Below are 57,285 nucleotides of genomic sequence, written 5' to 3'. Positions count from 1 at the left end.
GACCAGACGGGGCACATTTGCTATATAATGCAACAGTTTGAGACAAAACCATTGGTAGAGTTGAAAACGCATGGAAACCCATTTAAAATGGATCGGACACTTTTTTTCAATTTTCGCCTAAAATGCCATACCAAAATCTAACTGCCTGTAGCTCAAGACCTGAAGCAAGGATATGCATATTCTTGATACCATTTGAAAGGAAACACTTTGAAGTTTGTGGAAATGTGAAATTAATGTAGGAGAATATAACACATTTGATCTGGTAAAAGATAATATAACGAAAAAAACATGCGTTTTCTATTTTTTTTTTTTTTCATCATCTTTGAAATGCAAGAGAAAGGCCATTATTACACTTAGGACTCTAGGCGCAATTTAGATTTTGGCCACTAGGTGGCAGCAGTGTGTGTACAACGTTTTAGATTGATCCAATGAACCATTGCATTACTATTCAAAATGTTGTATAATGTGTCGAATTGGTCAATTGATACTTTTTCAAGTACATAACTATAGAGAACATACAAAAATGATATGATAATACAACATTTAAGTTTACACACTCCCAGGAATGTCATAAATGATGGATAATTAGCTTCCCTACAGAAAAGACACCAACCTTCACACATCTAGATGGGGTGAGGGGGGCCAGACACAGCAGGGATTCAAACTGTAGAACCCAGTTCCTACATTTGAATATAAAAATAGATTTTATCAAACAAAACTATGCTACATTTTATCTCTGGGACCATCAGGATGACAAATCAGAGCAAGATTACAAAAATGTAAGTATATTATTTACCTTCAGAGGTGAATATATCAAACCAGTTGCTGTGATAAAAGTTCTTTGTTGTTGTGCACTCTCCTCAAACAATAGCATGGTCTTTTTTTACTGTAATAGCTACTGTAAATTGGACAGTGCAGTTAGATTAACAATAATTGAAGCTTTCTGCCCATATAAGACATGTCTATGTCCTGGGAAATGTTCTTGTTATTTACGTCATGCTAATCACATAAGCGCACGTTTGCTCAACCATCCCGTGGGGGGGGGGACCGATCCCGTAGAGGTTAAAGGAAAACTCCACACAAAAACTCTTGTAATATTCATTTCATTTTTCCATTGTTGATATAGTCTCAAAATGTTTTGCATCTCAGCAATGAAGTTTTCAAGATATGTAACTTTCAAAATACAGAAATACAGCCTCTATGGCTGTATTCTGTATTTTGAAAGTTAGCAGATAAGTTTTGGGGTGGAATTTTCCTTTAACTTATATATTTTTATTTGGTATATGGGAATTTAACAGCAAAAAGTAATTTTTGTGCACTACGTCATCATGCACAGCCATTTATTCACAACAAGTCAACTTGATGGAAACATCTCTTGTGGGAAAATGCATATATTGTTGTTATGCGGATTTTAGAATATTTGCATGAAAATCTGTTCCCAATTGGATGGAAACCTACTGTAGCTACTGACAGCAACAATAAAGGAAAGCAGAGCAGAAATCATCCGTGCGCTCTGTGCCAGCCCCTGTCAGTCTTGCTGGTGGTAAAGCAGTTCGTTTCTCAGAGTAGCCTACAGTGCACACGGTGGATAGCAGCTGACTATTGAGGAGTTGCCTGTGTTACTGACTGACTGTGTACATGTGCCATAAAACTTATGGGGATATTTTAGGGCATTTCCATAGATCAGTGTCTACTGGGATTTTGGGGGGAAATCCATGGCACTCTACATTAATGGTGACATATTTATAATAAAGACATTTTTATATATTTTATTAGAGTTATATGATTAGTCTAAAGTGATCAGTCACAGAATTCAAGGCAAGTAATTATTTACTAAATATAATTCTAAACATTGTAATAACATTATCGTTACAAATTCAGGGGTAGCCCCAATCAGGACTCGAACACGGGTCCAGTAACTGTGAAGCCAACACCTTAACTGTGACGCCATGAGGTCGTATACTCTTGACTAGCTCGCTAGGTGTTAGGTTAAGGTCGCTACAACATCTTATATTCATGACATCCATGACAACCAAACTCCATCCACTCGAGCCAGTAGGCTACAGACCTCAGCAGGCATCGCATGCAGCGTTTTCTTGTCCTGAGCCAATACTGCATTCTTGAAAAGCATTTGCATAGTTTACAATGCAGAGTCTGACCCTTAATTCAGTATTTAACAACATGCTATCCTCCCAAACTTGTGTACCCGCTGTTGAAAGAGCAAAAAGCCCCAGGGATGCTGACTCACACATGACTGGGGTTGACCGGTTGACACTGGGTAGTAAAAATAAAATTGGGTCTGAATGTGCCATTAGTTGTGGGCATTATTCAAAGCTCTAAAAAAGTGTGTGTGGGGGGTGGGGGTGGACCCACACTGAGTACTGGACTCAGTATGTGGAAACATTAAAACTCTATGAGTTACAAAAGCAAAGGGAGTTTTATAAGTCCTGCTGGGACTGTAGAATTAACATCACCAAGCAACAGTAGGACTCAGAGGAACTGGGATAACTTGTGTTTCTGTTTCTTCATCAGCACTAGACCTGGGGCTAGATGTTCTAGCCTGGTGTGACAGCCTTTTAGCCTCTCTTATAACACAGCAACTCTTAAAGAAACTGCAGTAAATACATACCAGGAGTTAGACACGCATCAGTAGATGATACAATATTACAGCATATAAAGGATATATATAGAACAGATGAAACATATATTACTTGAATTACTTTGCAAGTGGCCTTATTTTGACTTGCCAGGTCACAATGAAACTTGATTGGATAAAAACAATATTCAAAGTACTGTACAGATGCCAATGAAAACCTCACAGTGTGTTATAACATAAACAAATTCAGAACATATAACAGAAAAACAAAGAACAGGGTTCAGACGTCCTAAGGAATCATATTACCACGTACAATCAACATCAATAGGTTTCTGCCCCCTGCTGGGGGAGTGGGGACACTGGGGCTTTATTTGAAATGGTGTTCTCTCCTCTGAGATTCTGAAAAATAAAGAGAATAACTTAGAACATGTTTTATTGGTTAGACAAATAATATAGCATAAACGTGCAATACAGAGTATTCAATTAAAAAAATGCTTCACTAAATTAGTCCTACTCCGTGTATTTTTATGTGGACTTCCAGAGATCTTCAATGAGATCATTGTCTACAGATATGTACAATAGAAATCTGTGTTTTTCCATTTTTTAGGGCACAGTCCAATTTTGCCATCTGGTATATAAAAGTATGCAATTGTGGATCCTTGGGACGTCCCTACCCTAAACCCTACCTGCATAACCCCCCTGACCCAGTGACTGACTTGGTGGCTCATTACAGCAGTGAACTCTCCTCCCACCTGGATGTTCTTTTCCCCCTTAAAAGGAGGGTGGTCTCCTTCAACATCCCAGCGCCATGGTACAATCCTGAGCTGCGTGCCATGAAAGCCACAGGATGACAACTAGAACGGCTCTACAAACGGAACAGGGCTCATTGTCCATAAGGAGGCCTACAAAGACCACATTCACAACTGCAAGGACTCACTTGCCACAACCAAATCTGCCTATTTCTCCAACATCATAAGGAATGAACAAGGAAACCCAAGAGAGCTCTTCTCAAACATCAACAAACTTCTTCGCCCATTGGACAACCCCTCTCTCATAACCACCATCGACCTCTGTGACAGTTTTCTGGCCTCTTTTCAAAACAAAGTCGAGGCTATCTATCCAACAGCTGCAACAGTCTCACCCTTTCTTACTGGTACGGGACACCCAAGTGCACACACGCATTTCTTTTAATAGTACAACAATTACAGGGTAGCTTACTCTGTTGACAGTGACAAACAGATCAATAAAAACGATGTTGTCTGTTCCATATAATCGGCCTACGAAAAGGGGCGACACGAATACATTATGACGTCCATCTAACCTGAAGGAGGAAATTATTGTCCAAAAACAAACAAAAGTGGCACTGACCCAATGATAAAGACAGTGAATATGCACACTCACCGGGGATATGGCCGATGTTTTCCGCTGGTGCCAATAAGATAGGCTACTGTTTGCTCAATTAAGTTAATCATTTTGATAACTAAAATACAAATAGGAGTCTTTTCATTGTCATCTTTTTACAGTAATAGCCATTTGCTTTTAAAACAGTTTTTCCATGATTGTATTTTTAAATATTGTGATATGCCTGGCTGGGTCTCTGCTTTTCACTGACAGTCATAACTCAACAATCATCTATTTGGTATTTGCAGCATGAGCTGCGCAAATTGCGGGCCCTTCCGACTGTAGGCTATGTGATTTAAAACAATCCACATCTTTTTTTTATGAAGCTAATGATCCCCTGTGGCCAAATCATCATATTTTCTGGTGTTGTAGCCTATTTTTTAAGGATTTTATTTATTTCTGTTTTCAGTGCATTCGGAAAGTATTCAGACCTCATTACTTTTTCCACATATTGTTACGCTCCAATCTTATTGGAGATAGGTAGCCTAGTGGTTAGAGCATTGGGCCAGTTACCGAAAGGTTGCTAGATCAAATCCCTGAGCTGACAAGGTAAAAATCTGTCATTTTGTAAAAAAATCTGTCATTGTAAATAAGAATGTGTTCTTAACTGACTTGCCTAGTTAAATAAAGGTAAACATTTTTTTTTTATTATAAAATTGATAAAATTGTTTTCCCCCCTCATCAATCTACACACAATACCCCATAATGACAAAGCAAAAACAGGGTTTTAGAAATTGTGGCAAATGTATATATAAAAAAAGTATTCAGACCCTTTAATAAGTACTTTGGTGAACCACCTTTGGCAGTGATTACAGCCTCGAGTCTTCTTGGGTTTGATGCTACATGCTTGGCACACCTGTATTTGGGGAGTTTCTCCCATTCTTCTCTGCAGATCCTCTCAAGCTCTGTAGGTTGGATGTGGATTTTTCAGAATGCTGTTCATTGACTACAGCTCAGCATTCAACACCATAGTACCCTCCAAGCTCATCATTAAGCTCGGGGCCCTGGGTCTGAATCCTGGACTTCCTGACAGGCCACCCCCAGGTGGAGAAGGTAGGAAACAACAACTCCACTTCGCTGATCCTCAACACAGGGGCCCCACAAGGGTGCTTGCTCAGCCCCCTCTTGTACTCCCTGTTCACCCATGACTGCATGGCCATGTACGCCTCCAACTCAATCATCAAGTTTGCAGACGACACAACAGTAGTAGGCCTGACTATCAATAATGACAAGACAGCCTACAGAGAGGAGGTGAGGGCCCTGGGAGTGTGGTGCCAGGAAAATAACCTCTCACTCAATGTCGACAAAACAAAAGGAGCGGATTGTGGACTTCAGGAAACAACAGAGGGAGCACGCCCCCAACGACATGGATGGGACCACAGTGGAGCAGGTGGAAAGCTTCAAGTTCCTCTGTGTACACATCACTGACAATCTGAAATGGTCCACCCACACAGACAGTGTGGTGAAGAAGATGCAACAGCACCTCTTCAAACTCAGGAGGCCAATGTTTTGGGGGCTTGGCACTTAAAACCCTCACAAACTTTTACAGATGCACAATTGAGAGCATCCTGTCGGGCTGTATCACCGCCTGGTACGGCAATTGCCCAACGCTTCATCGGGGGCAAACTACCTGCCCTCCAGGACACCTACAGCACCCGATGTCACAGGAAGGCCAACAACCACCCGACTTTCTGCCTGTTCACCCCACTATCATCCAGAAGGCGAGGTCAGTACAGGTGCATCAAAGCTGGGACCGAGAAACTGAAAAACAGCTTCTATCTCAAGGCCATCAGACTTAAATAGCCATCACTAGGCGGCTTCCATCCGGTTACGTAACCCTGCACCTTAGAGGCTGCTGCCCTATATACATAGACTTGAAATCACTGGCCACTTTAATAATGTTTACATATATACTACACTGCTCAAAAAAATAAAGGGAACACTTAAACAACACAATGTAACTCCAAGTCAATCACACTTCTGTGAAATCAAACTGTCCACTTAGGAAGCAACACTGATTGACAATAAATTTCACATGCTGTTGTGCAAATGGAATAGACAAAAGGTGGAAATTATAGGCAATTAGCAAGACACCCCCAATAAAGGAGTGGTTCTGCAGGTGGTGACCACAGACCACTTCTCAGTTCCTATGCTTCCTGGCTGATGTTTTGGTCACTTTTGAATGCTGGCGGTGCTTTCACTCTAGTGGTAGCATGAGATGGAGTCTACAACCCACACACGTGGCTCAGGTAGTGCAGCTCATCCAGGATGGCACATCAATGCGAGCTGTGGCAAGAAGGTTTGCTGTGTCTGTCAGCGTAGTGTCCAGAGCATGGAGGCGCTACCAGGAGACAGGCCAGTACATCAGGAGACGTGGAGGAGGCCGTAGGAGGGCAACAACCCAGCAGCAGGACCGCTACCTCCACCTTTGTGCAAGGAGGAGCACTGCCAGAGCCCTGCAAAATGACCTCCAGCAGGCCACAAATGTGCAAACAGACAACATAGAACTGCCCACCCCAACTCACGCCCTGACCATACTAACTAAAGACAAAACAAAGGAAAATAAAGGTCAGAATGTGACAGTACCCCCCCCCCCCCCCCCCAAGGTGCGTACTCCGGCCGCAAAACCTGAACCTATAGGGGAGGGTCTGGGTGGGCATCTGTCCGCAGTGGCGGCTCTGGCGCTGGACGTGGCCCCCACTCCACCATAGTTTTAGTCCGCTTCTGTGGCCTCCTAGGAACGGCGACCCTCCTAAATGGCCACACTGGACTGAGGGGCGCCTCTGGACTGAGGGGCAGCTCCGGACTGAGGGGCAGTTCCGGACTGAGGGGCAGCTCCGGACTGAGGGGCAGCTCCGGACTGACTGACGGCTCTGGCAGGTCATGGCTGACTGACGACTCTGGCCGGTCCTGGCTGACTGACGACTCTGGCTACTCCTGTCTGGCGGGCGGCTCTGGCAGCTCCTGTCTGGCGGGCGGCTCTGGCAGCTCCTGTCTGGCGGGTGGCTCTGGCAGCTCCTGTCTGGCGGGCGGCTCTGGCAGCTCCTGTCTGGCGGGCGGCTCTGGCAGCTCCTGTCTGGCGGGCGGCTCTGGCAGCTCCTGACTGGCGGGCGGCTCTGGCAGCTCCTGACTGGCGGGCGGCTCTGGCAGCTCCTGACTGGCGGGCGGCTCTAGCGGCTCCTGACTGACGGACGGCTCTAGCGGCTCCTGACTGACGGACGGCTCAGACGACGCTGGGCAGACGGGCAGCGCAGGCGGCGCTGGGCAGACGGGCAACGCAGGCGGCGCTGGGCAGACGGGCAACGCAGGCGGCGCTGGGCAGACGGGCAATGCAGGGCAGACGGGCAGCACAGGCGGCGCTGGGCAGACTCTGGCCTGCTGAGGCGCACAGTATGCCTGGTGCGTGGTGCCGGAACTGGTGGTACCGGGCTAGGGACACGCACCTCAAGGCTAATGCGGGGAGCAGCAACAGGGCGTACAGGGCTCTGGAGACGCACAGGAGGCTTGGTGCGTGGTGCCGGAACTGGTGATACCGGGCTGGAGACACGCACCACAGGGCGAGTGCGTGGATGAGGAACAGGGCTCTGGAGACGCACAGGAAGCCTGGTGCGTGGTGTTGGCACTGGTGGTACTGGACTGGGGCGAGGAGGTGGCACCGGATATACCGGACCGTGAAGGCGTACTGGAGCTCTTGAGCACCGAGCCTGCCCAACCTTAACTGGTTGAATGCTCCCCGTAGCCAGGCCAGTGCAGCGAGGTGGAATAGCCCGCACTGGGCTGTGCTGGCGAACCAGGGACACCATGCGTAAGGCTGGTGCCATGTACGCCGGCCCGAGGAGACGCACTGGAGACCAGATGCGTTGAGCCGGCTTCATGGCACCTGGCTCAATGTCCACTCTAGCCCGGCCGATACGTGGAGCTGGGATGTACCGCACCGGGCTATGCACACGTACAGGAGACACCGTGCGCTCTTCCGCATAACACGGTGTCTGCCCGTACTCTCGCTCTCCACGGTAAGCCCGGGAAGTTGGCGCAGGTCTCCTACCTGACTTCGCCACACTCCCCTTTATCCCCCCCCCCCAAGACATTTTTGGGGCTGACTCTCAGGCTTCCAGCCTCGCTTCCGTGCTGCCTCCTCATACCACTGCCTCTCGGCTTTAGCTGCCTCCAGCTCTTCACGAGGGCGGCAATACTCTCCAGCTTGAACCCAGGGTCCCTTACCGTCCAGAATTTCCTCCCATGTCCAGAAGTCCTGCGTACGCTGCTGCTGCTGTCGCTGCTGCCCGTCACCACGCTGCTTGGTCCTGGTTTGGTGGGTTATTCTGTCACGGCTGATGTCCTCCTCTTCGTCTGAAGAGGAGGTGTAGCAGGCATCGGACCAAAACGCAGAGTGGTAAGTGTCCATGTTTTATTAAAGTAAACTGAACGCTACACAAAACAAAATAACAAAGAGAAATCTAACCGAAAAACAGTCCCGTGTGGCACAAACACTAACACGGAAGACAAACACCCACAAACCAACAGTGAAAACAGGCAACCTAAATATGGTTCCCAATCAGAGACAACACAAAACACCTGCCTCTGATTGAGAACCATGTCAGGCCAAACTAGAAAACCCCACATAGAAACAGACAACATAGAACTGCCCACCCCAACTCACGCCCTGACCATACTAACTAAAGACAAAACAAAGGAAAATAAAGGTCAGAACGTGACACTATGCCACTGCTCATCGTAATATTTATATATTCCTTAATTAGATTATTTGACTTTTAGGTTGTGTGTATTGTTGTGAATTGGTAGATATTACTGCACTGTTGGAGCTAGAAACAAAAGTATTTCGTTACACCCGCAATAACATCTGCTAAAGATGTGTATGTGACAATTAAAAGTTGATTTAAGATCACCCCCAACGTGCAGGTTAATCACAAGATTGAACCCAACATGGGGGGACTGTCATGATGTTGGCCTGTGGGTGAGGTTTATGATCCCCCCCCATAAATACCTTTCTCCCTTTCCTCTCTCTTGACTCTTCAGAAGGACTCTTGAAAAGCCTTTGTTAAACATATAGAGTCTGGGAACATCAAAAGGTGGGGTGAAAGGAACCATATTTCGGTAATCCAACCAGTTGAAAATATGCATTTGTACTTAATGAATATGATGCCAGATCAGTTGGCATCTGAGACATTCTTACTAATGATAGGATGACATAAACTGTATCTTGGAAAGTCTACACATTATAGTTATCAGATTCACATGGAATTGTTGTGCAATTTAAATGTTTAAATATGAAACTATTTGTGAAAAGATTAAATGTAATTTTAGCTTCCAAATGAGAGAATTGGGTTTTCATAAGGTTAAAGCTCTGCTCACTCAGTGGCCCCGCCCATGTGAAGAGACATTGGTTATAAACTATGAAACACGACCTTCTCTTCCCTCCTATATAAAGCCCTTGACGAAAATGTAACTTTCTGTTCCGAGGACGAGAGGACGACGGTCTCCACATTGAAAGGGCTCAGATAATAACCTAACGAAATTAGCATCGAATTTCAACGTGGAGATGACGATCAACACGCTGAAAGGATCAATTTCAACTATACCAGCCAGAATATAGCATGAGCTTAAAAGTATGGCAACTTGGTATGAACTTTGAACTCTTATTCACTCCAGAAGTGATACCTCCTAGCCGTTGAGTTAGCAGCAGTCGCTAAACGTGGGCTAGGAGAGGACGGACAGAGTATCCATCCTACCATGCTCCAGTTCACCACTAGACATTCTTCAGAGGACCAGAGATCCATAAAGGACAAACCGGCCTTCCATCGACGACCAATCTACCGAAGCGCAGCTCAGAGTAAATATTTATTGCATTCTCCTTTTTCAAATGAGCGGTTATTTAGAATGCATAAGATTCTGTATTTACGATAGCATAGCTTCTCCCTTTGTTACTCAGTCTTCCCGCTCTTTCACTCAAACCCAACCTCCTCTCTTTGTGTAACCAGCCGTCGTATCTGTTCCGTCCACCAGGGACGTTTTCTTTATGACATAATTTGTAATCAATGTATGATCCATTCTGTGTGATTATTTAGGTATTTAGTAAATAAATAATTAAACCAAATTTTGTTTTGCTGATTCAACTTGTTAGCCAGGGTTCGTGAAGATAACCAAGAATTTACCACTTTCAGATGAGACTAAACAAGGTGACGATTAATAATTGACTGCTATTGATGTAAAAGATTACCAGGTCTTTATTCGGTTTATTCGGAAGATAACAGCTCTATTAACATTCTTTCGTGGTGCCCTGACTTTCTAGTTAATTATCTACCTGATTAGCTTAATCAGGTAATATTAATTACAGAGAAATTATTTTATAGAATAGCATGTCATATCACTTAATCCGGCATAGCCAAAGACACGACACCTGTCATCATGTTGAGTGTTCTCCATGGTTAGTCTGTCATCATGTTTAGTGTTCTCCATGGTTAGCCTGTCATCATGTTTAGTGTTCTCCATGGTTAGCCTGTCATCATGTTTAGTGTTCTCCATGGTTAGCCTGTTATCATGTTTAGTGTTCTCCGTGGTTAGCCTGTCATCATGTTTAGTGTTCTCCATGGTTAGCCTGTCATCATGTTTAGTGTTCTCCATGGTTAGTCTGTCATCATGTTTAGTGTTCTCCATGGTTAGTCTGTCATCATGTTTAGTGTTCTCCATGGTTAGCCTGTCATCATGTTTAGTGTTCACCATTATTTAGCCTGTCATCATGTTTAGTGTTATCCATGGTTAGCCTGTCATCATGTTTAGTGTTCTCCATGGTTAGTCTGTCATCATGTTTGGTGTTCTCCATGGTTAGTCTGTCATCATGTTGAGTGTTCTCCATGGTTAGCCTGTCATCATGTTTAGTGTTCTCCATGGTTAGCCTGTCATCATGTTTAGTGTTCTCCATGGTTAGCCTGTCATCATGTTTAGTGTTCTCCATGGTTAGCCTGTCATCATGTTGAGTGTTATCCATGGTTAGCCTGTCATCATGTTTAGTGTTATCCATGGTTAGCCTGTCATCATGTTTAGTGTTCTCCATGGTTAGCCTGTCATCATGTTGAGTGTTCTCTGTGGTTAGCCTGTCATCATGTTGAGTGTTCTCCATGGTTAGCCTGTCATCATGTTTAGTGTTATCCATGGTTAGCCTGTCATCATGTTTAGTGTTCTCCATGGTTAGCCTGTCATCATGCATGTTTAGTGTTCTCCATGGTTAGCCTGTCATCATGTTTAGTGTTCTCCGTGGTTAGCCTGTCATCATGTTTAGTATTCTCCATGGTTAGCCTGTCATCATGTTTAGTATTCTCCATGGTTAGTCTGTCATCATGTTTAGTGTTCTCCATGGTTAGTCTGTCATCATGTTGAGTGTTCTCCATGGTTAGTCTGTCATCATGTTGAGTGTTCTCCATGGTTAGTCTGTCATCATGTTTAGTGTTCTCCATGGTTAGCTTGTCATCATGTTTAGTGTTCTCCATGGTTAGCCTGTCATCATGTTTAGTGTTCTCCATGGTTAGCCTGTCATCATGTTGAGTGTTCTCCATGGTTAGCCTGTCATCATGTTTAGTGTTCTCCATGGTTAGTCTGTCATCATGTTGAGTGTTCTCCATGGTTAGTCTGTCATCATGTTGAGTGTTCTCCATGGTTAGTCTGTCATCATGTTGAGTGTTCTCCATGGTTAGTCTGTCATCATGTTGAGTGTTCTCCATGGTTAGCCTGTCATCATGTTTAGTGTTCTCCATGGTTAGCCTGTCATCATGTTTAGTGTTCTCCATGGTTAGTCTGTCATCATGTTGAGTGTTACCCATGGTTAGCCTGTCATCATGTTTAGTGTTATCCATGGTTAGCCTGTCATCATGTTTAGTGTTCTCCATGGTTAGCCTGTCATCATGTTGAGTGTTCTCCGTGGTTAGCCTGTCATCATGTTGAGTGTTCTCCATGGTTAGCCTGTCATCATGTTTAGTGTTATCCATGGTTAGCCTGTCATCATGTTTAGTGTTCTCCATGGTTAGCCTGTCATCATGCATGTTTAGTGTTCTCCATGGTTAGCCTGTCATCATGTTTAGTGTTCTCCATGGTTAGCCTGTCATCATGTTTAGTGTTCTCCGTGGTTAGCCTGTCATCATGTTTAGTATTCTCCATGGTTAGCCTGTCATCATGTTTAGTATTCTCCATGGTTAGCCTGTCATCATGTTTAGTGTTCTCCATGGTTAGTCTGTCATCATGTTGAGTGTTCTCCATGGTTAGTCTGTTATCATGTTGAGTGTTCTCCATGGTTAGTCTGTCATCATGTTTAGTGTTCTCCATGGTTAGCCTGTCATCATGTTTAGTGTTCTCCATGGTTAGCCTGTCATCATGTTTAGTGTTCTCCATGGTTAGCCTGTCATCATGTTGAGTGTTCTCCATGGTTAGCCTGTCATCATGTTTAGTGTTCTCCATGGTTAGTCTGTCATCATGTTGAGTGTTCTCCATGGTTAGTCTGTCATCATGTTGAGTGTTCTCTATGGTTAGTCTGTCATCATGTTGAGTGTTCTCCATGGTTAGTCTGTCATCATGTTGAGTGTTCTCCATGGTTAGTCTGTCATCATGTTGAGTGTTCTCCATGGTTAGTCTGTCATCATGTTTAGTGTTCTCCATGGTTAGTCTGTCATCATGTTGAGTGTTCTCCATGGTTAGTCTGTCATCATGTTTAGTGTTCTCCATGGTTAGCCTGTCATCATGTTTAGTGTTCTCCGTGGTTAGCCTGTCATCATGTTTAGTATTCTCCATGGTTAGCCTGTCATCATGTTTAGTATTCTCCATGGTTAGCCTGTCATCATGTTGAGTGTTCTCCATGGTTAGTCTGTCATCATGTTGAGTGTTCTCCATGGTTAGTCTGTCATCATGTTGAGTGTTCTCCATGGTTAGTCTGTCATCATGTTTAGTGTTCTCCATGGTTAGCCTGTCATCATGTTTAGTGTTCTCCATGGTTAGCCTGTCATCATGTTTAGTGTTCTCCATGGTTAGCCTGTCATCATGTTGAGTGTTCTCCATGGTTAGCCTGTCATCATGTTGAGTGTTCTCCATGGTTAGTCTGTCATCATGTTGAGTGTTCTCCATGGTTAGTCTGTCATCATGTTGAGTGTTCTCCATGGTTAGTCTGTCATCATGTTGAGTGTTCTCCATGGTTAGTCTGTCATCATGTTGAGTGTTCTCCATGGTTAGTCTGTCATCATGTTGAGTGTTCTCCATGGTTAGTCTGTCATCATGTTTAGTGTTCTCCATGGTTAGTCTGTCATCATGTTGAGTGTTCTCCATGGTTAGTCTGTCATCATGTTGAGTGTTCTCCATGGTTAGTCTGTCATCATGTTGAGTGTTCTCCATGGTTAGTCTGTCATCATGTTTAGTGTTCTCCATGGTTAGTCTGTCATCATGTTGAGTGTTCTCCATGGTTAGTCTGTCATCATGTTGAGTGTTCTCCATGGTTAGTCTGTCATCATGTTTAGTGTTCTCCATGGTTAGCCTGTCATCATGTTTAGTGTTCTCCATGGTTAGTCTGTCATCATGTTTGGTGTTCTCCATGGTTAGCCTGTCATCATGTTGAGTGTTATCCATGGTTAGCCTGTCATCATGTTTAGTGTTATCCATGGTTAGCCTGTCATCATGTTTAGTGTTCTCCATGGTTAGCCTGTCATCATGTTGAGTGTTCACCGTGGTTAGCCTGTCATCATGTTGAGTGTTCTCCATGGTTAGCCTGTCATCATGTTTAGTGTTATCCATGGTTAGCCTGTCATCATGTTTAGTGTTCTCCATGGTTAGCCTGTCATCATGCATGTTTAGTGTTCTCCATGGTTAGCCTGTCATCATGTTTAGTGTTCTCCGTGGTTAGCCTGTCATCATGTTTAGTGTTCTCCGTGGTTAGCCTGTCATCATGTTTAGTATTCTCCATGGTTAGCCTGTCATCATGTTTAGTATTCTCCATGGTTAGCCTGTCATCATGTTTAGTGTTCTCCATGGTTAGCCTGTCATCATGTTTAGTGTTCTCCATGGTTAGCCTGTCATCATGTTGAGTGTTCTCCATGGTTAGCCTGTCATCATGTTTAGTGTTCTCCATGGTTAGTCTGTCATCATGTTGAGTGTTCTCCATGGTTAGTCTGTCATCATGTTGAGTGTTCTCCATGGTTAGTCTGTCATCATGTTGAGTGTTCTCCATGGTTAGTCTGTCATCATGTTGAGTGTTCTCCATGGTTAGTCTGTCATCATGTTGAGTGTTCTCCATGGTTAGTCTGTCATCATGTTGAGTGTTCTCCATGGTTAGTCTGTCATCATGTTTAGTGTTCTCCATGGTTAGTCTGTCATCATGTTGAGTGTTCTCCATGGTTAGTCTGTCATCATGTTTAGTGTTCTCCATGGTTAGTCTGTCATCATGTTGAGTGTTCTCCATGGTTAGTCTGTCATCATGTTTAGTGTTCTCCATGGTTAGTCTGTCATCATGTTGAGTGTTCTCCATGGTTAGTCTGTCATCATGTTGAGTGTTCTCCATGGTTAGCCTGTCATCATGTTTAGTGTTCTCCATGGTTAGCCTGTCATCATGTTTAGTGTTCTCCATGGTTAGTCTGTCATCATGTTTGGTGTTCTCCATGGTTAGTCTGTCATCATGTTGAGTGTTCTCCATGGTTAGCCTGTCATCATGTTGAGTGTTATCCATGGTTAGCCTGTCATCATGTTTAGTGTTATCCATGGTTAGCCTGTCATCATGTTTAGTGTTCTCCATGGTTAGCCTGTCATCATGTTGAGTGTTCTCCGTGGTTAGCCTGTCATCATGTTGAGTGTTCTCCGTGGTTAGCCTGTCATCATGTTTAGTGTTATCCATGGTTAGCCTGTCATCCTGTTTAGTGTTCTCCATGGTTAGCCTGTCATCATGCATGTTTATTGTTCTCCATGGTTAGCCTGTCATCATGTTTAGTGTTCTCCATGGTTAGCCTGTCATCATGTTTAGTGTTCTCCATGGTTAGCCTGTCATTATGTTTAGTGTTCTCCGTGGTTAGCCTGTCATCATGTTTAGTATTCTCCATGGTTAGCCTGTCATCATGTTTAGTATTCTCCATGGTTAGCCTGTCATCATGTTTAGTGTTCTCCATGGTTAGTCTGTCATCATGTTGAGTGTTCTCCATGGTTAGTCTGTCATCATGTTGAGTGTTCTCCATGGTTAGTCTGTCATCATGTTTAGTGTTCTCCATGGTTAGCCTGTCATCATGTTTAGTGTTCTCCATGGTTAGCCTGTCATCATGTTTAGTGTTCTCCATGGTTAGCCTGTCATCATGTTGAGTGTTCTCCATGGTTAGCCTGTCATCATGTTTAGTGTTCTCCATGGTTAGTCTGTCATCATGTTGAGTGTTCTCCATGGTTAGTCTGTCATCATGTTGAGTGTTCTCCATGGTTAGTCTGTCATCATGTTGAGTGTTCTCCATGGTTAGTCTGTCATCATGTTGAGTGTTCTCCATGGTTAGTCTGTCATCATGTTGAGTGTTCTCCATGGTTAGTCTGTCATCATGTTTAGTGTTCTCCATGGTTAGTCTGTCATCATGTTGAGTGTTCTCCATGGTTAGTCTGTCATCATGTTTAGTGTTCTCCATGGTTAGTCTGTCATCATGTTGAGTGTTCTCCATGGTTAGTCTGTCATCATGTTTAGTGTTCTCCATGGTTAGCCTGTCATCATGTTTAGTGTTATCCATGGTTAGCCTGTCATCATGTTTAGTGTTCTCCATGGTTAGCCTGTCATCATGTTGAGTGTTCTCCGTGGTTAGCCTGTCATCATGTTGAGTGTTCTCCGTGGTTAGCCTGTCATCATGTTTAGTGTTATCCATGGTTAGCCTGTCATCATGTTTAGTGTTCTCCATGGTTAGCCTGTCATCATGCATGTTTAGTGTTCTCCATGGTTAGCCTGTCATCATGTTTAGTGTTCTCCATGGTTAGCCTGTCATCATGTTTAGTGTTCTCCATGGTTAGCCTGTCATTATGTTTAGTGTTCTCCGTGGTTAGCCTGTCATCATGTTTAGTATTCTCCATGGTTAGCCTGTCATCATGTTTAGTATTCTCCATGGTTAGCCTGTCATCATGTTTAGTGTTCTCCATGGTTAGTCTGTCATCATGTTGAGTGTTCTCCATGGTTAGTCTGTCATCATGTTGAGTGTTCTCCATGGTTAGTCTGTCATCATGTTTAGTGTTCTCCATGGTTAGCCTGTCATCATGTTGAGTGTTCTCCATGGTTAGCCTGTCATCATGTTTAGTGTTCTCCATGGTTAGCCTGTCATCATGTTGAGTGTTCTCCATGGTTAGCCTGTCATCATGTTTAGTGTTCTCCATGGTTAGTCTGTCATCATGTTGAGTGTTCTCCATGGTTAGTCTGTCATCATGTTGAGTGTTCTCCATGGTTAGTCTGTCATCATGTTGAGTGTTCTCCATGGTTAGTCTGTCATCATGTTGAGTGTTCTCCATGGTTAGTCTGTCATCATGTTGAGTGTTCTCCATGGTTAGTCTGTCATCATGTTTAGTGTTCTCCATGGTTAGTCTGTCATCATGTTGAGTGTTCTCCATGGTTAGTCTGTCATCATGTTTAGTGTTCTCCATGGTTAGTCTGTCATCATGTTGAGTGTTCTCCATGGTTAGTCTGTCATCATGTTTAGTGTTCTCCATGGTTAGTCTGTCATCATGTTTAGTGTTCTCCATGGTTAGTCTGTCATCATGTTGAGTGTTCTCCATGGTTAGTCTGTCATCATGTTTAGTGTTCTCCATGGTTAGTCTGTCATCATGTTTAGTGTTCTCCATGGTTAGTCTGTCATCATGTTTGGTGTACTTTTATACACTTACTTATTTTAATGTGTGATTTTATTGCTTTTAATCCTTCTGATTTTCTTGTGTATGTAAAGTGACTTTGGGTGTCGTGAAAAGCACTTAAAATAAAATGTATTATTATTATTACCCTAAACTTAACCATTTTAAATGTAAACTTTAATGGGGTAGGGACGTCCCAAAGATTCCGGATGGGAAGGATCATAAAAGTACTCACCCCCCCAGTGAAAACAACTGTGGTGTATTTGGTCTCTGTGTTCCAGGTGGACAGGCTACTATGTGCAGGGTCAGGGACTGTAGGCCAGAGATTCTGCTTTATCCTGCAGAGAACAGACACTGTTATCAGACTCACAGACTAAGTGGAGGCATCTGCAGTCTGCTGCTAATCAGCCAGGGAAACATATGGGTCTGGAAAAGTGCAGCAGGCTGGCAAGACATGGGGAGAGTTCCACTTCAAGACCTCTACTAGTAGGCTGCTCTCTCTGTGGCTCTCTCACCTCTGTCGCCACTGTAGGCAGTTCAGCAGTATCAGGACGGTGAGCACAGTAGGAATGGAACACCACAGGATGGTGTCCACCAAAACAACGCCCCCTAGATTGGAACACACACACACATGCACACACACACAAATTAATGAACAACTGTCCACTCCAATGGAGGTAAGTCAATAGAACAGTTAAAACATCTCAGCCTGTCTTAGTCCTCACCTACAACCACATCAAGCATTGGACCAGGAGGACTCCCTCCTGCATCAGTGTGAGCCACCATGTGGATCCTGTACAGTCCAGACAAACCACTCAACTGGTACCTCAGGCTGTCTCCTGGCACCACTACAACCTCTGGAGTTTCTTCTTCACTCTGGATGTAGAGGGTGTAGTAGCGGATGAAGCCATGCCTCTGCTCCAGAGGAACAGGCTCCCACTGCAGGACAACAGCACTGCTGCTCAGCTCCTGCACCACTGGCTTGGGGCCAGCAGAGGGGGCTGAAGAGTTCATGTAAAAGGGTGAGTAAAAAGGTGTACAACACATCCACATAAAATGTTATTCATTATGGTGGCAGCTATTGACAAATCAATGAATGAGCTAAAGCCTAGGATATAAAGTAAGTTGTTGTGGTGTGTGTGTGTGTGTTTGACCTTCTTGCCTGGTGTAGGCTTCTACTGACAGCTCCTCCCCAGTCTCTGCATCATACTCAGGCCTCACAGTCACTTTGTAGCACAGTTTCGGCCACACGCCCTCTGACAACAATGGGTATTTGGTCGCACATTACTCACACCCATCGTCAGAATGTAATCCCATGCAACAACACATACTTGTCTGTCAAGTCTTTGTAGATACAACATATACTGTAAAAGTATAGAAAAGAGGTTTTCCTGATCACGTCACCAAATATAGGCCTTTTTTATTTATTTACACAGAACAAAAATATAAACGCAACATGCAACAATTTCAAAGATTTTACTGAGTTACACTTCATATGAGGAAATCACATGTCTAGTGAGGATGCAGGTCATGGAAGAACTGGGACATTTTCAGCTTCCAGGAATTGTGTACAGATCCTTGCAACATGGGGACGTGCATTATCATGCTGACATGAGGTGACGGCGGCGGATGAATGCACGACAATGGGCCTCAGGGTCTTGTCATGGTACAGTATCTCTGTGCATTCAAATTGCCATCGATAAAATGCAATTGTGTTTGTTGTCTGTAGTGTATGCCTGCCCATACCTTAACCCCACCGCCACCATGGGGCACTCTGTTCACATCATTGATATCAGAAAACCGCTCGCCCACACAATGCCATACACGCCAAGTGCCCAGTACAGTTGAAACCGGGATTCATCGTTGAAGAGCACACTTCTTCAGCATAACAGTGGCCATCGAAGATGAACATTTGCTCACTGAAGTTGGTTACGATGCCAAACTGCAGTCAAGACCCTGATGACGAGCATGTAAATGAGCTTCCCTGAGGTGGTTTCCAAAAGTAGGTGCAGGAATTCTTTGGTTGTACAAACCCACAGTTTCATCAGCTGTCCGAGTGGCTGGTCTCAGACGATCCCACAGGTGAAGAAGCCGGATGTGGAGGTCCGAACTGGCGTGGTTACACGTGGTCTGCGGATGAGAGGCCGGTTGGACGTACAGCCAAATTCTCTAAAACGATATTGGAGGCAGCTCATGGTACATTAATTAACATTGAAATCTCTGGCAACAGCTCTGGTGGACATTCCTGCAGTCAGCATGCCAATTGCACGCTCCCTCAAAACTTGAGACATCTGTTGCATTGTGTTGTGTGATAAAACTGCACATTTTACAGGGGCCTTTTATTGTCTCCAGCACAAGGTGCACCTGTGTAATAATCATGCTGTTTAATCAGTTTCTTCATATGCAACACCTGTCAGGTGGATGGATTATCTTGGCATTGGAGAAATGCTCAATAACACGGATGTAAACAAATTTGTGCACAGAATCTGACAGAAATACGCTTTCTGTGCGTATGCAACATTTCTGGGATCTTTTATTTCAGCTCATGAAACATGGGGCCAACACTTTACATGTTGCGTTTATATTTTTGTTCAGTACATATTTTTAGGGTAGAAAAAACGATGTGCTGCTGCACTCAAATGGGTAAAGACCAGTGGAGGCTGCTGAGGGGAGGACGGGTCATAATAAGTAGCCGGCTACCACCCTGTTACTCAACCCTGCACCTTAGAGGCTGCTGCCCTATATACATGGACATAGAATCACTGGTTACTTTAATAATGGAACACTAGTCACTTAAATAATGTTTACATACTGCTTTACTCATTTCATATGTATATACTGTATTCTATTCTACTGTATTTTAGTCAATGCCACTCCGACATTGCTCGATCTAATATTTATATATTCTTTTACTTTTAGATTTGTGTGTATTGTTGTGAATTGTTAGACACTACTGCACTGTTCGAGCTAGGAACACAAGCATTTCTCTACACCAGCAATAACATCTGCTAAATATGTCCATGTGACCAATAAAATGTGAGTTGATTTGAATAATGGCTGGAATGGGGTCAATGGAATGATATCTAACACAAAGACGTGGTTTCCATTTGGTTGATACTACTCCATTGACTCCATTCCAGCCATTATTATGATGCGTCCTCCCCTCAGCAGCAATCTCCATTGGTAAAGGCTATAAGGCCATTGGAAATTTGGTAGATAGTGCTCTTTGTAAAGGGTGGACTATGACTGGCATTAAAACAAAAGGTATAATGTCCACAACTTAGTAAGTGAAAAATGTAGAAAAAATAATCATTGGGCTGACTTTTCACATCAAGGCACTCTTGAAGGGGGATGATGTAAAAAGCCTTTATTGTCTTGTCATTTTGGTTTGTTATGTTTTATATAATAAAAAACAGAACCCCCGAAATGCCTAAGTGTTTGGGTTTGGTACAAGCCTTCATTAGGGTGTAAAAGGATCAACAAGTTCATCAAGTGGTGGATATTATCCACTTAGTTTTTTGGACATATTTTGTGGAGTATTTGGAAGTTATATTGACAGGTATAGATTAGAATATGAGATGGGGAAATAGATAGGAGGGACCACTGCCACCAGGGGCATACCTGGTCGTGGCGGGGGCGGCAGGACAACCCCCGGCACACATAGAGTAGGAGGCCCCTGTGACATGTGACCTGATCAGGGAAAACTCTGTGCCCTAGTCATGAGCATGACAATTAACTAGCTGAATGATGCATAGAATCAACCCATTTACCTGTGATTATAATTTTGCTTGCATTGTGGCTCAGTCTTTGCCAGTATGGAGTATAGCTAGCTGTCTCAGATAAAGCCCACCACTCCACCAGGAAGCTGCTTAGTGATGGGGACTCTAGAGCTGTCCATCGTACCTCCAGTCTGGAATCATCCAATGCTGTGACACTGACATCCACCAGAGCCTTGGGTGCTGGTGATCATACCATCAGTAAGTTATTTTACAGAGGATATGCATTGGACACAATACAACTAAAATTATGCAAAAGTTTCTGGGCATTTGTTCAAATTCATATCAATATATACACTGCCACACAATGCTATCGTCTTAATATGTCGCAATGCTATTGACGTCAATGGTCAAATACAGTCAGAGTCTGTGTACCTGTGTCCGTGGTGCTGGAGATTGTGATGGTAGCTGGAGGAGAGATGCCGGCAGGGTTGGACATGCTCAGTGTGCAGGAGCAGCGCTCAGGGGGAAGGGTCAGATGACAGGAAGTGTCGGACACACTCAGGGCATTGCAGACCCATGTATGCAGTGCATTCTGGGAACCCTCAGTACAGCAGGATATGTTAAACCATGGGACTGAGCATTTCACTTGACTCCTGGGTGGGGACTGCAAGACACACAAGGACAACAACAACTCAAACTGAATGTTTATAGAAGAATATCCATATAGACACTTTACAATGGAATAGACCTGAGAGAGCAGAATAACTAGCCCTAGTGCCACCTCAGAGAAAGTTGGTGGGAGGAGCTATAAGAGGATGGGCTCATTGTAATGGCTGGAATGAAATAAATGGAACTGAGTCAAACGTGGTTTTCATATATTTGATGTGTTTGATACCATTCCATTCCAGCCACTACAATGAGCCCGTCCTCCTATACCTCCTCCCACCAGCCTCCTCTGTGCCACCTTACCTTCCACAGCAGAGTCACTCGTCTCATGTCTGCTCCACCTACAGGCTGAACGGTCCTCCATAGCTGAGGGACAGTAGAGGGTGCTAGAGGGGAAAACACAATCAGATAGCGCAAACCTCACTAGTATCTTCAACACACTCCTAATCACATCCATTCAAAAACCTCGCCACACATGTAAGGTGATGTATAAAAGATTCATGCACAATAATGTGCTCATTTAAGCAGACAATTTCTGTTCTTATCTACATATGATTTATGGTCTGCCCAGACTACATTTCCCACAAGCCTGTGCAGCCAAGGAGGAAGCACACTATGGCCAACTTGGCTTGGTCTTCACTTTCACCTTGCGTGTGACTTTTCAAGGGGCAATCTGCAATTTAAACAATAACAAAGTGGCCACCCCGCTTTCTATAAACAATTGAGGGATGGGGCTGGAGAAACGTAACCACTCACAAATTCATAGACAAGAGCTATGGACTGACCATTAACGATATCAAAATTATAGTTTTAACCATGTTTTGAGGATATACAGTGTTTGTTTACAATTACATAGTTTACGGAGTTAAACAAGCTTATATTTTGGGTTCTTATGGGGTTAGTTGAACTAAACTCATGAGGCATAAGTTAAATTCGTAAAAAATCTCTGGGTATATATCATTAATTTAAAATTCAGTTTGCCCCTTTCATGTGCTAAGGGGAAGCTACACTGCCACTACCTCACTCTCCAACCAACGGTCATGAAATGATCATGAATTGCTGAGAAAACTGAAGAGGAAATTCAGCAACTCTTCAGGGGTTGCTGAATTTCCTCTTCCCTTCATTTGAATGTTTTTGTTACTTTTATTTAACTAGACAAGTCAGTTAAAAACAAATTCTTATTTACAATGACAGTCAACCCCAGCCAAACCTGGATGACACTGGGCCAATTGTGCACCGCCCTATGGGACTCCCAATCACAGCCGGATGTGATGCAGCCTGGATTCAAACCAGGGACTGCAGTGACGCCTCTTGCACTGAGATGCAGTGCTTTAGACTGCTGCGCAGTCTAAAGGTGGTTCAAAATCCCTGGTTCAAAATCCCTCCAAATGTGTTTCTTAACCTGGTCAAACATTACAGGAAAAGACTCCATGCTGTTATCCTTGCCAGAGGTGATTGAACTAAGTACTAAATGAGAAGTGTCAATAATTATGAAACCTTGATTTTGGGGAAATGTATTTTGCATTAAATAATTGTATGATTTTGGTTGGTTCCATTGAAACATTAATAAAGTACAGTATTTTGAGTTTATCTCTATAATTATATTTTTAAAGTATTGTTTGTGCATTGCCAGTCAGGGATGCCAGTAATTTTGGAGCCCACTGTATGTGTTCCGGTCTGGAAGCCACGGCTTAGCCCACTAGATCTCTCTCTTTCTCTCACACACTCACAGTCTCTCACTCTCCCTCACTCTCTCCCACTCTCTCACCTGCCACCTCTGTACACTGCTGTTGTGTTGGGCTCCAGTCGCTCCAGTGGCTGAGGGTACTATTGTATCGGTAACGCATCATCAGTGTATATAGAGTGGAGGCGGAGAAGAGACACGTGGAGGCAGAGAAGAGACCCTGCTCTCTCTCAGGTCTCAGGTCCACCTTCACTGTCTTGGGCTCAGGCTGATGGCAATATATGGGTAAAAAACGGATAACAATTTAACACCAAACACCCGCTGTAGATATACATATATTATACACATCACATTGTATACATGACATAGTCCTACAGTAACTGATAGATTGGAGATGACAGTGGGCCACACACCTGCTCCTCTGTGCTGTACTGCACCTGGAAGAGCAGAGCACCATTCGAGATATGTTTTCTGGTCACCGGGAAGCTGGTATTGGTAGTCCACTGCAGCTTCAGGCATCTGGGTTTGCCTCTCACTGCTGACACATTGGAGAGGACAGGGGTGGGCAGCTTCACTGGGGGGAGAAAAAGACAAAGGGTTAGATGTAAAGTAAGATGTGTGTAAAACATGTGCGTACAGATGTAGGATCTTAATTTAAGCCAGTTTGCTACAGCAGGAAAATAATCCTGTAGCAATAGGAAATGTGAATTATTATGTGGTTTGTAATTAATGGACATTTTTGTAGGGGTTGATACATTTTTCATAAGGGAAAATCAACTCAGTTATTTCAAAGCGGAACTTACAAACTTCAGAAGCCTTTTTAAACTTCAAATACACTACAAGGTTTACATTTCCAATATTCTCCTGCAACAGGGTGATCAAATTAAGATCCTTCATTCTGTATAGTCTATTGTATGACACTGTGTATTACCTGCGTCTATGGCATTGAGGCAGAGGCTGGGTGAGCTTGCTGTTGTGTGAGGGCTGTCGGCCAGGACCCTGATGCAGTAGCAGCGGCTCAGATAGGTCACGTTAACAGAGCAGTGGGTCTGGGTAATAGTCTGACACAGTTGGGACTGATGGATCACAGGGTCATCGCATCCGGTTCTGCAGGCACAAACACACAGGAATGCACACGCACACGCAGACACACACAAAATAATTTTTTTTTTCCTCCTGAATAGTTTCCTGCACAATGAATCTCCACTGTGTCAGCCTCAGAACAACCCAATCCGAACCTCAAATCACATTACACTGCAGTCAGGTGTTTCGCCTGATGTTTCCTGGTGATGAAATAAAATGATCTATATGTAAAGGTTAATGAGCACCAAATTTGAGAATATATTATTTTACAGATCTGTGTAATAAACATGTTACAATGTCATTTTTAAGTACAATCCAGGGAAATAACCATAACAAACTCAAATATGACTCACACATGATGAAACACAGTGATAAAGTTGATACACCAGAATGGCTTTGGGTAGGCATTAGGCAACTTATGCTGGGAGCTTTGCCATCAATATAATTAATGAACTCTATGAATTATATTTTAAATCTCCTCATTCAGCCTGTGGTCATGGAGAAAACAAAGGCACGCTGATGTCAAGGTGTAGAGTACTCATTGAAATAGAACAGGGGAGGCTGGTGGGAAGAGCTATAGGACGGACTCGTTGTAATGGCTGGAATGGAATTAATAGAACGGTGTCAAACACATCAAACATATGGAAACCAGATGTTTGACTCTGTTCCAAAAATTCCATTCCAGCCATTACAAGGAGCCCATCCTCCCACCAGCTTCCTCCGAAATGTAATGAATCATTCTGTGGTTGCGCAACTGCTGGAATATGTCAGCCTGCCTTTGTTTACTTCAGTCAGGGCACTGCATGTTGAAGGATATATTGGCATTCAAGTACTGCCTCTTCCTCTGTCTAAGGGGCCTCATACAATCACAACCATTAACTTGTGCCGTAGATGTTGTAGTACGTGTCTTACATGTTGACCTGCAGTGTGAAGCGCGTGTCTGAGGGAGAGCCTTGTCCAGGTGTCCAGTAGCAGGTCACGTTGGAGTACGCAATAAAGACACACTGAGGCTGGCTAGGGCTGAGGGAGAATTCTGCATGGACCAGAGGGGAGAGAAAGGATATAGGTGATTCAAAGTGTGTAGAAATAATGTTTAATTAATGCTCACATATGGAAACAGCACATTCAAAATCCTCTGTTTTGATCTATGTTATTGCTTGCCATTGGCTGAACAAACCACAGTCTCAAATCAAATCAAATGTAATGTAATTTGACACATGCGCCGATTACAAAAGGTGTAGGCAGCCCTTACAGTGAAATGCTTACTTACAAGCCCTTAACCAACAATGCAGTTTTAAGAAAAAAAAAGTGTTAAGAAAGTATTTACGAAAATAAACTGAAGTAAAAAAAAAAAAAATAACAGTAGCGAAGCCATATACAGGGGGTACCGGTACAGAGTCAATGTGCGGGGGCACCGGTTAGTCGAGGTAATTCAGGTAATATGTACATGTAGGTAGAGGTAAAGTGACTACGCATGGATAACAAACAGAGAGTAGCAGCAGCGTAAAAATGCGGGTGTGGGGACAATGCAAATAGTCTGGGTAGCCATTTGATTAGCTGTTCAGGAGTCTTATGGCTTGGGGGTAGAAGCTGTTAAGGAGCCTTTTGGACCTAGACTTGGCGCTCCGGTAACGCCTGCCGTGCGGTAGCAGAGAGAACAGTCTATGACTAGAGTTGCTGGAGTCTTTGGCAATTTTCTGGGCCTTCCTCTGACACCGCCTGGTATAGAGGTCCTGGATGGCAGGAAGCTTGGCCCCAGTGACGTACTGGGCCGTACGCACTACCCTCTGTAGTGCTTTGCGGCCAGAGGGAAAGCAGTTAACATACCAGGCGGTGATGCAACGAGTCAAGATGCTCTCGATGGTGCAGCAATATAACTTTTTGAGGATCTGAGGACCCATGCCAAATCTTTTCAGTCTCCCGAGGGGAAATAGGCGTTGTCGTGCTGTCTTCACGACTGTCTTGGTGTGTTTGGACCAGAGGTCGACCGATTAATCAGCATAGCCGATTAATTAGGGCTGATTTCAAGTTTTCATAACAATCAGTAATCAGTAATTATGGCCGATTACATTGCAATCCACGAGGAGACTGCGTGGCAGGCTGACCACCTGTTACGCGAGTGCAGCAAGGAGCCAAGGTAAGTTGCTAGCTAGCATTAAACTTATCTTATAAAAATCAATCAATCTTAACATAATCACTGGTTAACTACACATGGTTGATGATATTACTAGTGTAACTAGCTTGTCCTGCGTTGCATGTAATCAATGCGGTGCCTGTTAATTTATCATTGAATCACAGTCTACTTCATCTTCGCCAAACGGGTGATGATTTAACAAAAACGCATTCGCGAAAAAAGCACAATCATTGCACAAATGTACTAAACCATAAACATCAATGCCTTTCTTAAAATCAATAAACGTGTATATTATTTTAAACTTGCATATTTAGTTAGAATAAATTAATGTTAGCAGGCAATATTAACCAGGGAAATTGTGTCACTTCTCTTGCGTTCAGTGCAAGCAGAGTCAGGGTATATGCAGCAGCTTGGGCCACCTGGCTCGTTGCGAACTGTGTGAAGACCATTTCTTACTAACAAAGGCCGTAATTAATTTGCCAGAATTTTACATAATTATGACATAACATTGAAGGTTGTGCAATGTAACAGCAATATTTAGACTTCGGTTTGCCACCCGTTCGATAAAATACGGAACGGTTCCGTATTTCACTGAAGGAATAAACATTTTGTTTTCGAAATAATAGTTTCTGGATTTGCCCAGAAAGTATTTACGAAAATAAACTGAAGTAAAAAAAATAAAATAACAGTAGCGAAGCCATATACAGGGGGTACCGGTACAGAGTCAATGTGCGGGGGCACCGGTTAGTCGAGGTAATTCAGGTAATATGTACATGTAGGTAGAGGTAAAGTGACTACGCATGGATAACAAACAGAGAGTAGCAGCAGCGTAAAAATGCGGGTGTGGGGACAATGCAAATAGTCTGGGTAGCCATTTGATTAGCTGTTCAGGAGTCTTATGGCTTGGGGTTCAGTGCAAGCAGAGTCAGGGTATATGCAGCAGCTTGGGCCACCTGGCTCGTTGCGAACTGTGTGAAGACCATTTCTTACTAACAAAGGCCGTAATTAATTTGCCAGAATTTTACATAATTATGACATAACATTGAAGGTTGTGCAATGTAACAGCAATATTTAGACTTCGGTTTGCCACCCGTTCGATAAAATACGGAACGGTTCCGTATTTCACTGAAGGAATAAACATTTTGTTTTCGAAATAATAGTTTCTGGATTTGCCCATATTAATGACCTAAGGCTCGTATTTCGGTGCGTTTATTATATTATAATTAAGTCTATGATTTGATATTTTATAGAGCAGTCTGAAAAATCCTAATCGGTCGACCTCTTAGTGTCACGTTCGGACCTTAGTTCCTTTGTTTTGTCTTTTGTTTAAGTATGGTCAGGGCGTGAGTTGGGTGGGTTGTCTATGTTAGTTTTTCTAGGATTTTCTATTTCTGTGTTTGGCCTGATATGGTTCTCAATCAGAGGCAGCTGTCAATCGTTGTCCCTGATTGGGAACCATATTTAGGTAGCCTGTTTTCTGTTGGGTTTTGGTGGGTGGTTGTTTTCAGTCTTTGTGTGTCTGCACCAGACAGAACTGTTTTGGTTTTCACTTTGTTGTTTTTGTATTTGTAGTGTTCAGTTTTGGATTTATTAAATAAGATGAACACTAACCACGCTGCGCTTTGGTCCTCTCCTTCCACCGACGACAACCGTTACACTTAGTTTGGACCATGACAGTTTGATGGTGATGTGGACACCAAGGAACTTGAAGCTCTCAACCTGCTCCACTACAGCCCTGTCGATGAGAATGGGGGCGTGCTCGGTCCTCCTTTTTTTGTAGTCCACAATCATCTCCTTTGTCTTGCTCACATTGAGGGAGAGGTTGTTATCCTGGCAGTGTCTCTGACCTCCTCCCTATCGTTGTCTCTCTCAAGAAATACCAACAAATTATAGTCCTTTCTGATATACTCCTGGATATTACTGTGCATTCCGTACTAATCTAGTTATCTATTTAGGCTTATATCATTTCTATGAAGTCATATTGAGATTAGCTAATCTATTTTTTAAATTAGATCTATATCCTGAAAGCCAATAAAAGATTAAGAAACAACATACATAGTAATTAATAAAAAAGCAATACATTCAGAGATACACCAGAGATTCTGGGTTCGCGCCCAGGCTCTGTCGCAGCCGGCCGCGACCGGGAGGTCCGTGGGGCGACGCATAATTGGCCTAGCGTCGTCCGGGTTAGGGAGGGTTTGGCAGGTAGGGATATCCTTGTCCCATCGCGCACCAGCGACTCCTGTGGCGGGCCGGGCGCAGTGCGAGCTAACCAAGGTTGCCAGGTGCACGGTGTTTCCTCCGACACATTGGTGCGGCTGGCTTCGGGGTTGGATGCGCGCTGTGTTAAGAAGCAGTGCGGCTTGGTTGGGTTGTGTTTCGGAGGACGCATGGCTTTCGACCTTCGTCTCTCCCGAGCCCGTACGGGAGTTGTAGCAATGAGACAAGATAGTAATTACTAACAATTGGATACCACGAAATTGGGGAGAAAAAGGGGGTAAAATTTACAAAAACATTTTTTTTAAATAAAAATAAAATTTAAAAAGCAATACATTCCAATTTTTTTTTAGCTATACACAATGAAAATTAAACAATTAAAAAAATATTGCATTCCTCCACAACCAAGCTCTTAATTAAGGTCCTGAATTTGGGATAGTTCAGGATTTTGGCACACCAAAAATACTGACCTTGATTGACTACTAGAGTGATGTAAATTTGGTATGCTACCTCTCCACACGTGCTCTTGACACTGTTAAATATATCAGTGTAGGCTTGACATCACTAACCAACCTGAAGTAGGTTGCAGAAATCTATGTTATTAGTTCTGCAGGGTATACTACAAAGCAGGAGCAATAAGTTTAGCCAGATAACTTTGATAAATAGCCAGAAATAATTGATGATTTTCCGGTTCAGTAAGAAAGCTACATTTAGATATGTGTTTTTTGTTGTTGAGTCAATTAGAGATTGCCCATTTCAAGCTTATCTTTCAAAAATATCTATGTTTTTTACCCCAGAATATTTAGGATAGTTAGCTGGCTAACTCCTTGATCCTGCTTTGTAGTATGCCAGGTATACTATACTATGAAGGAAGCTAGATCTACTCAGGGTTTTCTAAAGCTAGACAGCTTCAGTTAGCTTCACATTCCAGCTCAGGCCCCCTCTCCGGCGCCAGTTATCTCATCATTGGGGCGGCAGGAAGCCTAGTGGTTAGAGCGTTGGACTAGTAACCGAAAGGTTGCAAGATCGAATCCCTGAGCTGGTTAAAGGTTCAAATCTGTTGTTCCACCCCTTAACAAGGCAGTTAACTCACTGTTGTTCCTAGGCTGTCAGTGAAAATAAGAATTGGTTCTTAACGGACTTGCCTAGTTAAATAAAGGTAAAATAAATAAATAAATACAAATTACGCACACCTGCAACCATCGTTACGCGCACCTGCGCCTCATGACACTCACCTGGACTCCATCACCTTCCTGATTTCCTCCCCTATATCTGTCACTCCCCTTGGTGTTTTCCTCAGGTGTGATTGACTATGTTTCTTATCTGTACGCTTTTTGTGTTTCGTACTATTTGTTACTAAATTTGCACTCCCTGTACTTGATTCCCAGAGTACATGTTACACATCTGTACCACGACCGGTGGATACTGAACGCCGAACTCTTCATTAAGACAATGCTGAAACATTAATCCATGGGTGAGTCAGTGTCACATTTTCATTTGTGACTAAATTAAAATGAAAGAAAATGTATCTTGCAAATTCAGCAGATTATGGTGTAAAATAGGATTTTAGAAGTGGCGTCTTTATTTTGTTACTTATCGTTAATGCCGTCTTTTGGTGTGCTTTGGTGTGCACAAGAACATTTTTCCCTCTCCTATCAATAAAATAATTGCATTAAATCATGCAAAATTTTTACTGTCCGTGAAGTTTTAAATACATTTTGTCATTACTAAATGACAGCTGCACCACTGAGAGCATCTTGACTGGCTTCATCACCGCTTGGTATGGAAACTGCTGTCAACGTTGAAAACACTATGTTAAAAGTACTGTGTGTGTGAGTATCCCTAAATTTACCAACAGACAAAGAGCTATGAACAGATTAGTGGTTCACTAATCAGACTTATTTGGAAATAAGGCTTGATGTGTAATGAAATAAACATTTTAAACATCAGGCGACATCCTTACAACAGGACACATGAATATTCTTGCAACGTTAGCATAAACCGTGTCTAGAACATTATCTTCTATTCGGAGAACATGGCAACCATGTTCTGTGTATGTTTGGTGGGATGTTGATTGAATATTCTCCTAATCCTCAGAAAACTGGACACATGTGTCACGTTCCTGACCTGTTTTTATGTTATTTTTGTATGTGTTTAGTTGGTCAGGGCGTGAGTTGGGGTGGGCATTCTATGTTTTGTGTTTCTATGTTTAGGTCTCTTGTAATTAGCCTTATATGGTTCTCAATCAGGGACAGGTGTTTGACGTTTTCCTCTGATTGAGAACCATATATAGGTTGGCTGTTCACACTGTTTGTTTGTGGGTGATTGTCTTCCGTGTCTGTGTCTGCGCACCACACGGGACTGTTTCGTTTGTTCGTTCGTTTTGATGTAGTCTGTTCCTGTTCGTGAGTTCTTCGTGTAGTTATGTAAGTTCCATGTTCAGGTCTGTCTACGTCGTTTTGTTATTTTGTAAATTCTCAAGTTTGTTTAGTTTTCGTCTTGTTTAAATAAAAGTCATGTCGTATCACAACGCTGCGTTTTGGTCAAATCCCTACTCCTCCTCTTCGGACGAAGAGGAGGAGGAAAACCGTTACAACATGAATGTTATTGCAACATTCCCATGAAGCGTGTCCAGAACATTAATATCTAAAATTCTGAGAACATGGTAACCACATTCTGGTTCTCATTCTGGGTAATATTTTACATTACGGGAAAAGTCTCTTGAAACATTCCTTGCACATCAAGGGAACATTCCTATGAAAATGTTAGTTAATGACCTAATGAGACTCAAAGGAACATTCTCTGAAGTTGTGGGAATGTTTGTTGTTAGCTGGGTAGGTAGCAGCATGCCAATTATTACATTACCTAGTATTTTATCAAGATCTCTTAAATAGGTCGTTTTTTTGTACTTTCATAAGAGAAACAAGACTTGTTCCAACTTCCAATGTATGTAGATACAACACTCTAAAAAGTTATAGAAACTCTCACCTGTGGCAGTGCAAATATTTAGTCCAATGTAAAGAGCCACAAGTGCTAGACTCCTGTCGTCCATCCTCGAGTTACGATGAATTCCTATGCCTCCAGCACCCCGAGTCCAGATTACGACATGGCTGACTATCTGAAGCCTCGTATTGGTCTAAAATATGGGTCCTAAACAGCTTGTCTTGCCTGTGTAAACAAATCTTAACATGCCTCATTAGAAAGGGGTCTGCTGTCACTAACGGTGTCCTCGGAGTGTCACACAACAGAGCTCTGAATATACAGTGTGAAGACGTGTGACAGTTCCAGGAACATAGCTAGTTTAACGAGTCCCTCATACCAGTTATGACGATGCTCTTCAGCAACCTCTCATATTTCAGCAACATGCGCGCAATCAACCGCTAGCCTAAACGTGATTGTTTGACAATCAGATTAAAACATCATAACTGGTTGAGTTTATGACAGAATAAAAACTTATTAGGTCTACATTTGAAAAGTTAAATGACACATCTTTATGACTATTTCCACAGAGATCATATTGAATTAAGATATTATTGGAGCGACCCGCACAGACAGCGGTGTGTTATGTGGTAGGCTATTAGTGGGTTGTGTTGTATTTACCAGTGTTCGCGGAGTCCGACATGCCAATCAACCTGCTATCTGCCAATCACGGGGATGCCTGGAATGTTCTGATGCCGGGCATCCTGGCGGAGTGGCGTGGAGGGGGATAGGGCAGGGGGATGGAGCACTGGAAGTTAAGACCAGGTTTAGCCATTGTTCTCTCTCTTACTCTGGGCTTCACAAGAGATGGTCACGGTTGGCTTGTGGGGTATATTTCATTTATTTGGCGTGGGCTACGGCCAAACAGTAGCCTGTGTAAAGTTGGGTTAATAAACCGTCAATTCGTAAACTCAACTCTCTGTCTGGACAATTGTTCCTTTATGATCTAGTCAGGTCATTACATTATATACGTAATTATATTATTAGGCCCATACAAAAATGTGGAGGTCCTGTACAGGGAAGAAATTAGTTATACTTTCACCATTGTTCATGAGTATCATTAAAACAGGTTAACACGTCCCACAAACATTAGACAACTATACAGAAAGCCCTAACTTGGTGAAATAAAATCAATGCTGAGAATAGTCAGATTAACCGATAACCGCTATGAACACGGGCATGGTGGTGTAGCGGAAAGATTGGAGTGCCGGGAACCAAGAGGCTGTGGGTTCAAAAACCCAGGTGAGAACTGTTGAATAATAATACCTGTAGAAATGAACATGCACAAAGTAACCATCATGGTCAACGTGTGTCACATATGTAAGTTGAAAACACTATGTTAAAAGCACAGAATGCAGAAATGTACAGTAGATCCAGGCAGGGGCGTAGACAGATTTTTTTGGGGGGCGGAGAGGCCTAGAAAACTGGATAGGCATTTTTTCTACTTGTTTATTACATTTATTTTGCAATGGCACGTATATTATTTCGTAATACAATCGTTTTATACTAGTGCATAGTACTTGGAGCAACCTCGTTACATATACAAATAATTACCCATCCCAGCATATTAAAATAAGACAGTAATTGTAGACCAGTTGCCAACTTGCCAACAACATACAACTCATTTTCAGGCGCACTTTAATCTCGATGGGCAAACACGCCTATATTTGATGTTACCATTTATACCACGGTGGGCAGTAGTACTATAAAAAGGTACCTTACCATTAGTAGACATATCATAAGGCGTGACCTCAGTGGCATAGCCACGGGTAGGCCTGGGTAGGTTTGATCTCAGGCCTACCCCCAAAAAGTTATTATTATTCAATATACATTTTTATTTGTATTTATTTTACGTTTAAAAGAAATGCATGTGCGATTTATTTTCTCTGGGTAATTTTAATATAATGTAACAAAGAAATAGTCCGTGACAATCAAGTTGGCTTCAGGACTATTGGTTAAAAAAAAAATTCAATCATACGGTGGTTTACCTGAACAACATCACGTGGATAAACTTTGTAGCGCATAAACTAGCAAGCTCTACCACGCTAGCTTATTCGAATTGACTCACCAGCTCAGGTAATTTAGTAGTTCTAGCAATGGCAAACCAAATGTCGATCGCTAGGTTTAAAAAAAAAAAGACGTCTGGAGGAAAAATGTGTGTGCCAGAAAATAATTTGGATCAATCTACCGATAGCTTCCAGAATGAGACATTAACAGGTGGCCCCAGGATAGAAACAACCGCAATCGCCATCACAACCGCCAATGCCACATTGAGCCAGGCATGCTTGTCTACCCCACCGTCTCCTCTCCTTCTTGATGCTGCGGGCGTGGGTGAACCTGCAGTAGGCCCACTGACAGATTTGTCTGCCGTTGATGAACCAGCCTGTCAACCAAAGCTAGCAAAGTTCCCTTCAAGTATGATAATTACCAAATCACGCTGCTTCTCTTCAAGGTGGTATGGCCAGTTCGTGTGGATTGAGTATAGTAAAGCAAAAAGATGCAATTTATTGTACGTTTTGTAGGTACTTTCCTGGGGCAAATGTCGAATTCAGATTTGTACGAGATGGATTTAAAAACTGGAAACTCACAAGAAATGCTTGCTGCAAACACGAGAATAGCAAATGACATGCTAGTGCCCTGGCAAAATGTGAATCCTACAAGGCGACCCATGGGCCTAGAAGTCGTGGAACTGTGTTGAACCAAATACATGGTGATGCAAACATGGATTTTATAGAAAGAAACCGTGCACATGTTAAAGTGGTCATAGATATGGTTCTAATGCGTGCAAAGTAGGATAATCCACTCAGAGGCCATAGAGAAACCAAAGAGGCAATCAACATTGGTCACTTTTTAGAAATCTTAAATTTCATCTCAAAGTATGACTCAGAAATACAAAACAGGTTTAATGAGTTGTTAATGAGTTGTCAGAACGAGTTGCTAGAGTGTGCACCATCATTGTTACTATGGAGGATAAAAGATGAAGTTCATTCTGCGCCTTCCACGTATTTTGCCATACTAGCAGATGAATATAAAGATCAATCTAAACGAGAACTTATTGCTGTGTGCATCCGATACATTCATGCTGGAATGATTAAAGAAAGAGCTGTTGGGTTTATGGAAACGCTGATTTGTCTGCACAAGGAATTTCTCGGAAAATAGTGTTGCAACCCCTGGAGTTGGATCCCACTCTGTGTGGGTTTTTGTTTTGATGGCGCTTCAGTCATGTCAGGGAACAGAAGATGGGTACATGTCTTACTAAGGCAAGCATTATAGCAAGCGGTATATGTGCATTGCAACTCCCATCGTTTGAATTTGGTTCTGTGCATGGCGGCAAGTGTCGGGACATGTCAGTGCTTTTTTTGACACAGTAAACCAGCTACACACATTCATGGGTGGATCCCACAGACATGCTCCATTCATAGAAGTACAGAAAGAGTTGCATCCCGATAGACCATGTATTGAGCTAGAAAGATCCACGGATGTATGTTGGAGTTCAAAATCAGGGTCTGTGAGTAAAGCGCTGTTACTGCTAGATGTCATTTTAGAGGTTCTTGCAGATTTTTCAGAGGCTTGTGGACAAACCAAATTAGAAGCCGATGCCCTCTTACAACAACTCCAGAACAATACGTTTTTATTCCTGTTAGTCACGTTTAGTAAATTGTTTGACACTAGTGATTTTTCTACAAAGGGATTACAAAGCTCTACATTATCTGTGACGGACTGTATTGGTTTAATTGAAATCCTCAAAAGCAGCTTTTCTACGTTCATAGATAACTCAGGGGGAGACTTTGATAAAGTTCTCAAGCTAACTGAAGAGATGATGATTAAGCATGATATTAGTAATTGGGATGTGAGCGCATCACGGCAGCAAAAACTGCCTGTAAAATTGGCAGACAGTGTAGTCACAACTTCATTAGGGAAAACATCCAGCATCAAGAGTGACAGTGACCTGAGGCAACTTTGGAACAATATTCTAGACAGATTACTGAGTTAAACTTAAGATTTCAAGAAGACACATATGGGATCATGCAAGCGGCAGCCTCCTTTTCCAAAGAATCCCATACCTGCGGCCTTAAAGAGCAGCTGAAGACCACATGCGATCATTATGCAATATCAATTGAGGATGCTGAATTCAGTCTATTCAGCAGTTGTGTCGCAAAATGAACATGGGAAAGAGTGACGTATCCTCCATAATGAGTGTACTTGACAGCTACCCTGATGATATTTTCCCAAATATAAACTCTCTGTTAAAGATCATTGTCGCACTTCCAATGACATCATGCTGTCACGCCCTGACCGTAGAGAGCTTTTTATGTCTCTATTTTGGTTTGGTCAGGGTGTGATTTGGGTGGGCATTCTATGTTCATTTTCTATGTTTTGTATTTCTTTGTGTTTGGCCGGGTGTGGTTCTCAATCAGAGGCAGCTGTCTATCGTTGTCTCTGATTGAGAATCATACTTAGGCAGCTTTTTCCCACCTGTGTTTTGTGGATAGTTGTTTTGTGTCTGCACCAGACAGAACTGTTTCGTGTTGTTCCATTTTGTTATTTTGTCTCAGTGTTCAGTTTAAATAAATAATCATGAACACTTACCACGCTGCGCTTTGGTCCGATCCAGTTTTGCACACAAGACTATGATTCAAGTACTTGTGTGTGTGGTCTAACTTTACCATCCTTTTGGGATCCAAAAGTCCTCACAAGGATAGTAAAACAAGGAAAAAGTGGGAACATTTCACATTTCCCAAAAGGAAAAATGCTATTCTAGGTTTAGGGGTTAGATTCACAGGTTGGTGGCACCTTAATGTGGGAGCACGGGCTCATGGTAATGGCTGGAGCGGGGGATTAGTGGAATGGAATCAAATATATCAAACACATGGTTTCATTTTCCATTGGTTTTGTCTTGTTTTCCTTCACACCTGGTTCCAATCCCATCAATTACATGTTGTGAATTTAACCCCGTTTACCCTCATGTCCTTGTCGGAGATTGTTTTGTATGTGATGTGCAATTTAATGTTGGTGTGCGACGGGTTTTGTACCCACTTTGTTATTTTGTACATTTTGGTTGTTTTGGAGTTTGGTCAGCATTTATTAAATAACTCAGTTTATACCAAGTTCATTCTCCTGCGCCTGACTTCCCTGCCACCAACACGCACCCCTTACATAGGGTTACAATTACTGTAGGGTTAGGGTTACAAGTAGGGTTACAGGCTGACTACACCGCTCGCGTCGCAAAATACATTTTGAAATCTATATTATTCAATTATTGCACCCACACTGCTCGCGCGGGCCAACGAGCATCTGTGTTGCCAAGGGCTAAAATAGAAGTCAGTTCTATTTGTGACGCAGATCGCGCTGCAAGTCCTGCCTCTCCCATCTTCTCATTGGTTTATAGAAGCAGGTACCCACGTGCCATCTCCTCATTGGTTATACCCACGTGGGTGACTGAAAGACGAACGAGATCAGTGGCGTTACTGCACCTAATTTATGGAAGTTGCCAATCGCAATATAAAGTCAAGAGAAGAAAAAGCCTAGGCGAGATGACTAGAAACGATTCGGTTGACCGTTTTGTGTGTGGATTAATTGTCGGAGTAGAGGACCTTGTGCATTTCAGGCAAAATAACAACTTGGTGTTTATATCACAGGACAAATTAGCTAGCAACAGCAAGCTAGCTAAATTGAACAAATTAGCTAGCAAGTGCAAGCTAGCTAGCCAAATTGCCATAAATGTTTAATGCTTTTCGACCTGTCCCCAAATGAATGTAATGGGTTCAGAGTTTATTTGATATTTTAACCTGCATGTTGTGATCGTGTTTGGTGTGGGGGGACAAAATACATTTATGTAAGATGGCGCACGCGCGCAGCCGATTTAGGTTCTGTGTTAGGCATTAAGATTTGTGTTAGGAGTTAGGGTTGTGTTTAGTTTTAGGGTTAGGGGTTTAGGGAAAATAGGATTTTGAATCGGTATACATTTTTTGATCCCCACTTCGATAGTAAAAAAAAGTGTGTGAGTGTGTATGGGCAATGACTTTTATTGTCAACATGTGTATTTTTAATAGGTTTTGTTTTTTACAAAATATAATAATTATAATTACAAACCAACATAAACAGAAGAAGTACGATATAAATGCCCCGATAGTCAACATCCAGAACCTCCTGTAAACGGTTGAAGAAAACACAGATCTAGAACAGCTTAGGTCAGAGCAGGGAGTAGAGGATGACCCAACCTATAAAAATAAATAAAGATATGGAGTTTTCCTGCTGTCAGGGCAGAGAGCACAAGGGACGTATTCTCTCCGGGCCCACCTGAGCAGGGGTTGTGAAGCAGGCAGGCTCTCTTCAGACTATGTGACAGCCGAGATCCTCTAGTGGCAGGATACTGTAGAGCATCACTGAAACCTGGGGACTGTATAGCTAACTATATATCACATTCTCCATCTGCAACATTCTTAATATTGCATCCTTCTGAACACACACGTTTTGGGTTGATGTCCTTCAATGCCATTGGGCTTTTTCAATGACTGTTACCCCCAAGGTTGCATGTGTGATTCAGCGTAATATCCAACACTTAATCACACAACAGGAGTTGAGATACATAGAAGAAGCCAGAGGCTACAAAACCTGAGTAACTGTGTATTCAGTGACTTACCTACAGTAACATTTACAATAATGCGCAAAACACAGGCTAACGTGCCTACCATGGTTGTCAGGCAATTGTGAGAGTTTGGTTCTGTACACAACCTTTCAAATGTCAACATAAACTAGAAAGAACACAAAAGTACTCCCATCGCAAACTCTGGTTTCTTATTGCAAACCTTCCAAGACATTTCTGAACAAGGAACAAGAAAATAAAAACATTGTGACAATCTCAAAAGCATTGTTTCATGGTATTCTTATACAGATCTTTCCTTTTAAACAGACTGTATACAAAACCTTCCGTTTCAGTTGTGGATGTTCAAGAGAGGTGGAACCACAGTGAACCAGGGAGGCTGATCCTACCTAAGAGGTCCACAGTCAGAGTGGTGAAGAGTCATACAAGTGCAGAATGAACACTGCTCATAGAAACAGCCTTATCAGATCTAATAGAGGGAGAACATCTCTTGTGGACATACTGCTATAATATGGCATCCAGGTCATGCTGTCTGTCTGCTGCTCATTGTTCCCAGTAAATGTTGGGAAATCAGTGAGGGATGTTACATCTGTCTCTAGTTCTGCTCTGGAAGAGGAGGAGGCCACTGCAAAGAACATCAGGATAATTGCTTTGGCCTTGGAGCTATCATCAAGCCCACCCGCTTTTCCAGTACCAACATTACCTAAGAATTCTCTAAGAACTGGGAAAATCCCTGTAGAACGACAGGCCTTCCAGAACAGACAGGTAGGTAAGCCATTGTGCTTATGTGCAGTGGGAGCCCCCCTAGTAAACACTATGATACAGGTATGCCCATCTCCCCGTAAAAACATAGTTTCTCTCCTGGGGAGTTTCACACCAACACATGAGTAAGCTCTGGTCCAAGTTTACTTCAACAGGCAATAATTAGAAGTACAGACAACCCAGGTGTTATTGGAATGTTCTCCAGAGTAAAGACACCCTTCTTCCTCCCCTTACTGTGTGAGAGAGCGGGGGTGCTGGACGGGAGGGGGGCACAGGGCTGAGGGACACAGGTAACTGCTGATGGCCCCAAAGTCAGAAGTGACGGAGACTGAGGGGGCAATGGCGGGTGAGGTCTGGGGGATGGAGGGCAGGGAGAAGTCTACCTGCAACCCTTGGGAGTCCCCATCCTCTGGCCCCATGGACAGGCCGTCTGGAAGGAAAGGCCCCAGCTGCAGCTGGTAGAAACCAGAACCCAGGAGAGGAGGCTCCGCTGGGGGGCACGGGGAGCTGCAGCAGGGCAGTGAGGAGAGGTGGAGCTGGGCAGGGGGCGAGGTGGGACAGTGGCCCGGGCTGGAACAGTTCAGAGAGGGCTCCTGCTGCAGGTCCTCCAGAGGGGGGAGTGGAGAGAAGTGGCTGAACAGCTGCTCCCTCAGTGGGCTGGGGCAAGGAGCGCCACACAGCTCCAACACCTCCATCCCCATCTCAGCATCTAGACAAACAGAGAAGAATTACTAGAGAGACTCGAACAAGCAATGGTATACCTCAATGGTAACAATATGTGGCACTAACAGGTTTCCATCCAACCATTTCATGCTGATTAATTACCTGACGCATTAAAAAAAAACTCTTGACCGGCCTGATGGAAACAGCACATTTGCTGTGTAAAACTTCCGAATGTCGACAAAACAAAATACGCTAGACAAGGGTGGATAATATGTTTGTCTGTGAAATAGATTATGCGACAATTGCGGTGGAAATGCAGTTATGCGCAAATGTTACGTTGTACTACCACCACAACGTGGAAAATCAGTTAATAGGGAGATTAAATAAATTATGAACTTCATTAAAAAAAATCCTCAACCATCTAGACACAATACCACATAATGACAAAGTAAAAACATGTTTTTAGAAATTTTTGCATATTTCTTGAAAATGAAATACTTTTGGTCATGTAGTGTATGTGGACACCTGCTCGAACGAACATCTCATTCCAAAATCATGGGAATTAATATGGAGTTGGTCCCCCCTTTACTGCTATAACAGCCTCCCCTCTTCTGGGAACGCTTTCCACTAGATGTTGGAACATTGCTGAGGGGACTTGCTTCCATTCAGCCACAAGAGCAATAGAGAGGTCGGGCAATGAGGCCTGGCTCACAGTCGGCGTTCGAACCCCTCTTTTACGGTACTGCTACTCTCTGTTTATCATATATGCATAGTCACTTTAACCATATCTACATGTACATACTACCTCAATCAGCCCGACTAACCGGTGCCTGTATATAGCCTCGCTACTGTTATTTTTCACTGTCTTTTTTACTGTTGTTTTTATTTCTTTACTGACCTATTGTTTACCTATACTTTTTGCACTGTTGGTTAGAGCCTTTAAGTAAGCATTTCACTGTAAGGTCTACACCTGTTGTATTTGGCGCACGTGACAAATAAACTTTGATTTGATTAATCTCAAAGGTGTTCGATGGAGTTGAGGCCAGGGCTCTGTGCAGGCCAGTCAAGTTCTTCCACACCGATCTCGCCAAACCATTTCTGTATGGACCTCACTTTGTGCACGGAGATATTGTCATGCTGAAACCGGAAAGGGCCTTCCCCAAACTGTTGCCACAAAGTTGGAAGTACAGAATCGTCTAGAATGTTATTATATGCTGTAGCGTTAAGATTTCCCTTCACTGGAATTAAGGGGTCTAGCCCGAACGATGAAAAAACAGCCCCAGATCCTTATTCCTCCTCTACCAAACTGTACCATTTGCAATATGAATTGGGGCAGATAGTGTTCTCCTGGCAACCACCAAACTCAGATTCATCCGTCAGACTGCCAAATGGTGAAGCGTGATTCCTCAGTCCAGAGAACTCGTTTCCACTAGTCCAGGGTCCAATGGCGGCGAGCTTTACACCACTCTAGCCAACGCTTGGCACAGAATCCACTACTTTTGTATATACAGTGCATTCGGAAAGTATTCAGACCACTTGATTTTTTACACATTTTGTTACGTTACAGCTTCATTATAAAATGGATAAATGTGTAGATTGATGAGGGAAAAAATATTGAATTTAAAAAATATATAATCAACATTTTGTTATATAACAGGACAACGACCCTAAGCACAGCCAAGACAACGCAGGAGTGGATTTGGGACAAGTCTGTGAATGTCCTTGAGTGGCCCAGCCAGAGCCCGGACTTGAACCTGATCGAACATCTCTGGAGAGACTTGAAAATAGCTGTGCAGCGACGCTCCCCATCCAACCTGACAGAGCTTGAGAGGATCTGCAGAAAAGAATGGGAGAAACTCCCCAAATACAGGTGTGCCAAGCTTGTAGCGTCATACCTAAGAAGACTCAAGTCTGTAATCGCTGCCAAAGACTCTTCAGCAAAGTACTGAGTAAAGGGTTTGAATACTTACGTAAATGTGATATTTAAGTTTTTTTTTTGTATACATTTGCAAACATTTGTTTAAACCTGTTTCTAATATGATTTAATCCATTTGAAATAAGGCTGTAATGTAACAAAATTTGGAAAAAGTCAAGGGGTCGGAATATCTTCCGAATGCACTGTATGTGCAATATGTCATCACACACAGGTTTTTATCCACAACAAGTCAGTTTAAGGGAAACACACCTCTGGTGGGAAAAGGCTTTAATTTTATTTTTTTAATCTATGCATTTTTTTAAAAATTCACATGGAATACTGCTATCAATTGGATGGAAACCCAGCTACTGACATTGGGCAGTGGTTCCCTTTTCTCCCCTTACTAGTTAGGTATTCATCCAATTTGTGAATATTATCAAATCTGCATTGAAATGAATTGAGCATTTTCCCACCAGAGGTGTGTTTCCATCAAATTGACTTGTTGCGGATAAGAATCTGTGCATGATGATGTAGTGCATGATGACGTAGTGCATGATGACGTAGTGCATGATGACGTAGTGCATGATGACGTAGTGCATGATGATGTAGTGCATGATGACGTAGTGCATGATGACGTAGTGCATGATGACGTAGTGCATGATGACGTAGTGCATGATGACGTAGTGCATGATGACGTAGTGCATGATGACGTAGTGCACATAAAAAGCACTTAAGTTTCCATCTACCGGAAAAAAAGTTGAATGTGAATTCCATCACATTTTCAACTCTACCAATGACTTTGTCACAAAAACTGTTGCGATATTTAGCAAACTTGCCCAACCTGGTTTTGGACGAATGCTCTGTAGACAAAAGTTAGTTGACACAGTGGAAAGGATAGCTTATATGATGAGATATGGACAAGAGCAAGATCATTTTTATTTGATAATTGGCAACAAAGCACTGATTATCATGTCACCAGCATTGAAATACCCTCAATATTAATTAGAAATTTGCATGAAGCTCATCATGCACTTAACCACCATGTGAAGTTCATCATAATGTATTTAATCTTCCTATAAACTCTTCATGCTTGTCCACGTCGTGGTCATAGTATGCTATAACGTAACATATCATTGTGTGACTCCAAGTTTCCACCGCAAATGTCAGAATCTTTTTAACTGAGAAAAAAATGATCCACCCTTGTCCAGCGTATTTTCTTTTGTCGACATAAGGAAATTCGACCGACAATTTTTCTGTTTCCATGAGGCCTGTCTTGATTATTTTTGCAACAGTTAATTCATTAGCATTAAAGGGTTGGATGGAAACCTGGTTAAAATTACAATTACATTTTAGTCATTTAGCAGACGCTCTTATCCAGAGCAACTTACAGTAGTGAGTGCACACATTTTCATAGTTTCTTCATACTGGTCCCCCATGGGAATTGAACCTACAACCTGCTCTATCAACTGAGCTACAAGGGGCAATCAGCTCTTTACAAAATGTAATGGTTTCAGACTCAAAGTACAATATAACAAAGCTGGTGAACATGGTAAGATGGTAAGCACTTCAAGATAAAGTCTACACTTGTTGTATTTGGCGCATGTGACAAAAAAACATTTTATTTGATCAGTTAAAGAATTAGAATTAATAAAATAATTTAAATAAAATATTCATTAAATATTTTAGGTTAAATTATTGTGAGGAAGCCAAAACAAAACTTAAAAATCTAACCCTCCAATGAGACTTTTCATGAGTTTTAACTATGGTTTGGTAGATTTCCTGCAACTTCCTGGCCTAAGAAGCATAATGCCTGTATTTGGTATTTAACCAGGCAAGTCTGTTAAGAATGGACTTGTTATTTCTTATTTATTTACAATGACAGTCTACCCCAGCCAAACCCGGATGACACTGGGCGCCGCCCTATGGGACTCGCAATCATGGCCGGATGTGATGCAGCCTGGATTTGAACCAGGGACTGCAGTGACGCATCTTGCACTGAGATGCAGTGCCTTAAACCGCTGCGCCACTTGAGAGCCTGCTCTAGTTCTGACCTCATGAATACCTGACCTCATGAAACTTGTTTGGCTTCATATTTTCAATCAGCAAAAACAGCAACAGCAGAAATTGGATGAGCATGAGGATGTTTTGAAGGCACTGTAAGTGAGTGGTTTCTGTGATACTGTATATTTTTCTCTCTCACCCTTACAGGAAATAGACAACATTTTGTGTGAACTGGTTGAATCTGACTGCCTATTAAACACTGTGCACCCAAGACTCCAGTGGGGTTAGTATGTGCTAGGTAGGTCAGGCACAGTTTGAGTCTTTACCTGGTGGCTCGGCCTGGTCAATCTTCACCTGGTGGCCCTGCCTGGTTTGTCTTTACCTGGTGGCCCTGCCTGGTTAGTCTTTACCTGGTGGCCCTGCCTGGTTAGAGTCTTTACCTGGTGGCCCTGCCTGGTTAGTCTTTACCTGGTGGCCCTGCCTGGTTAGAGTCTTTACCTGGTGGCCCTGCCTGGTTAGATTCTTTACCTGGTGGCCCCATCTGGTAAGAGTTTTTACCTAGTGGCCCCATCTGGTTAGATTCTTTACCTTGTAGCCCTGCCTGGTTAGAGTGGCCTGTGTGCAGTGAGCTCAGGGCTTTAAGAGAAAGCGGGGCGTTCGTCTGCGACGTGGACGGCCCTCCTCCTCTGGAACGCCATGCCAACAAAGGTAGAAACACCACAGGCAAACACACAAACCAATGGGAAAACACAGATGCACACAGGTGGAATAAAACAATACATCAAAATGCTTCAAATCATATGTTCATGAATACAACACATCAAATTGAGGCAAACAATGTAATCAAGACAAATAATAATAAGACAAAGAGTGGGGTGGATATGAAATGGTGAGAGGGTGGATGGCATGTATGACTATTATGGATCCAGCGAACTCTTATGACCTCAGTCTTAAAACAAGCTGTAGTGTTTGTGGCGTGTTGGTTTCATTTTACAAACATGTTTAAAAAAAATAATTTGTTCTATTTTTCTCTCTATTATCATCACTGCATTGTTGGGAAAGAGCTCTCAAGGTAAGAATTTCACTGTACTGTACACCTTTTGTATCCTGTGCACATGGCGAATAAACTCTGAAACTTGAATGCTCTGGGGCAGGGATCAAGGCCAGGGCTGTGGTATAGGACTGGGGCTAGAGAAGGAGCTAAGGCTAAGGGCAGGGTCCAGGGCTGGGGCTATGGGGTAACCAGGGAAGGGGTTACCTTGCTTGTCCAGGTCTATGACTGGTGGATGTGAGGGGGGCTGAATCTGGGAGCACCCCTCCATCTCCCCAACCTCTCCATCCTGCTCTCCATCCTCCCTGGAAAACACAAAACAGAAGGAAACGGCTTGTGAAGGAAAAACCGTTCCAACTACACCTGAACTTGTCCAAGAAGAAAACTAATTTCCATTCTCAGATTCAAACCATTTTGTTATTGTTATGAGTACTGAACACAACCCAGAACTCCCAGCATGATATCAGCTAAACATATCAAACCTCTCTAGTCTGAAAACAATGACAATGGGGATGTTATATTGAGATACGCTACTTCTGCTTGTCTACATCTGTTATTTATTCCGATCAAGATGATCCTATTACATTCCCATCACCGTACAGTGCGTCTACACCTGGTATTAAAATGTGTCCGCTGTGTCTGGATTTCCTTTTCCTGTGCTCTATTTAAATAAGCTATTATTCTGGGAATGATGCCAGGCTAAGTAGACGATCATGACAACAACAACTTGATGGTAGTGTCATAGTAGTGCCTGCAATTCTAAACTTTACTCAACTTGATGGTAGTATTTGCCAACTCAACTGGCATTGAAATGGGGCTTGACTCTCAGGTCTAGACATGGTCATATCTGCAGTGCTACTCACATGCTCCCTGACTGCAGACTGTACTTCTTGCGGCCCAGCTTAGTGGTCTGCTGGGTGAAGTACTCGTGGCGATCAGACTTCTTCCACATGTAGTAATACTCCACACACTCACCCACCGAACGCGTGCGTACCTGACATATAAACACAGTGTGGTTTACTGTTTGCTATGGTATGAATCAGTGAATTTCTTGTCTGATCAATGGAGACAAGCAGGTTTGCACAGGCACGCCTCAGGCTATGCCAGTCTTGGCCATTATTTAAAAAAAGAGAATTTCAACTTTGTAGAAAATCAGGTTCGCCCCAAACCTGACGTTGGTAGTTTCTGTGCTGCTCACCTTATTGGCCTGAATGAGGTGGAAGTTCTTCCCATGAACTCGATAGCCATGTTCAAAGTTTCGACATTCCTCCTCGCTCCAAGCACACAGCTCCTCTGCACAGAAGACAACAGCAGTTGTCTCTGAATAGACTTAAATGAATTGTTTTGGAGTCATATTACAGGAGCTAACCACGTCAAGATGATTACTATTAATCCATTCACCATTCACCCGTAGACCACCGCAATGGGGCGGCGCACAACTGGCCCTGCGTCGTCCGGGTTTGGCCGGGGTAGGCCGTCATTGTAACTGACATGTCTAGTTAAATAAAGGTTCAATTAAAAAAAAAAAAATCTAATAAACTCCTCTGACTGCTTGATTTCCATTATCTAGCTACACTAAATTACCAAAAGTATATGAACACCTGCTCGTCGAACATCTCATTCCAAAATCATGGGCATTAACATAGAGTTGGTCCCCCCTTTGCTGCTATAACAGCCTCCACTCTTCTGGGAAGGCTTTGCACTAGATGTTAGAACATTGCTTCCATTCAGCCACAAGAGCATTAGTGAGGTTGGGCACTGATGCTGGGTGATGAGGCCTGGCTTACAGTCGGCGTTCCAATTCATTACAAAGGTGTTCGATTGGGTTGAGGTCAGGATACTGTGAAGGCCAGTCAAGTCCTTCCACACCGATCTTGACAAACCATTTCTGTATGGACCTCACTTTGTGCACAGGGGGATTGTCATGCTGAAACAGGAAAGGCCCTTCCCCAAACTGTTACCACAAAGTTGAAGCACAGAATCGTCTAGAATGTCATTGTATGCTGTAGCATTAAGTTTTCCCTTCACTGGAACTAAGGGGCCTAGCCCGAACCATGAAAAATGAAAAACAGCCCCAGACCATTATTCCTCCTCCAACAAACTTTACAATTGGCACTATGCATTGGGGCAGGTAGCGTTCTCCTGGCATCCGCCAAACCCAGATTTGTCCGTGGGATTGCCATATGGTGAGGTGTGATTCATCACTCCAGAGAATGTGTTTCCACCGCTCCAGAGTCCAATGACGGCGAGCTTTACACCACTCCAGCAGACGCTGGGCATTGCACATGGTGATCTTAGGCTTGTGTGCAGCTGCTCGGCCATGGAAACCCATTTCATTTCATGCTTACAGAAGTAGTTTGGAACTCGGTAGTGTGTTGCAACCGAGGACAAATCATTTTTACGCGGTAGGCTCTTTAGCACTCTGCGGTCCCGTTCTGTGCGCATGTGTGGCATACCACTTCGCCGCTGAGCCGTTGTTGCTCCTGGACATTTCCACTTCACAAAAACAGCACTTACAGTTGACCGCGGCAGCTCTAGCAGGGCAGAAATTTGACGAACTGACTTGTTGGAAAGGTGGCATCCTATGACAGTGGCACGTTGAAAGTCACTGAGGTCTTCAGTGAGGACATTCTACGGCTAATGTTTGTCTATGGATATTGCATGGCTGTGTGCTCGATTTTATACACCTGTCAGCAACGGGTGTGGCTGAAATAGCCGAATCCACTAATTTGAATGGGTGTCCACATACTTTTGCATATATAATGTATATTATAATACCGCAAGCCAATGAATCAAACCCGCATTAAGCCTAAAACATAGGCAACAAACGTAAGTTGGTAGATTTGTCAGCCTACACTGGAGAGGGCACAATAGGCTACATTTTAACCTACACTCTAGAGCTCTGCTACCCGACCCCCGACATTACACATTGGGTTAAAGGCCAGGTAGGGGCTGTTTTTTCATCGATAACTAGGGTATGGGCAGGGCTCGCATATCACTAAATTGATCACTAACATTTTGAAGCTGAGACATTTGCTTGTGCTCTGCTACGCAGTACAGTCATATCAGACTAAGATCATAACATGGTGTCAGAAGTGCTTCAACCTCATCAAATATAACACAGGAGACATTATTTAACAGAAAATAATAAATGTTCCTTAAGTTGTCTGAGTTTAGAGTGACGAAAAGTGGGTAACTGCAAACTGCTCTCTCATGACTCTTCATTGAGCAGAGCAGCCCAGGCTGAGCCATTGCTATGGATACTCACAGACTCAGAGAGCCATGAGCAGAGCGATCTGCGTGCAGGGAGCGTGTGACAGACAGAGAAGAGCAGCTAATGGATTTACTAACAGGCTCGGGCTTACAATGAATGCCCAAGCAGGGCTTTACTACACTCCCAGCTTGGATGTGTGCGGCAGAAATGCAGGATCAAAAACTATTTGTTGCGTTAGTCAAGATGACAGTAGGCCTAGGACAATACTAGTATCGCAATAACGAAGCAGAACTAACTCTTTGGTCCTTTAAAAACCTGCTGTATGTAAAATATTATGTGCTATAAATTGGAATATAAATTCATGTGATTCTGGATGACAGCATAATGATGTTTGTTTCCAACATTAGGGCTGTTTTCCTAAAGAAGTTACACCCGCTTCGTGTTTTGATTTCTTGCCACGACACTAACGAGTATGGCGATACTGGTATCGTCCCAGCACTAGATGACAGATTCAAAAAGGTTTTCAGAGTAGGACTGCTGATATGAATACGATTACAAGCCCTGGGATTTAGCTGAAATATTTGACCTAGGCCAATATATAAGTGTATTTTTAAGTTGTTGGTAACATGGGATCGTGGTGGGTCTATCAAATAATTGAATTTCCAAGGGAAAGCAAAGATTAAGCTCCAAAGAAACCAAAGAAATTCCACGGTCCTACACAAAATGTTTATTTTTAATGCTCTGAAATTTAGAATACTAGCATCATTCAGAGACTAAACAGCTGTAGAGAATTAACACACAGGGGTGGTTATTGACTTTTAGAAACTGGGTAGTTTGAGCCCTAGATGCTGATTGGCTGACAGCCGTGGTATATCAGACCGTATACCACGGGTATGACAAAACATTTATTTGTACTGCTCTAATTACGTTGGTAACCAGTTGATAATAGCAATAAGGCACCTCTGGGGTTTGTGATATATGGCCAATAAACCACGGCTAAGGGCTGTATCCAGGCACTCCATGTTGTGCCGTGCATAAGAACAGCTTTAGCCGTGGTACATTGGTTATATACCACACCCACTCAGGCCTTATTGCTTAAGAAGACTCTACAGGGATGGTGGTTGCTTCACTGTCTGTCGTCAAATATGAAATTCCAATGAATAATTAGATGCCGGCCTCACGCGGTCTAAGGCACTGCATCACGGTGCTTGAGCTGTCACTACAGACCTGGGTTCGATCCCAGGCGGTCACAACCGGCCGTGACCGGGAGTCCCATAGGAAGGCGCACAATTGGCCCAGCGTCGTCCGGGTTAGGGGAGGGTTTGGTCAGGGGAGGGTTTACTTGGCTCATCGCGCTCTAGTGACTCCTTGTGGCGGGCCGGGCGCCTGCAGGCTGACTTCGGTCGTCAATTGAACAGTGTTTCCTCCGACACATTGGTGCAGCTGGCTTCCGGGTTAAGCGGGCGGGTGTTAAGAAGCGCTGTTTGGTGGGCAATGTTATCGGAGGCCGCATGAATCGACCTTTGCCTCTCCCGAGCCCATTGAGTGTGCGGCAATGAGACAAGGTCGTGATTGGATCGCAATTGTATATCACGAAATTGGGGAAAAAAGGGGAAAAAAACAAAAATATAAAAATTTGAATAATAATTTGGTGCCGTTAATGAGTCAATTATATAAGCTAATAGACTCTTGAAAGATTAGTCCAAATGAGGACTATAAGAGATCCTAATTAAATCAAAAAGAGTTGTTGTCACGAGTAAGATGACATATTACCTACTATATAGCAGTAATAAATGTGTCGTGGACGGTCTTACCGCTGAATACTTTCACATTAAAGCGCATTCGTCTCAGTGCCTCCTCTGCATTAAAGCTGCATTTCACCAGCTCATACAGAGCCTGAGAGACGGAAAGAAAGAGAAAAGAAAGCAAACAGTTGTGACAGAAGTCTGTGACCTCAACCAGAGTATGAACTGTGCAGAAATCACTCGACATGCAAACAAAGTTAATAGATTTACATATGACGATCCAGCCCTACTAAGTCCCACTCTGTTTCTGCTTTACGACACAGTTTCAAGTTTAATCAATCGTATATACAAGATACATATGGTATACACCGTCCAACTAAATGATTACTTGCAGGTTCCTCCTCGACAATGCAACAATAAGAAATACAGTTGAAGTCGGAAGTTTACATACACTTAGGATGGAGTCATTAAAACTCCTTTTTCAACCACTCCACAAATGTTTTGTTAATAAACTATAGTTTTGGCAAGTCGGTTAGGACATCTACTTTGTGCATGAAACAAGTAATTTTCCCAACAATTGTTTACAGACAGATTACTTAATTTATAATTCACTGTATCACAATTCCAGTGGGTCAGAAGTTTACATACACTAAGTTGACTGTGCCTTTAAACAGCTTGGAAAATTCCAGAAAATTATGCCATGGCTTTAGAAGCTTCTGACATCATTTGAGTCAATTGGAGGTGTACCTGTATTTCAAGGCCTACCTTCAAACTTAATGCCTCTTTGCTTAACATCATGGAAAAATCCAAAGAAATCAGCCAAGACCTCAGAAAAAAATTGCAGACCTCCACAAGTCTGGTTCATCCTTGGGAGCAATTTCCAAACGCCTGAAGGTACCACATTCATCTTTACAAACAATAGTACGCAACTATAAACACCATGGGACCACGCAGCCGTCATACCGCTCAGGAAGGAGACGCGTTCTGTCTCCTAGAGATGAACATACTTTGGTGTGAAAAGTGCAAATCAATCCCTGAACAACAGCAAAGAATCTTGTGAAGATGCTGGAGGAAAAAGTATCTATATCCACAATAAAACGAGTCCTATATCGACATTACCTGAAAGGCCGCTCAGCAAGGAAGAAGCCACTGCTCCAAAACCGCCATAAAAAAGCCAGACTACGGTTTGCAACTGCACATGGGGACAAAGATCGTACTTTTTGGAGAAATGTCCTCTGGTCTGATGAAACAAAAATAGAACTGTTTGGCCATAATGACCATCGTTATGTTTGGAGGAAAAAGGGGGAGGCTTGCAAACCGAAGAAAACCATTCCAACCGGGTGGATCTTCCAAATGGACAATGACAATGACCCCAAATGGACAATGACCCCAAGCATACTTCCAAAGTTGTGGCAAGGACTACAATGTCAATGAATTGGAGTGGCCATCCCAAAGCCTTGACCTCAATCCTATAGAACATTTGTGGGCAGAACTGAAAAAGTGTGTGCGAGCAAGGGGCCTACAAACCTGACTAAGTTACACCAGCTCTGTCAGGAGGAATGGGCCAAAATTCACCCAACTTATTGTGGGAGGCTTGTGGAAGGCTACCCAAACCGTTTGACCCAAGTTAAACAATTGAAAGGCAATGCTACCAAATACTAATTGAGTGTATGTAATCTTCTGACCCACTGGGAATGTGATGAAAGAAATAAAAGCTAAAATAAATCATTCTCTCTACTATTATTCTGACATTTCACATTCTAAAATAAAGTGGTGATCCTAACTGACCTAAGACAGGGATTTTTTTGTATGTAAACTTCCGACTTCAACTGTAATAAAAGATAAGAATACGAACATAAAGTAAATGACCCAACCCACTACATTACTTGTTCATTGTCTTTGATTATGTCCCCGTTGATGAGGGTGTCTACAGCCCCGTCCTGGCCTCCCCGTCTCTGGGCACTTAGCAGGAACTCCTTTACAGCCTGGCCTGGCAACATGTCTGGGGTCCACAGGAGCTGGTCCTCATTCTCATAGACTGGGAACAGGAGATGGAGAGATAGTGATAGAGACACAGGTATAAGGATGTGTGTGAGACTGAGGCAAAGTGTCAACACACTAATCCAAAATGTACACTGATTCTGAAAGGGTCAATTGGGGGTTACCTCTCTCCTGGTATGAGTATGGGCTGAGAGGAGGGATTTTGGCTTGGTACATTGAGCCCACCATGATGTCCTGGAAAAATAACAACCACAGTGTCAGTCACAAAGGCACTACAGAAAACAGGTTGTTATATTTCCCTAAATAGTAATTGTAGAATATTTGAGCTCTGTTCAGTAGGCCCCAGTGTCTCACCTTGCGTTCATCATTGGATGGAATGGAGGTGTTGTCGTCATCATCATCTGAGACATCTTCTGAGGAGCTGCCGAAGGTGCCTTTGTCTCCATCTGCCATGGAATGGGCTGGCACATGGGAACATTTATTACATCAATATGTAGCATTCTCATAACACCACCAGTTAACAACTTCAAGGTACAACAAATTAGTTTTGGCATAAAGGGGCCCTCAGGCCATTAAAAAAATATATTGATGTGATATGATAAGAAGGGGATTCTCCTGAGTGGTGAGCTGGGTGGGTGGGAAGTGGTAGCTGTGCTCCAAAAGTAGAAGTGTGTCATACCCATTATATAAAGGTAACTGCCAAAATAAAGGAAACACTTGAGTAAATGAGGGATACAAAGTATATTGAAAGCAGGTGCTTTCAATACAGGTGATTTTCATTTTTGCCATTGAAAAAGATATTGCAATACTGGTATCGTCACAGCCCTAATACTCTATATGACATTATTGGTCATACCTCTTAGGTGGCGGCGGAAGAGGAGGTCAGAGGAATGGGAGGTGACAGAGAGAGTGAGGTCATCAGCTGATGACTCCTTTTCATCCTCTCCTGAGAACAGATCTTTAGCAATCTGGTCCTGGAAGAATGGAACAGTCCATTACTGTCTCAATGGAATAGTTCACTACCTTCTCTAAGCATCACACTCTTTAATGGAATTTATGATACATAAACATGATTTAGTATTTTTCATGTTTTCTGAGTGTTTGTAGACTAGACAGGGCATCAAGAGCCCATCTTAACTCAATTCCTTAAGGGCCAAGTCATAATTACTCATACAAGAATCAATAGACATCATGTCAACGCCAGAACAAGTATCCTATAATGCTCTTGAATGCAGAACTGCATAGCTCCTCGACAATCACAGTGTACTCTATGCTGGTTTTCCTTCTTGCCTTTTAACTAGTGATTGATTTCTGCTTGGAAAACCAGGTGGGTGCACCAATAACCAATTATACCACATCCGTGCATCGAGGACATCATCCCCACAGTGACCGTGCGTACATATCCAAACCAGAAGCCATGGATTCCAGGCAACATCCCGCTACGCCCTACGACGAACCATCTAACAGGCAAAGCTTCAATACATGACTAAGATTGAATCCTCCTACAACAGCTCTAATGCTTGTCGGATGTGGCAAGGCTAGCAAACTATCACGGATTACAAATGGAAACCCAGCCACGAACCGTCCAGTGACGCGAGCCTACCAGAATAGCTAAATGAACCATGCATGAGAGCACTGACTGTGTGATCATGCTCTCCATAGCCGATGTGAGTAAGACCTTTAAACAGGTTAACATTCACAAGGCCGCAGAGCAAGAATGATTACCAGGACGCATACTCAGAGCATGCGCTGACCAGCTGGCAAGTGTCTTCACTGACATTTTTAACCTCTCCCTGACCCAGTCCGTAATATCTACATGTTTCAAGCAAACCACCATAGGCCATGTGCCCAAAAACGCCAAGGTAACCTGCCTAAATGACTATCGCCCCGTAGCACTTACATCTGTAGCCATGAAATGCTTTGAAAGGCTGGTCATGGTACATTGACTTCAATACAAAAACTAGGAGGCACTTGGTTCTCACCCCCTTCCATAGACTTACACAGTAAATTATGACAACTTCCGGAGGACTTCCTCCAACCTATCAGAGCTCTTGCAGCAATGAACTGACATGTTGTCCACCCAATCAAAGGATCAGAGAATGAATCTAGTACTGAAAGCATTAGCTACAGCTGGCTAGCACTGCAGTGCATAACATGAAGAGGTGAGTAGTTGACTCAAAGTGAGAGAAAGACAATAGTTGAACAGTTTTCAACAAATACATTTCTTAAAAAATGAAGGAGAAGCAAGAGAGAGAGAGAGAGAGAGAGAGAGCATGTGTCATTTTTCTTCACTTTCAGTTTCACTTACTTAGCTAGCAAATGCAGCTGGCTAGTTTAGCTACTCAAACACCTGGCTCAAACAGAGGGATGCTATGTTAGCTAGCTGGCTATGACTATCCAACACAACACTGGAACTCTTCCAAGTCAAGGTAAGCTTTTGGTTTTATTAATTTATTGCCACTGGGGCCCGCCGGTGTAACTGCTTACTGACTATACACTGTAACATTACTGCATGATTAGCTAATATGAGGACAACAATGTAGATGGTTTGGCTTGGAAAGTTTTTTTTTAGCCTTGGAAAGTTTTTTTTTAGCCTGGTCACATACAGCTGATGTGTTGTTCATTGAAGTCCACAAACGAAGGGAAAAGGTGAGAGGAGGGGCGTGCATAGAGGCGAGAAGGAATAACAATGCTATGAACGTGAACTGTGTTTATGCGTGATCAGGGGTGTATTCATTCCACCGATTCTGTTGAAAAACGTTTCTTAAACGGAAGCAATCGAAACAGGGATAAAAAATAATTTGTTCAATTGAAACTCTCGTTTGCAACTGTTGGACTAATGATTACAACCTAGATAAGCTAGATGCAGGCAAGAGTGTGCAAGGCAGTATTGAAAGTCACTGTCTGTCAATGTGTCACTGTCTGTCATCTCAAATTTCTCTCTGGACCTGTGTGCACCTACGTTGTAAAATTTCATTCATAGGCTAGGTTGTAGCAAACTCATGATGGGTATAGGGAGAATTTGAGGATCATGTAGTAGCCTAAACCTATCAATGCTACATTGAGCTGGTGTATTGTAATAGAAATAAGGCCATGCTCATGAAAATAAATATTCCTCCCTCATCATAAATGGCACTGACCGCCACTGCTGTCTATATAAGGTCCCACAGCCATGAAGTCGAAGGAATTGTCAGTAGAGCCCAGAGACAGGATTGTGTCGAGGCACAGATCTGGGGAAGGGTGCCAAAACATTTCTGCAGCATTGAAGGTCCCCAAGAACACAGTGGCCTCCATTATTCATAAATGGAAGAAGTTTGGAACCGCCAAGACTCTTCCTAGAGCTGGCCGACTGGCCAAACTGAGGAATCAGGGGAGAAGGGCCTTGGTTAGGGAGGTGACCAGGAACCCGATGGTCACTCTGACAGAGCTCCAGCTCTGTGGAGATGAAAGAACCTTCCAGGACAACCATCTCTGCAGCAGTCCACCAATCAGGCCGTGATGGTAGAGCGGCCAGACGGAAGCCACTCCTCAGTAAAAGGCACATGACAGCCCGCTTGGAGTTTTGGCAAAAATTACCTAAAGGACTCCCACACCATGAGAAACAAGATTCTCTGGTCTGATGAAACCAAGATTGAACTTTATGGCCTGAATGCCAATCGTCACGTCTGGAGGAAACCTGGCACCATCTCTACGGTGAAGCATGGTGGTTGCAGCATCATTCTGTGTGGATGTTTTTCGGCGGGCTGGGAGACTAGCCAGGATCAAGCGAAAGATGAACAGAGCAAAGTACAGACAGATCCTTGATGAAAATCTGCTCCAGAGCGCTCAGGACCTCAGACTGGCTCGAAGGTTCACCTAACAGGACAACTACTCTAAGCACACAGCCAAGACAAAGCAGGAGTGGCTTCGGGACAAGTCTCTGAATGTCCTTGAATGGCCCAGCCTGAGGCCAGACTTGAACCTGATCGAACATCTATGGAGAGACTAGAAAATAGCTGTGCAGTGACGCTCCCCATCCAACCTGACAGAGCTTGAGAGGATCAGCAGAGAAGAATGGGAGAAAATCCCCAAATACAAGTGTGCCAAGCTTGTAGCGTCATTCCCAAGAAGACTCAAGGCAGAAATCGCTGACAAAGGTGCTTCAACAAAGTACTAAGTAAAGGGTCTGAATACTTATGTAAATGTTATATTTCTATTGTTTTTTTTATTTTTATACATTTGCAAAAAACAGTTTTTGCTCTGTCATTAAGATTGATAAGAGGGGAAAAAACTATTGAATCAATTTTAGAATAAGGCTGAAACAAGAAAATGTGGAAAAAGTCAAGGGGATCCTGAATACTTTCTCGATGCACTGTATATGCAATGACTCTCTTGCACAGGCTTGATGTACACTCACTGGACTCTAACCACACACCCACACATACTACACTGACACTCCAACACACACACACACGGACAAAGACACAGGCATATTGACACCACACACACATGCTGATGCTACTCTATTTATTTTCTATATATAGTCACTTTACACCTACCTACATGAACATATTACCCCAATTACCTCGACTAACCCGTACATTGACTTGGTACCGGGCCACTTGCATATATCCTCGTTATTATGCTACTATTTTTCCTTCAGTTTATTTTACTTTTTTTTTACTTTTTAAAAAACTCTGCATTGTTGACTAAGGTCGTACGTAAGCTTTCGGAGCATTTGACAAATAAAATTAGATTTGATTTACTAACAAATTAATCAATTAAGTACTACGAAGAAACAAAACAAAAACAAAAATCAGCCAGACTGGAACTGGAGGGCCTGAGTTGTTCACCCCTTCTGCAATGCTTTCCTGGCTGTGTTTACAGTTTTATCTGTGGATTACTCCAGTCTCAGGTATGTCTAGTTATACCCAGGTCTCACCTTGTCCAGTGTCATGTCAGGCAGACTGGCTGCTAGCTCGTTGGGCTCCCTGTCCTGCTGCAGGAGGGGATCAGACACCTCATACCCACACAGAGATAGCAGGTCCTCCAGGGGAATCTCACTGCCCTATAGAGAGAGACAGGGAGAGAGAGAGAAAGCGAGAGAGTGAGATAAGGGTAAATTTGGCAATTAAGTATTGGATAGAATCCATTAATCCAGGCCTGGGCAATTATTTTCCATGGAGGGCCACATTAGAATATATTTTTTCCATCGCGGGCCAGAATCATATTACAGGATTATACATCATGTGTATGACTGTGTTGACAGATATATCAACTGTAAATCACGTCCAGATATGCTACTTATTTTACTTTTTTTACATGCACACAAATAAACCACATCCATCTTCTCCTTTTGGTAGAAATTTTCATTATTAAACATGCAATGAACTACACGGAGGGAAAAGTACACTATGCATTCAGCACCACGGACAGAACTCATGTTAACGGGTATGCACAAAAACACAAGAAAGAGAGTGAGCTCAACATTACATTTAAACTACTCAATCAGTGTGAGACGTAGCCTCCCGAGTGGCGCAGTGGTCTAAGGCACTGCATCACAGTGCTAGCTGTGCCACTAGAGAACCTGGTTCGAGTCCAGGCTCTGTCACAGCCACCACAACCGGGAGACCCATAGGGAGGCGCACAATTGGCCCAGCGTCTTCCGGGTTAGGGGAGGGTTTGGCCGGGAGGGATGTCCTTGTCCCATCGCACTCTAGTGACTGGTGGGCCGGGCGCATGCACGCTGACACAGTCGCCAGGTGTACAGTGTTTCCTCCGACACATTGGTGTGGCTGGCTTCTGGGTTAAGCAGGCATTGTGTCAAGAAGCAGTGCTTCGGAGGATGCATGGCTCTCGACCTTCACCTCTCACAAGTTGCAGCGATGAGACAAGACTGTAAGTCAGGTATAGTTTCTGATGTTGCTATGTGCAGGATAGCCGCACTGCTTCCTGACACAATGTCTAGTCAATGCCCATCAGACTTTGTTTAAGTATATATTTTTTACCCCTTTTTCTCCCTAATTGATAG

The 57,285-nt window shown here is 43.1% G+C and overlaps 2 protein-coding genes across 2 annotated transcripts in view; both read right to left on the bottom strand.

Moving 5' to 3' along the window:
• Positions 1–1,410: 1,410 nt before the first annotated feature.
• LOC120052047 (interleukin-6 receptor subunit beta-like) lies at positions 1,411–31,584 on the bottom strand. The gene is made up of 13 exons (XM_038998910.1): positions 31,329–31,584; positions 24,902–25,022; positions 23,838–24,013; positions 23,320–23,480; positions 22,991–23,174; positions 21,526–21,608; positions 20,989–21,220; positions 20,608–20,796; positions 17,992–18,093; positions 17,563–17,838; positions 17,353–17,446; positions 17,073–17,175; positions 1,411–2,995 (listed from the first exon to the last, which is right to left on the bottom strand). The coding sequence occupies exons 1-13, from the start codon at positions 31,390–31,392 to the stop codon at positions 2,918–2,920; spliced, it is 1,863 nt and encodes a 620-aa protein (XP_038854838.1). The 5' UTR covers positions 31,393–31,584; the 3' UTR covers positions 1,411–2,917.
• A 6,511-nt stretch (positions 31,585–38,095) lies between these two features.
• Positions 38,096–57,285, bottom strand: part of LOC120052449 (mesoderm induction early response protein 2-like) — a 23,674-nt gene continuing 4,484 nt past the window's right edge. Inside the window, exons 3-13 of the mRNA XM_038999365.1 lie at positions 56,197–56,322; positions 52,132–52,249; positions 51,630–51,736; positions 51,440–51,509; positions 51,161–51,312; positions 49,344–49,425; positions 45,514–45,608; positions 45,179–45,309; positions 44,523–44,620; positions 43,853–43,950; positions 38,096–39,394 (exon numbers count right to left, since the gene is read on the bottom strand). Coding sequence (XP_038855293.1) covers positions 43,895–43,950; positions 44,523–44,620; positions 45,179–45,309; positions 45,514–45,608; positions 49,344–49,425; positions 51,161–51,312; positions 51,440–51,509; positions 51,630–51,736; positions 52,132–52,249; positions 56,197–56,322 — 1,035 coding nt within the window. The 3' untranslated portion in view covers positions 38,096–39,394; positions 43,853–43,894. The remainder of the gene's footprint in view (positions 39,395–43,852; positions 43,951–44,522; positions 44,621–45,178; positions 45,310–45,513; positions 45,609–49,343; positions 49,426–51,160; positions 51,313–51,439; positions 51,510–51,629; positions 51,737–52,131; positions 52,250–56,196; positions 56,323–57,285) is intronic.

This window comes from Salvelinus namaycush, chromosome 8, assembly GCF_016432855.1.
Source record: "Salvelinus namaycush isolate Seneca chromosome 8, SaNama_1.0, whole genome shotgun sequence".
Taxonomy (NCBI): Eukaryota; Metazoa; Chordata; class Actinopteri; order Salmoniformes; family Salmonidae; genus Salvelinus; species Salvelinus namaycush.
This window is presented reverse-complemented; position numbering and strand designations above follow the sequence as displayed.

Coding starts and splice junctions, on each gene's coding strand:
- LOC120052047 (XM_038998910.1), bottom strand. CDS start 31,392: ATGGACGACAGGAGTCTAGCACTTGTGGCTCTTTACATTGGACTAAAT. Junction 23,175..23,319: donor AGTACAGCACAGAGGAGCAG/GTGTGTGGCCCA, acceptor TATTGCCATCAG/CCTGAGCCCAAGACAGTGAA. Junction 17,176..17,352: donor TGCCTACAGTGGCGACAGAG/GTGAGAGAGCCA, acceptor TGTTCTCTGCAG/GATAAAGCAGAATCTCTGGC.